At 43.9% G+C, this 72,089-nt stretch overlaps 3 protein-coding genes and 1 pseudogene across 5 annotated transcripts; 3 read left to right on the forward strand and 1 right to left on the reverse strand.

The window, feature by feature from the left end:
• The first annotated feature begins 28,999 nt into the window (after positions 1 to 28,999).
• LOC125509166 (uncharacterized) lies at positions 29,000 to 34,982 on the forward strand. Its single transcript, XM_048674071.2, has 7 exons — positions 29,000 to 29,419; positions 31,743 to 31,878; positions 32,852 to 32,933; positions 33,179 to 33,354; positions 33,465 to 33,602; positions 33,688 to 33,827; positions 34,421 to 34,982. Exons 1-7 carry the CDS (start codon positions 29,302 to 29,304, stop codon positions 34,651 to 34,653), a joined length of 1,023 nt encoding a protein of 340 aa, XP_048530028.1. The 5' UTR covers positions 29,000 to 29,301; the 3' UTR covers positions 34,654 to 34,982.
• Positions 34,983 to 35,473: 491 nt separating this feature from the next.
• On the forward strand, positions 35,474 to 40,759 carry LOC125509167 (ARM-repeat/Tetratricopeptide repeat (TPR)-like protein). 3 transcript variants are annotated; one of them, XM_048674074.2, is made up of 4 exons: positions 35,474 to 35,579; positions 37,368 to 38,395; positions 39,064 to 39,928; positions 40,382 to 40,759. In XM_048674074.2, exons 2-3 carry the CDS (start codon positions 37,427 to 37,429, stop codon positions 39,919 to 39,921), a joined length of 1,827 nt encoding a protein of 608 aa, XP_048530031.1. In that variant the 5' UTR covers positions 35,474 to 35,579; positions 37,368 to 37,426; the 3' UTR covers positions 39,922 to 39,928; positions 40,382 to 40,759. The 3 variants fall into 3 exon arrangements, with proteins under 3 accessions (XP_048530031.1, XP_048530030.1, XP_048530029.1); XM_048674073.2 differs by lacking the exon at positions 35,474 to 35,579 and adding an exon at positions 35,597 to 36,023; XM_048674072.2 differs by lacking the exon at positions 35,474 to 35,579 and adding an exon at positions 35,598 to 35,825.
• Positions 40,760 to 57,174: 16,415 nt separating this feature from the next.
• On the forward strand, positions 57,175 to 61,622 carry LOC125509170 (RING/U-box superfamily protein). The gene is made up of 2 exons (XM_048674076.2): positions 57,175 to 58,794; positions 60,833 to 61,622. Exons 1-2 carry the CDS (start codon positions 57,337 to 57,339, stop codon positions 61,352 to 61,354), a joined length of 1,980 nt encoding a protein of 659 aa, XP_048530033.2. The 5' UTR covers positions 57,175 to 57,336; the 3' UTR covers positions 61,355 to 61,622.
• Positions 61,623 to 64,861: 3,239 nt separating this feature from the next.
• Positions 64,862 to 66,073, reverse strand: LOC147971561 (putative F-box protein At1g53370; annotated as a pseudogene).
• Between the last annotated feature and the right edge of the window lie 6,016 nt (positions 66,074 to 72,089).

Raw genomic sequence — 72,089 nt, forward strand, 5'->3', positions numbered from 1 at the left:
ATCACCACCAAGAGAAAGAAGGAGTAGGGATGATCGTTATGAACGAAGACCCTCTCGGAGAAGCAAGGATTCGGAAAGGAAGGATATGTCATCAAGGAGCTACACAAAAGGAAGACATCAAGCTCATGTTGGTGAATGGGTATCCGGTTCCGACTCTGATCATCTCTCCGAAATAAGTTATCACTCCGACTCCGAATATACTCAAGATGATGGTGTTGCCGGACTAGCACTTGTGACAACCAACTCCTACGACATATTTGACTCACCAAATGAAGGAATTGGAAGATGCTTCATGGCTAAAGGTCCAAAGGTAACACACCCCGAGTATGTTGATTTCAATAGTGATGAAGATGATTTGCTAGGAGATGATGATTTACTTGTTGACAACTCTAGTTATGAGAAGTATGAGGAACTTGCTATTAATCATGCTAATCAAGATAAAACGAATGACGATGATAAGAAGGAGATTGAGCGTCTAAATAAAGAACTAAACACTCTTAAGTTAGCTCATGAAACTACCTTGGAAGATCATCGAGAACTTTTAAAGACTCATGAGAAGCTACGCTTTGAAAAGCTTAACCTTGAGCAAGAGCATGAGTTTTTAAAGGCAATCAATGATGATCTTTGCAAGAAAAGTTCTTCTTACATTGCCAAGCATTTACTCTTGTCTACTTACATGCCACAAGTTAAATCTAGCAACAAGAACAAGAAAGATTCTTTGTCTAGTAGTAACAACAATCATGCTAAATCCAATGCTGTTGCTTCTAGAAGTTCTCTTGATTCCACTAATGATTCTCTTAGCCAAGTTACACTTGAGAAAGAAAATAGCTTATTGAAGGGAATTATAGAGAAAGGTGTGTACAAGAGCTTTGCCAGAAGTAAACAATTTGAGGAAATTGTATGCAAGCAAGGAAAGCACCGGAAGAATCAAGGTGTTCGTTTTGAACGAAAGTTCAATGCCAATGGAGTTGAGTGGGAAGAAGATCAATACCCCAAGACGAAGTTTGTTCCTCAACAAGAGAAGTAGGATCCTAATTCTTTCAAAGGAACACAAGCTCAAGATGATCTTCCACCACAAGACCACAAGAAAAAAGGCAGGGACAAGCTTCAAGAGGAGATTGATGCATTTGAAGAAGCACCTAAGGCCTTGGTCAAGTGGGTTCCCAAGACTACACCAAGTTCTACTTCATCAAGTACAACTAAAACTCCAAGGATTCCCATCAAGATGGTGTGAATCCCGAAGAAGAAGAACTAGAGAGTTCTTGAGGGTGACTCCGCCAACATACTTCACTCTTATCATTTTGGCGAGGACAAGTGCAAACAACTTCCATATCTTGCACTAGTTCAAGGAGTCACAAACCCTCTTGTTGGTAAGACAAGGGACAAGGTAACCTAATGCTTTCATGGACATCATCTTGTGTATACATCACTCTATGTCTATGGATATCCTTGCTTGTTCCTTGTGGGACTAACCCGTGTGGGTATTGAAAGTGCAACTCACTCCAAAGGATTGCTCCAAATGATCTACATCAACATTGAGCATCCACATCTTCATTACCTACATGAAGTCATCATTGACAAAACCCAAGGTTAGTTCATCCCTCTTAGGGGGACATCACATCTAGGGGGAGCTTTACTCTAAAATTGAGCTAAAGCAACTCTAATGGTGTGAGCACTACAATGCTTTATGTAAAAGTGGTAACCCCACTTGTGCTTAAACGATGAGTATGACCTATGATAAAATGTTCTCATTTGACTCCTAAGCCAATATACTCATATATAGATGACCTAGTCATCGCCAATTGCTTGATAGATGCTAGAGTGTCTGTGCATGCTTTGTCACATATTTCATTTGCCATTTTATTGTGTGAGCATGTTGGATGCATATTTCTCTCATTCGAGGACATCCATTTGTTGCTTTGATTGTTTGGCTTTTTCTCTTTTGCCAAATGGATGGACAAGAATGCCTAAGAACTCCCTCTAGCTATCTACGCTTTCCTCATCTCAAACTCTATTCATGCTACATCACAAAGTTTGATCAAGTCAGATTCGAACCACTCTGCGTGAGGAGCACTCGGAGTCCCTGATTCGTCATAGACTTAAACTTCCAAAACCTCTTTGTGCATTTCGGTTTGACCGATTCATCCTTTTCGGTCCTACTGAGATCGCTTAGTTGATCTAGGTTTTCAATCTCGGTGCAACCGATTAGAACCTTTCGGTCACACCGAGTTGCAGTAACTGCCTGCAGTTTTGCATCTCGGTGCCACCGAGTTGTTCCACTCGGTCACGCCTACAGGGTCAGGTTATATATACTGATGGGTCAAATTTTGGAATTTTTTCCAAAACCCTTCACCCGCGCGTAACCTGCTCTGCCTATTCGGGTCTCCGGATCGTCCTCTCGGCGCCAGTGACCTCCCGCGCCGTCAACGGTAATCTGCCCCACAGTTGCCGCCGTAGCGAACACTCGCCGCTCTAGGGGTCTGCTGATAGTTTGCCTGAAGATGTCTGATCAAAGTGATAGTCAGAACAAGTCTGAAGAGCAGGTTCAGATGAGTGAGGGCACTAGTCCCTTAGGCAGCTATGATGAGGGCAGCAGGAGCACACCTAGTAACCTGCCAAAGGCAGCTACCAGGACAAGGAAGAAGAAAACCTCGGATTTTGAGGATGAGGATTATGTGGCTGTTGAGGATGAAGCCACTTCAAGAAAAAAGGTGCTGAAAAGGAGTATGGCACAGCTGCTGCAAGTAAGCCAGGACTGAAAACAAAGGCTGCAGCAAGAAGAGTTCCAATGACAAAAGTCAGAGCCTCCACTCAAGAAACAATGGAGTTCACTCTTGAACCCAAAGAAGGAGGTGAAGGCAAGAAGAGGAAAGAAAGGGTCAAGAAGACCATTGCCAGAGTTATTGGCAAGCCATCAATGATGAGAGATGATGAAGAAGAGGAAGAGGATGCTGCTCCAGCACCCAAAGCTCAGAAGCTTATGGGAGATGCTATAAAGTCAGGGGCTGCTCCATCAAAGCCCAAGTCTGCTCCCAAAGCTCCAGCTCAGAAGTCTGCTCCAAAGAGAAGCACTAGAAACATTCCAGCTGCAGAAAAGAACAAGGCCCCAGTGCCTGAGACTGTTGATGAAGAAGATGATGAAGCCCAAGTGCTAAGGAAGCTCAAGCCCAAGATCCCTGACCACAATGATGCACACCCTGTTGCAGAAAATATGAAGATCAGGAAGGATTCAGGACTGAGATTATGGAGACAGTCTGATCGATATGCTGTCGGGAGGAGAACTGCTGTGGATTACAGGTTCCACACAAAGGAACAACAAGACTTTTATGAGACTGTCCTACTTGACAAGAAGCCCATAGGGTGTGACATGAGATGGGTTGACTGGGAGTACATCAAAGAGAATGAAGATCACTATCCAGGAGTATATGACAGCTTCAAAGCATGTGGAATTGATACATTTGTTGCCCAGAAGCTCACCAAGTGGAATGATGAGCTCATCATGCAGTTTTACTCCATAGCCCACTTCTATCCAGATGGAAGGATAGTTTGGATGTCTGAAGGTACTAGGTACCAATCCACTGTTGAAGAATGGGCTCAGTTGATCAATGTCCCAGAAGAACATGAGGATGACTTGGATGTTTATGCCGAGAAGAAGAAAGACCACAACAATATGGCACACATGTACAAAGAGATCCCAGATGATGCTTTAGAGACTCATAAGTTTGGATCTGTCCACTTCTTGTTGTCTGGTCTGCCTACCATCAACTGGATCCTAAGGCACACATTGCTACCCAAGTCAGGTGATCACAAGATGATCAGAGGACATGCTATCAATTTGCTACATTTGTTTGATGTGCCTCAAAAGTTCAAAGTCATGAGTCTAATTCTAGAGACAATCAAAAGGACAGCAGCTGATCAAAAGAGAAGATGTGGGTATGCCCCACAAATTCAGGAGCTCATCAACTCCAAGATGGGCACATGCAAATATCTATTGGATAAGGAGCACCTGGCCATATACCATGAATTTGAAGACAACACAGTTGTGATGGATGAGAATGAACCATCATCAGTTCAAGCACAGGAGAAGAAAGCCAAAGCTAAAGCTGAGAAAGCTGCAAGGATGCCAACTGTTGAAGAGGCATCTCAAGTGTACTTGAAGACCAAGAAAGATCAGCTTGGATATCCGATCCAATCCACTTTGAGGATTGAGAAGGGCTTGTCCACCCTGACTCAAAACCAGGAGAGTTTGGAGAGGATCATTGAGCAGAAATTCTATGATCTTGATGTCAAAGTAACTGAGATTCAGTCAGCAGTTGAGCAACTTCAGGAGGAAGTGGAGGAGAAGAAGGGCAAGTCACTACAGATGCTTTTGCTAGAGTGCCCCGAAGCCAGAGGTCTGCTGCAGTGCCAGTCACAGATACTAGAGCTACAGCATCAGCACCAGCAGCTACAGCTCCAGTTCCACCACCAGCATCCACTCCATCAGCTCCAGCTACTTTAATTGATGCCTTCGTCCTTGCAGTCCTCTCTACACCACCTCCCGAAGATCAAGCCTGAGAGACGTTTAGCACTATGCATTTTTGAACTTTTTGGTAACTTGTTGCCAAAGGGGGAGAAAAATGTATAGATCATAGGCTTCGAGAGAGAGTGTTGCTTTTTATCTCTCTTGTTTTTGGTTGAACTTCTTTATTGTGTGCTTGTGTGAGATACTTTATGTTCTTGTGAGATACTTGTTTGATCATGTGCTTGATCATATGCTACCCTTAATGCTTGTTGGATGATATTATCTCTTATATCCTATATGATCATTCACTTGCTTGGTGATGAGTGCATGCTTTTAATTTCTATCATTTTGAGCGCTCTACCAAAATGTATGTGACATGGAAGAGTAACCCATGATCCTAATCGATTGTGCATTTGCATTCAAAAGCAAATTTTAAATAATGCACAAATTTAGGGGGAGCTCTTGCTTATCACATACTTCTCAAAGCAGCGATGTTTTTCAATCTTATTATCATTTGTCGAAGCTTTGATCCATATGTTGTCATCAATTACCAAAAAGGGGGAGATTGAAAGTGCAACTATCCCTGGGTGGTTTTGGTAATTCCTAACAACATATAGCTCATTGAGCTAATCCTATTTCAAGATAAATATTTCAGGAAAGCTCAATGATTGGCATGGCATGGATTAGAAACTCGACCCCTCACAATGCTAAGCACAAAAGGATTGGCTCAAGCTCAAAGCACAAGACTCTACATTTTTCATTTCAGTGATCCAAGATCACATTGAGTCCATATGAAAAGCCAATACTATCAAGAGGGGGTGAGGTGTTTCTTAATGAGTTTCTTGCTCAAAATGCTTAGTGATATGCTCCAAAGCCCTCAACTACTTTCTCATATCCACATATGTCCCAAACCAAAAGTCAAACTCGGCCGTACGGAAACTTTCTATCCGGAGCCACCGAGTTCTCTTGACATAGCCACTGCCAGAAACCCTAGTCTTTTCGGTCTCACCGATAGGGATCTCGGTCTCACCGAGATGGGATTGTAATCTCTATGTCTCCCTTCGTAATGTTTCGGTCAAACCGAGATGACCGATCGGTTCCAGCGAGATTGCAATGCAAACTCTCTGTTTCCCTTTCGTAACGTTTTGGTCCAACCGAGATGAGCGAATCGGTCCCACTAAGTTTGCCTGACCAACTCTCTAGTTAGTCTATTACCAAAATCAGTCTCACCGAGTTTGTGTAATCGGTCTCACCGAGATTACGTTATGCCCTAACCCTAAAGAAATCGGGCCCACCGAGTTGACGTGTCGGTCCCATCAAAAATCCTAACGTTCACATTTTGAACTAAATCGTCCGACCGAGTTTCATGATTCAGTCCTACCGAGTTTGGTAAATTGTGTGTAACGGTTAGATTTTGTGTGGAGGCTATATATACCCCTCCACCCACTCTTCATTCGTGGAGAGAGCCATCAGAACATGCCTACACTTCCAACATACTTTTTCTGAGAGAGAACCACCTACACTTGTGTTGAGGTCAAGATATTCTATTCCTACCACATAAATCTTGATCTCTAGCCTTCCCCAAGTTGCTTTCCACTCAAATCTTCTTTCCACCAAATCCAATCCTATGAGAGAGATTTGAGTGTTGGGGAGACTATCATTTGAAGCATAAGAGCAAGGAGTTCATCATCAACACACCATTTGTTACCTCTTGGAGAGTGGTGTCTCCTAGATTGGCTAGGTGTCACTTGGGAGCCTCCATCAAGATTGTGGAGTTGACCCAAGGAGTTTGTAAGGGCAAGGAGATCTCCTACTTCGTGAAGATCTACCCGAGTGAGGCAAGTCCTTCGTGGGCGACGGCCATGGTGGGATAGACAAGGTTGCTTTTTCGTGGACCCTTCATGGTGGAGCCCTCCATGGACTCGCGCAACCGTTAACCTTCATGGGTTGAAGTCTCCATCAACGTGGATGTATGATAGCACCACCTATCGGAACCACGGATAAAAAATCTCCGTGTCAACATTGTGTTTGCTCTCTCAAACTCCTCCCTTTACCTTCATATGCAATTGTTTTACTTTGCGCTACTATACTCTTAGAATTGCATGTGTAGGTTGATTGCTTGACTTGTGTGAAGTTGCTAAAATCTGCCAAGAACTAAAATTGGGAAAATGCTAGATTTTTATTTGGTCAAGCAGTCTAATCACCCCCCTCTAGACATACTTTCGATCCTACAAATGACAAGCAAGTTGCCACTCCCGTGAAGAAGCCCAAAGCTAGACCTAAGCCTAAAACTGAGTGCTTCTACTGCAAAGGGAATGGTCACTGGAAGCAGAACTACCCCAAATACTTGGCGGATAAGAAGGATGGCAAAGTGAATAAAGGTATATTTTATATACATGTTATTGATGTGTATTTTACTAGTGTTCATAGTAACCCCAGGGTATTTGATACCGGTTCAGTTGCTAAGATTAGTAACTCAAAACAGGAGTTATAGAATGAACAAAGACTATTTAAGGGTGAGGTGACGATGTGTGTTGGAAGTGATTCCAAGGTTGATAAGATCACCATCGCACACTCCCTCTACCTTCGGGATTAGTGTTGGACCTAAATAAATGTTATTGGTGTTTGCATTGAGCATGAATATAATTGGATCATGTTTATTGCAATATGGTTATTCATTTAAGTCAGAGAATAATTGTTATTTTGTTTACATGAATAAAACCTTCTATGGTCATACACCCGATGTAAATGGTTTATTGAATCTCAATCGCAGTGATACACATATTCATAATATTGATGCCAAAAGATGCAAATTTGATAATGATAGTGCAACATAGTTGTGGCATTGCCATTTAGGTCATATTGGTGTAAAGCGCATGAAGAAACTCCATGCAGACGGGATTTTGGAATCACTTGATTATGAATCATTTGATACTTGTGAACCATGCCTCATGGGCAAGATTACTAAAACTCCGTTCTCCGTAACAAAGGAGCGAGCCAATGACTTATTGGAAATAATACATACCGATGTCACGCGGCGGGTATCGTTATTTTCTGACCTTCACAGATGATTTGAGCAGATATGACTATATCTACTTGATGAAACACAGGTCTGAAACATTTGAAAAGTTCAAAGAATTTCAGAGTGAAGTGGAGAATCATCGTAACAAGAAAATAAAGTTTCTACCATCTGATCGCGGAGGCAGATATTTGAGTTACGAGTTTGGCCTTCATTTAAACCAATGTGGAATAGTTTCACAACTCACGCCACCTGGAACGCCACAGCGTAATGCTGTGTCCGATCATCTTAACCGTACTTTATTAGATATGGTGCAATCTATGATGTCTCTTATTGATTTACCACTATCGTTTTGGAGTTATGCATTAGAGATAGCTGCATTCACGTTAAATAGGGCACCATCTAAATCCGTTGAGATGACACCATATGAAATGTGGTTTCACAAGAAACACAAGCTGTCGTTTCTTAAAGTTTGGGGTTGCGATGCTTATGTGAAAAAGCTTCAGCCTGATAAGCTTGAACCCAAATCGGAGAAATGTGTCTTCATAGGATACCCAAAAGAAACTTTTGGGTACACCTTCTATCACAGATCCGAAGGCAAGATCTTTGTTGCTAAGAATGGATCCTTTCTTGAGAAGGAGTTTCTCTCGAAAGAAGTGAGTGGGAGGAAAGTAGAACTTGATGAGGTAATTGTACCTTCTCTCGAATTGGAAAGTAACTCATCAGAGAAATCCGTTCTCGTGATGCCTACACCAACTAGAGAGGAAGATAATGATGATGATCATGAAACTTCAGATCAAGTTACTAGTGGAACTCGTAGGTCGAACAGAGCATGTTCCACACCAGAGTGGTACGGTAATCATGTTCTGGAAGTCATGTTACTAGACCATGACAAACCTATGAACTATGAAGAAGCTATGATGAGCCCAGATTCTAATAAATGGCTTGAGGCCAAGAAATCTGAGATAGGATCCATGTATGAGAACAAAGTGTGGACTTTGGTGGACTTGCCCAATGATCGGCAAGACATTGAGAATAAATGGACCTTTGAGAGGAAGACGGACGCTTATGTTAGTGTTACTATCTACAAAGCTCGACTTGTCGCAAAAGGTTTTCGACAAGTTCAAGGTGTTGACTACTATGAGATTTTCTCACTCATAGTGGTGCTTAAGTCTGTCCGAATCATGTTAGCAATTGCCACATTTTATGAAATCTGGCAAACGGATGTCAAAACTGCATTCCTTAATGGATTTCTTAAAGAAGAGTTGTATATGATGCAACCAGAAGGTTTTGTCGATCCTAAAGGTGCTAACAAAGTGTGCAAACTCCAGCGATCCATCTATGGACTGGTGCAAGCATCTCAGAGTTGGAATTTACGCTTTGATGAGGTGATCAAAGCATATGGTTTTATACAGACTTATGGTGAAGCCTGTATTTACAAGAAAGTGAGTGGGAGCCCCGTAGGATTTCTGATATTATATGTGGATGCCATATTGTTGATCGGGAATGGTATAGAATTTCTGGATAGCATAAAAGGATACTTGAATAAGAAATTTTCAATGAAAGACCTCGGTGAAGCTGCTTATATATTGGGCATCAAGATCTATAGAGATAGATCAAGACACTTGATAGGACTTTCACAAAGCACATACCTTGATAAAGTTTTGAAGCAGTTCAAAATGGATCAGTCAAAGAAAGGGTTCTTGCCTGTGCAAGGTGTGAAGTTGAGTAAGACTCAAAACCTGACCACGGCAGAATATATAGAGAGAATGGAAGTCATTCCCTATGCCTCAGTCATAGGTTCTATAAAGTATGCCATGCTTTGTACCAGACCTGTTGTGTGCCTTGCCATGAGTATGTCCAGGAGTAGATCACTAGACAACGATCAAAATTATCCTTAGGTACCTAAAGAGGACTAAGGAAATGTTTCTCGGTTATGGAGGTGATAAAGAGTTCGTCGTAAAGAGTTATGTCGATGCAAGCTTTGACACCAATCTAGATGACTCTAAGTCTTGATCTGGATAAATATTGAAAGTGGGAGCAATTAGCTAGAGTAGCTCCATGCAGAGCATTGTAGATATAGAAATTTGCAAAATACATACGGATCTGAATGTGGCAGAATCGTTGACTAAACTTCTCTCACAAGCAAAACATGATCACACCTTAGTGCTCTTTGGGTGTTAATCACATAGCGTTGTGAACTAGATTATTGACTCTATTAAACCCTTTGGGTGTTGGTCACATTACAATGTCAACTATGAGTGTTAATCACATAAAGATGTGAACTATTGGTGTTAAATCACATGGCGATGTGAACTAGATTATTGACTCTAGTGCAAGTGAGAGACTGAAGGAAATATGCCCTAGAGGCAATAATAAAGTTGTTATTTTATATTTCCTTATATCATGATGAATGTTTATTATTCATGCTAGAATTGTATTAATTGGAAACTTGATACATGTGTGGATACATAAACAAAACACCGTGTCCCTAGTAAGCCTCTACTAGACTAGCTCGTTAATCAAAGATGGTTAAGTTTCCTAACCATAGACATGTGTTGTCATTTGATGAATGAGATCACATCATTAGGAGAATCATGTGGTGGAAAAGACCCATCCGTTAGCTTAGCATATTGATCGTTTAGTTTTATTGCTATTGCTTTCTTCATGTCATATACATATTCCTTCGACTATGAGATTATACAACTCCCGGATACCGGAGGAATACCTTGTATTGATCAGATCATCGATGCTACGGCGGGTTGCGCACGGTTGAGTTTCTTGGATGCTTATTCAGGTTATCATCAGATCAAGATGGCAGTCAAAGATCAGGAGAAGACGGCTTTTACCACTCCTTTTGGAGCTTTCTGCTATGTGTCTATGCCTTTTGGGCTTAAGAGTGCCCAGGCGACTTACCAACGGTGTGTGCAGAATTGTCTTCATGATCAGATTGGGTGTAATGTTCATGCTTATGTGGATGATATAGTGGTAAAATCCAGAAAAGAGGAAACCTTGGTCGCAGATCTGAAAGAGACCTTTGATAATCTCCGGGTCTACAAAATGATGCTCAACCCGACTAAGTGTGTTTTTGGAGTCCCAGTCGGCAAGCTCTTGGGTTTTCTGGTGTCCAACCGAGGTATTGAAGCTAACTCGGAGAAAATCAAGGCAATTACATCCCTGGCCAAACCAATGTGCATCAATGGCGTTCAACGGCTGGCAGGTCGTGTTGCTGCTTTGAGCCGGTTCATAAGCCGGTTAGGGGAGAAGGCGATGCCTTTGTATCAGATGATGAATAAAACAGATGATTTTGTTTGGAGCGATGCTGCAAACTCTGCTTTTGAAGATCTGAAGACACAGCTTGCTGAGCCGCCGGTCCTTGCTGCTCCAGTTGAGAAAGAGCCGCTGTTGTTATACGTAGCCACCAACTCACGAGTTGTTAGTGTGGCGATTGTGGTGGAGCGCAAGGAGGTTGGCAAGGAACACCTGTTTTACTATGTCAGTGAGGTGTTGATTGAATCCAAACAACGATATCCACATTGGCAGAAGCTTGTATATGGGGTGTTCATGGCGAGCCGGAAGCTTAAACATTATTTTCAGGGTCACCCAATCATTGTGGTTAGCTCCGCTCCTTTGGGAGACATCATTCAAAACAGAGAAGCCACTAGACGAGTCACCAAGTGGGCCATTGAGCTTGGGTCTTATGGGTTGAAGTATGTACCACGTACTGCGATCAAGTCTCAAGCAGTGGTTGATTTTATTAATGACTAGACAGAGATGTAGATGCCGGAAGAGAAACCAGACAACACATATTGGACTATTCACTTTGATGGATCCAGACAACTGGAAGGCTCGGGGGCTGGAGTTGTTTTAACCTTCCCTCGAGGTGACAAGTTTTGCTATGTGTTGCGGCTGATGTTTCCGTGCACTAACAACGCAGCGGAATATGAAGCTTTACTCCATGGTCTTCGGGTGGCCAGAGAGATGAGCCCGAGCCGGGTCCGGTGTCTTGGCGACTCAGATTTAGTGGCTCAACAAGTCTTAGGTAAGTGGGATTCCAAAGATCCTGTCATGGTAGCTTATCAACATGAAGTTGATGCTGTTGCAGGGCATTTTAAAGGTTATCAGGTGGAGCACATTGACCGTAGGAAGAATGAATCACCTAATGCTTTAAGCCGGTTGGGATCTCAGCGTAAGCCGGTGCCACCTAACACCTTTTTGGATGTTTTGCATAACCCGTCTGTTAAGTTACCCACAGAAGAAGATCTAGCCGTTCCTGACCCGGAGGCACAGTTGGTGGCGGCTCTTCATGTCATCCTAGATTGGGCAGTGCCGTTCTTGGCTTACATGACCCGGGGAGAGTTGCCAGCGGATGAGACCCTAGCTCGACAGATAACCCGGCGGTCTAAGTCAATGACGATTTCTGATGGAGAATTATACCATCGCAACATTTCTGGAGCGTTTCAGCGGTGTGTTTCCCCTGAAGAAGGCCAAGAAATACTTCGTGAGATCCATGAAGGCGATTGTGGTCATCACGTCGGGTCAAAATCTCTGGTGGCCAAGGCTTTTCGTCACGGTTTTTACTGGTTGACGGCTCATGCCGATGCACAGGATCTGGTCAGCAGATGTGAGGGATGTCAAAAGTTTGCACGAAGAGCACATGTGCCGGCTCAAGAGCTCCGGATGATTCCAATCACTTGGCCGTTTGCGGTCTGAGGGCTTGACATGGTGGGACCTTTTAAAAGGTCTAAGGATAAAAAGACACCTCTTTTAGTGGCAGTTAATAAATTCACAAAGTGGGTTGAGGCAGAGCCGGTGAGTAAGTGTGATGCGGCCACGGCGGTTTAGTTCATGAAAAAGGTGATCTTCTGTTTTGGTTTTCCACACAGCATTATCACTGACAATGGCACTAATCTATCCCAAGGGGCTATGGAGGAGTTTTATCGACATGAGCATATTCGGCTTAATGTTTCTTCTGTAGCTCATCCTCAATCCAATGGTCAAGCTGAGAGAGCAAATCAGGAAATTTTAAAAGGTCTCAAACCCTAGCTTATGGTTCCTTTATAGCGAACGCCGGGTTGTTGGGTAGAGGAATTACCCTCGGTGCTGTGGAGTATGAACACCACACCTAACAGGTCTACAGGTTACACACCTTTCTTCATGGTGTATGGAGCAGAAGCAGTGTTGCCTAGTGACATCCGTCATGACTCGCCCCGTGTGGCGGCTTATGTTGAAGCTAATAATGAACAGGCTAGATAGGATGCACTTGACTTGTTAGATGAGGAAAGAGACTTAGCAGCGGCTAGATCAGCAATTTATCAACAGGACCTACGCCGTTATCACAGCCGCCGGGTTAAATCCAGGACTTTTTAGGAAGGTGACCTGGTGCTCCGGCTCATCCAGGATATGTCCGATGCACACAAGTTATCCCCACCTTGGGAAGGACCCTTTGTGGTCAGCAAGAACTTAAACAACGGGTCATATTACCTCATTGACGTTTGAGAGCACAAAGACTCACGTAAGTCGGAAGAGGAGACCCGCCGGCCGTGGAACATTGCTCAAATTCGACCATACTACACCTAAGCCACCGGCTCTCATCATGTACATACTTTAACATTGTATATACCATGATAAGTAATAAAGCAGGACCATCGGTCTCTTTTTTTCAAAGATTGCGCATCTTTGTTATTTTCAAATGACTATTAAGGAGCTGATCATATTTGAATCAAGTCTAACCCTTTTTCAGTCCGGCTTATGATCGTATCCGAATCTAGCTACAACTATCATGGTCACTTGGGGGCTTCCTGTTCAAACATAGGTCGTATTCAAACCAAAGAGAACATAGCTGTCGTAACCCTCTTGATCGGCTCAAGGCCAAACTCACTAGGGGGCTTCTTGATCATATTCGAATCATAGCTTAACCCCTTTTGGGTCCGACTTGGATCGTATTCGAATCAGGGTCGTTAAAAACCTCTCAAGGTCATTTGGGGGCTTCCTGTTCAAACATAGGTCATATTCGAACCAAAGAGAACATAGCTGTCGGTACCCTCTTGATCGGCACAACGCCAAAGCCACTGGGGGCTATATGGTCGTACTCGAACCTTAGCTTAACCCCTTTGGTCTGGTTTACTGATCGTATTCGAATCAGAAACCCCCAACCTTCAAATACAAGGTTAAATCATATTTATTACCTATTATTTGCCTTTTAGTTCTTTGTTGTCTTAATTTCACAAATAATTAGCATGGTCTTTTCCGTCGGCTGGACTATTCGACAACGAAGCCACCAAGGTATGATGATCATTAAGTATTCAGAAGTATTGACTTCTCACAAAGATGGAGTTATCAACTTCATTACCCGGGTTATTTAAACCGGTGGTCTAAGGATCAAAGGTACAAGTATGACTATTGTTTATACGCAATTGCCTGCTGCGTTAACCAAAGGGTTAGCTTCATCCTTGTTCTCTTTTTATATCTCTTTCTGTTTTCTGTTATGGTAAACATATTGGCTATAAGCCGGGTGTTTTAACTCGTTCGGTACTAAGCCGCCAAGCCAGTTTTTTCTCTTGTATTTATAGGAGCAGAGCTGAAGTATTACATGGACAACCATAAATATGATGCATATATTGACATCAGGAAACGCAGAATCACATACAAGTGTTTTATGCGCGATGGCATAAGCAAAGCATGCAGTGTTTTCACAGCTAAACTATTACAAGGCTTTTATAAGCCCATGAAGATGGTTATTGCTCCTCCCTCGCCGGTTCACCACCCTCTATTGACTGGAAGCTGGGTTTTGACCAGTCAAAACCATTCACGGCGACAAATTCTGCTTCTTCATCAATCAGGCCGACCGGGTCAACTTCCGGGCAAATGTATTTTCACGAACAGGCGGGATTAAATATGTCACCTTGTACGAGGGAGTTGCCATCCTCTTATTTTCAACATCAAAACCTGGCTGATACTTGTCGATGTTGGTTTCATCTCCAAGAATAGTCGCCTGAGGTCGCACCTCCCTCACGCAAGCAACGAAGTCGTCCTGTTCAAACAGTGACCCGTCTTCCTTTACCGTGGGGTACCCTCTGGCTACATCAGCCGGGTCTAGATCTGGCACCCAAGCCTTGGAGCGACTCAGGACAGTCAAAGCTCTGGCTCTGGCACAGGAGCGCTTAACCTCTTGGAACCTGGCGGGCATAATTGACAATTTCTTTAAAACATCGCTGAGCCGGTTGGGTCCTTGATTGGCAGGAGAGATGGCAGCAAGTGCCCGTTGTGCGCCAATATACAGTTGCCACTAAGGTATACACTGCCTTCAGTTTAATCACATGATCTTGGCTTAGATTCTTACTTCGTGGGCCTGCACATATTTTGTAAACAAAGTCAGCTGGCGGGATATATTCTGGATCAGCAAACAGTACACAAGATTAAAGACAGACGGCTTACCAAAGATGGCAGCCACCATTTGAGACACCTGGCCCTTTAAACTGTTCAACTCTGTTGAAACTTCTTCAAGAGTTGCTTCGGCCTTCTCGGCGCGTTGTGTCAGAAGCGTTTTTTCCTTTGCCCATGTTTTCTTATTGGCAGTGAAGCTAGTCTTCAAATTTTCCGTCTCAGAGAGATTTATTTGCAATTTGGAGTTAGCAGACTGGATTTCTGCCTCCTGACCTGCTAGCCGGGTCTTCGCCTCAGTCAATTGTGAGTTCAGTTCAGATAAGGCATCCTACAAAAAATGTACCCGGATGAGTCAAGATTTCGCTTAAAGTTCAAAAATCAAGATTCAAGTCTCAAGTACTTTACAAAAAACCACTTGACACTTGGGGGCTAATGTATGCCAAAACAATTTATTATGACTCTAAAGACATACTTTAAGTCCCAAGTACTTTACAAAGTAACAACACTTGGCACTTGGGGGCTAATGTAAGCCAGCACAGTAAGCCGCCATGACTACAGATATTTGAGAAAAGCAAATTCAGCTAAGTGTTGAGACAAACAAATTTCCTAAACTGCTTGGTATTATTTCAGATCAAATGGCTATTCAAAAATGGGAAAAATTCTAGACCTAAAAAGTTTAGCGCAGATAAGTCTGTGAGTTCTAATGAGATCTTTGAACCAGAGAAAGGGATTTGTGGGCATCAAGAGTAGGCACAAAAACGCTACCGCACAAGCGTATATATCTTTTTTGGATCAAGAAAAGGCCTGCGGTGGAAGAACTACGAAGAACTGTGATGAACTATGAAGAACACGAAGAAGTCTGGAAATCCTAATGCGGATCTGAGAAGTGAAAAGGAGAACACTTACAACCACGGATCTCCTGCGGAGGTCGCCGCCGTTCTCTAGACCGATTCGGGTTGATGCAGCGGCCAAGGTCGACGGAGACGGAGGAGAAGCGCGACGGCGGTGAGGCTCGAGCGGCAGGAGGGTTGCAAGAGGAAGAAGACGGAGAGAGAGAGAGAGAAGAATGAGGAAGGCCGAGGCGTGCCTATTTATAAGGAAAAATATGAACAGACGGGCACAAAAATCGAGGGGGAGTCGAATAATGGTTATCCAACTACACAGACGCCTCGATTCTCGAAAGACATTAAAGATGAAGATCCGTTGATGACGTCATGGTGGGTTACAAAAACTTCTGCGAGGATAAGAAGATGGACTTTGTCTAAGTGTTGAAGATTGACAAAGAACGAAGTTCAATGTCAACCTGGGGCCTAATGTTGGGGATGTAGCTATCAGTTATGACCCGCCCAGGAGGGGCCGGGTCAGCCCCAATGGCGGGTTACACAAGAAGCCCAGTAAACATTAAGATGATAGTTTATCAAATCTTATAGAAGGCCCAAAGGCCTAGAGGTGGCTTAAGGCCCAATATTGCAAACCACCGTATTTAAGGAAAGACTTGTAAAGAAAGGCATGTAAAGGAAGTCACCGAGCCGGACACGATTATGAGCCGGCTGGGACTCTGTAGGCTACCAAGCGTCAACCCGTGTATATAAGGGGATGACCCGGTGGCGGCTTAGGGCAAGAAACAAGAGATCGATAACCAAGCCGGCGAGTTAAGCCTCTTGGTGATCGAAACCCCTGAAGGAAATATGCCCTAGAGGCAATGATAAAGTTATTATTTATTTCCTTATATCATGATAAATGTTTATTATTCATGCTAGAATTGTATTAACCGGAAACATAATACATGTGTGAATACATAGACAAACAGAGTGTCACTAGTATGCCTTTACTTGACTAGCTCGTTGATCAAAGATGGTTATGTTTCCTAACCATAGACATGAGTTGTCATTTGATTAACGGGATCACATCATTAGGAGAATGATGTGATTGACTTGACTCATTCCGTTAGCATAGCACTTGATCGTTTAGTTTGTTGCTATTGCTTTCTTCATAACTTATACATGTTCCTATGACTATGAGATTATGCAACTCCCGTTTACCGGAGGAACACTTTGTGTGCTACCAAACGTCACAACGTAACTGGGTGATTATAAAGGTGCTCTACAGGTGTCTCCGAAGGTACTTGTTGGGTTGGCGTATTTCGAGATTAGGATTTGTCACTCCAACTGTCGGAGAGGTATCTCCAGGCCCTCTCGGTAATGCACATCACTTAAGCCTTGCAAGCATTGCAACTAATGAGTTAGTTGCGGGATGATGTATTACGGAACGAGTAAAGAGACTTGCCGGTAACGAGATTCAACTAGGTATTGAGATACCGACGATCAAATCTCGGGCAAGTAACATACCGATGACAAAGGGAACAACGTATGTTGTTATGCGGTCTGACTGATAAAGATCTTCGTAGAATATGTGGGAGCCAATATGAGCATCCAAGTTCTGTTATTGGTTATTGACCAGAGACGTGTCTCGGTCATGTCTACATTGTTCTCGAACCCGTAGGGTCCGCACACTTAAAGTTTCGATGACAGTTATATTATGAGTTTATGAGTTTTGATGTACCGAAGGAGTTCGGAGTCCCGGATGAGATCGGGGACATGACGAGGCATCTCGAAATAGTTGAGACGTAAAGATCGATATATTGGACGACTATATTCGGACATCGGAAAGGTTCCGAGTGATTCAGGTATTTTTCGGAGTACCGGAGAGTTACGGGAATTCGCCGGGGAGTATATGGGCCTTATTGGGTCATATGGGAATAGAGGAGAGAGGCCAAAAGGAAGGAGGCGCCCCCCCCTCTGGTCCGAATTGGACAAGGGGTGCAACCCACTTTTCCTTGTTCCTCTCCCCCTCTTTCCTTCTCTCCTACTCCAACAAGGGAAGGAGGAGTCCTACTCCCGGTGGGAGTAGGACTCCCCCCTTGGCGCGCCCTCCTCCTAGGCCGGCCACCTCTCCCCTTGCTCCTTTATATACAGGGGCAGGGGGCACCTCTAGACACAAGTTGATCAAGTTGATCGTCTCTTAGCCGTGTGCGGTGCCCCCTCCACCATATTCCACCTCGATCATATCGTAGCGGTGCTTAGGCGAAGCCCTGCGTCGGTAGCAACATCATCACCATCATCATGCCGTCGTACTAACGGAACTCTCCCGTGAAGCTCTGTTCGATCGGAGTTCGCAGGACGTCATCGAGCTGAACGTGTGCTGAACTCGGAGGTACCGTGCGTTCGGTACTTGGATCGATCGGATCGTGAAGATGTACGACTACATCAACCGCGTTGTGCTAACGCTTCCGCTTTCGGTCTACGAGGGTACATAGACAACACTCTCCCTCTCGTTGCTATGCATCACCATGATCTTGCGTGTGCGTAGGATATTTTTTTGAAATTGCTACGTTCCCCAACAGTGGCATCCGAGCCTAGGTTTTATGCGTTGATGTTGTGCACGAGTAGAACACAAGTGAGTTGTGGGCGATATAAGTCATACTGCTTACTAGCATGTCATACTTTGGTTCGGCGGTATTGTTGGATGAAGCGGCCCGGACCGACATTACGCGTACGCTTACGCGAGACTGGTTCTACCGACGTGCTTTGCACACAGGTGGCTGGCGGGTGTCAGTTTCTCCAACTTTAGTTGAACCGAGTGTGGCTACGCCCGGTCCTTGCGAAGGTTAAAACAGCACAAACTTGACAAACTATCGTTGTGGTTTTGATGCGTAGGTAAGAACGGTTCTTGCTAAGCCCGTAGCAGCCACGTAAAACTTGCAACAACAAAGTAGAGGACGTCTAACTTGTTTTTGCAGGGCATGTTGTGATGTGATATGGTCAAGACATGATGCTAAATTTTATTGTATGAGATGATCATGTTTCGTAACCGAGTTATCGGCAACTGGCAGGAGCCATATGGTTGTCGCTTTATTGTATGCAATGCAATTGCGCTGTAATGCTTTACTTTATCACTAAGTGGTAGCTATAGTCGTGGAAGCATAAGATTGGCGAGACAACAACGATGCTACGATGGAGATCAAGGTGTCGCGCCGGTGACGATGGTGATCATGACGGTGCTTCGGAGATGGAGATCACAAGCACAAGATGATGATGGCCATACCATATCACTTATATTGAGTACATGTGATGTTTATCTTTTATGCATCTTATCTTGCTTTGTTTGATGGTAGCATTATAAGATGATCTCTCACTAAATTTCAAGATAAAAGTGTTCTCCCTGAGTATGCACCGTTGCCAAAGTTCGTCGTGCCCAGACACCACGTGATGATCGGGTGTGATAAGCTCTACGTCCATCTACAACGGGTGCAAGCCAGTTTTGCACACGCAGAATACTCAGGTTAAACTTGACGAGCCTAGCATATGCAGATATGGCCTCGGAACACTGAGACCGAAAGGTCGAGCATGAATCATATAGTAGATATGATCAACATAGTGATGTTCACCATTGAAAACTACTCCATTTCATGAGATGATCGGTTATGGTTTAGTTGATTTGGATCACGTAATCACTTAGAAGATTAGAGGGATGTCTTTCTAAGTGGGAGTTCTTAAGTAATATGATTAATTGAACTTTAGTTTATCATGAACTTAGTCCTGATAGTATTTACATATCTATGCTGTAGATCAATAGCTCGCGTTATTGCTTCCCTATGTTTTATATGTGTTTCTAGAGAAAACTAAGTTGAAAGATGATAGTAGCAATGATGCGGACTGGGTCTGTGATCTGAGGTTTATCCTCATTGCTGCACAGAAGAATTATGTCTTTGATGCACCGCTAGGTGACTGACCTATTGCAGGAGCAGATGCAGATGTTATGAACGTTTGGCTAGCTCAATATGATGACTACTTGATAGTTTAGTGCACCATGCTTAACATCTTAGAATCGGGATTTCAAAGACGTTTTGAACGTCATGGACCATATGAGATGTTCCAGGAGTTGAAGTTAATATTTCAAGTAAATACCCGAGTTGAGAGATATGAAGTCTCCAACAAGTTCTATAGCTAAAAGATGGAGGAGAATAGCTCAAGCAGTGAGCATGTGCTCAGATTGTCTGGGTACTACAATCGCTTGAATCAAGTGGGAGTTAATCTTTCAGATAAAATAGTGATTGACAGAATTCTCTAGTCACCATCACCAAGTTAGTAGAACTTCGTGATGAACTATAATATGCAAGGGATAACGGAAACGATTCCCAAGCTCTTTGTGATGCTGAAATCGACAAAGGTAGAAATCAAGAAAAGCATCAAGTGTTGATGGTAAACAAAATCACTAGTTTCAAGTAAAGGGACAAAGGGAAGAAAGGGGAACTTCAAGAAGAACAGCAAGCAAGTTGCTGCTCAAGTGAAAAAACCCAAGTCTGGACCTAAGCCTGAAACTGAGTGCTTCTACTGCAAAGGGACTGGTCACTGGAAGCGGAACTACCCCAAGTAATTGGCGGATAAGAAGGATGGCAAAGTGAACAAAGGTACATTTCATATACAGATTATTGATGTGTATATTACTAGTGTTCGTAGCAACCCCTCAGTATTTGATATTGGTTCAGTTGCTAAGAGTAGTAACTCGAAACGGGAGTTGCAGAATGACCAGAGACTAGTTAAGGGTGAAGTGACGATGTGTGTTGGAAGTAGTTCCAAGATTGATATGATCATCATCGCACACTCCCTATACTTTCGGGATTAGTGTTGAACCTAAATAAGTGTTATTTGGTGTTTGCGTTGAGCATGAATATGATTTGATCATGTTTATTGCAATATGGTTATTCATGTAAGTTAGAGAATAATTGTTGTTCTGTTTACATGAATAAAACCTTCTATGGTTGTACACCCAATGAAAATGGTTTGTTGGATCTCGATCGTGGTGATACACATTTTTATAATATTGAAGCCAAAAGATGCAAAGTTAATAATGATAGTGCAACTTATTTGTGGCACTCCCGGTTAGGTTATATTGGTGTAAAGCGCATGAAGAAAATCCATGCTGATGGGCTTTTGGAATCACTTGATTATGAATCAGTTGATGCTTGAGAACCATGCCTCATGGGCAAGATGACTAAGACTCCATTCTCCGGAACAATGGAGCGAGCAACAGATTTGTTGGAAATCATACATACTGATGTATGTGGTCCGATGAATATTGAGGCTCGCGGCAGGTATCATTATTTTCTGATCTTCACAGATGATTTGAGCAGATATGAGTATATCTACTTGATGAAACACAAATCTGAAACATTTGAAAAGTTCAAAGAATTTCAGAGTGAAGTGGAGAATCATCGTAACAAAAATAAAAATTTCTACGATATGATCGCAGAAGTAAAATATTTGAGTTATGAGTTTGGCCTTCAGTTAAAACAATGTGAAATAGTTTCACTACTCACGCCACCTGGAACACCACAGTGTAATTGTGTGTCCGAACGTCGTAACCGTGCTTTATTAGATATGGTGCGATCTATGATGTTCTTACCAATTACCACTATCGTTTTGGGGTTATGCATTAGAGACAGCTACATTCACGTTAAATAGGGACCATCTAAATCCGTTAAGACGACGCCGTATGAACTGTGGTTTGGCGAGAAACATAAGCTGTCGTTTCTTAAAGTTTGGGACTGCGATGCTTATGTCAAAAAGTTTCAACTTGATAAGCTCGAACCCAAATCGGAGAAGTAAATCTTCATAGGATACCCAAAAGAAAATGTTGGGTACACCTTCTATCAAAGATCCGAAGGCAAGATATTCGTTGTTGAGAATGGATCCTTTCTAGAGAAGGAGTTTCTCTCGAAAGAAGTGAGTGGGAGGAAAGTAGAACTTGATGTGGTAACTGTACATGCTCCCTTATTGGAAAGTAGTTCATCACAGAAACCTGTTCCTGTGACTACTACACCAATTAGTGAAGCTAATGATGATGATCATGTAAACTTCAGATCAAGTTACTACCGAACCTTGTAGGTAAACCAGAGTGAGATCCGCACCAGAGTGGTACGGTAATCCTGTTCTGGAGGTCATGTTACTTGACCATGACGAGCCTATGAAGTATATATGAGGAAGCGATGATGAGCCCAGATTACGCGAAATGGCTTGAGGCCATAAAATTTGAGATGGGATCCATGTATGAGAACAAAGTGTGGACTTTGATTGACTTGCCCATTGATCGGCAAGCCATTGAGATTAAATGGATCTTCAAGAGGAAGACAGACGCTGATAGTAGTGTTACTATCTACAAAGCTAGAATTGTTGTAAAAATGTTTTCAATAAGTTCAAGGTGTTGACTACGATGAGAGTTTCTCACTCGTATCTATGCTTAAGTCTGTCCGAATCATGTTAGCAATTGCCACATTTTATGAAATCTGGCAAATGGATAAACAAAACTTCATTCCTTAATGGATTTATTAAAAAAGAGTTGTATACGATGCAACTAGAAGGTTTTGTCGATCCTAAAGGTGTTAACTAAATATGCAAGCTCCAACGATCCATCTATGGAATGGTGCAAGCATCTCGGAGTTGGAATATACGCTTTGATAAGTTGATCAAAGCATATAGTTTTATACAGACTTGCGGTGAAGCCTGTATTTATAAGAAAGTGAGTGGGAGCACTACAGCATTTCTGATAAGTATATGTATGACATATTGTTGATCGGAGATGATGTAGAATTATTCTGCAAAGCATAAAGGAATGTTTGAAAAGAGTTTTTTCAAAGAAAGACCTCGGTGAAGCTGCTTACATATTGAGCATCAAGATCTATATAGATAGATCAAGACGCTTGATAAGTTTTTCAATGAGTACATACCTTGACAAGATTTTGAAGTAGTTCAAAATGGAACAGTCAAAGAAGGAGTTCTTGCCTGTGTTGCAAGGTGTGAAGTTGAGTAAGACTCAAAAACCCGACCACGGCAGAAGATAGAGAGAGAATGAAAGTCATTCCCTATGCCTCAGCCATAGGTTCTATAAAGTATGCCATGCTGTGTACCATACCTATTGTATACCCTGCCCTGAGTTTGGCAAGGGAGTACAATAGTGATCTAGGAGTAGATCACTGGACATTGGTCAAAATTATCCTTAGTGGAATAAGGATATGTTTCTCAATTATGGAGGTGACAAAAGGTTCGTCGTAAAGGGTTACGTCGATGCAAGTTTTGACACTGATCCAGATGACTCTAAGTCTAATCTGGATACATATTGAAAGTGGGAGCAATTAGCTAGAGTAGCTCCGTGCAGAGCATTGTTGACATAGAAATTTGCAAAATACGTACAGATCTGAATATGGCAGACCCGTTGACTAAACTTCTCTCACAAGCAAAACATGATCACACCTTAGTACTCTTTGGGTGTTAATCACATAGCGATGTGAACTAGATTATTGACTCTAGTAAACCCTTTGAGTGTTGGTCACATGTCGATGTGAACTATGGGTGTTAATCACATGGTGATGTGAACTATTGGTATTAAATCACATGGTGATGTGAACTAGATTATTGACTCTAGTGCAAGTGGGAGACTGAAGGAAATATGCCCTAGAGGCAATGACAAAGTTATTATTTATTTCCTTATATCATGATAAATGTTTATTATTCATGCTAGAATTGTATTAACCGGAAACATAATACATGTGTGAATACATAGACAAACAGAGTGTCACTAGTATGCCTCTACTTGACTAGCTCGTTGATCAAAGATGGTTATGTTTCCTAACCATAGACATGAGTTGTCATTTGATTAATGGGATCACATCATTAGGAGAATGATGTGATTGACTTGACCCATTCCGTTAGCATAGCACTTGATCGTTTAGTTTGTTGCTATTGCTTTCTTCATAACTTATACATGTTCCTATGACTATGAGATTATGCAACTCCCGTTTACCGGAGGAACACTTTGTGTGCGACCAAACATCACAACGTAACTGGGTGATTATAAAGGTGCTCTACAGGTGTCTCCGAAGGTACTTGTTGGGTTGGCGTATTTCAAGATTAGGATTTGTCACTCCAACTGTCGGAGAGGTATCTCTGGGCCCTCTTGGTAATGCACATCACTTAAGCCTTGCAAGCATTGCAACTAATGAGTTAGTTGCAGGATGATGTATTACGGAACGAGTAAAGAGACTTGCCGGTAACGAGATTCAACTAGGTATTGAGATACCGACGATCAAATCTCGGGCAAGTAACATACCGATGACAAAGGGAACAGCGTATGTTGTTATGCGGTCTGACCGATAAAGATCTTCGTAGAATATGTGGAAGCCAATATGAGCATCCAGGTTCCGTTATTGGTTATTGACCAGAGACGTGTCTCGGTCATGTCTACATTGTTCTCGAACCCGTAGGGTCCGCACGCTTAAGGTTTCGATGACAGTTATATTATGAGTTTATGAGTTTTGATGTACCGAAGGAGTTTGGAGTCCCGGATGAGATCGGGGACATGACGAGGAGTCTCGAAATGGTTGAGACGTAAAGATCGATATATTGGACGACTATATTCGGACATCGGAAAGGTTCCGAGTGATTCGGGTATTTTTCGGAGTACCGGAGAGTTACGGGAATTCGCCGGGGAGTATATGGGCCTTATTGGGCCATACGGGAATAGAGGAGAGAGGCCAAAAGGAAGGAGTCACGCGCCCCCCCTCTGGTCCGAATTGGACAAGGGGTGCAGCCCACTTTTCCTTGTTCCTCTCCCCCTCTTTCCTTCTCTCCTACTCCAACAAGGGAAGGAGGAGTCCTACTCCCGGTGGGAGTAGGACTCCCCCCTTGGCGCGCCCTCCTCCTAGGCCGGCCACCTCTCCCCTTGCTCCTTTATATACGGGGGCAGGGGGCACCTCTAGACACAAGTTGATCAAGTTGATCGTCTCTTAGCCGTGTGCGGTGCCCCCTCCACCATATTCCACCTCGGTCATATCGTAGTGGTGCTTAGGAGAAGCCCTGCATCGGTAGCAACATCATCACTCGTACTGACGGAACTTTCCTGTGAAGCTCTGCTGGATCGGAGTTCGCGGGACGTCGTCGAGGTGAACGTGTGCTGAACTCGGAGGTACCGTGCGTTCGGTACTTGGATCAGTCGGATCGTGAAGACGTACGACTACATCAACCGCGTTGTGCTAACGCTTCCGCTTTCGGTCTACGAGGGTACGTAGACAACACTCTCCCTCTAGTTGCTATGCATCACCATGATCTTGCGTGTGCGTAGGATATTTTTTTGAAATTGCTACGTTCCCCAACAACCCCAGCAATACCAACACAACTAGACGTAGGTTTTTACCTTCATCGTAAGGGGCCGAACTAGTATAAAACCTCTCGTGTCCTTTGTCCCGATTAACCCCTTTAAGCTTCCTAGTTGCGATGGCCCTACGACTAAGTCCTTTCGCTAGGACATCTGCCGTGACAATTCCACGACATGTGCTATCAAATGTCACAACGTAACTGGGTGATTATAAAGATGCTCTACAGGTATCTCCGAAGGTGTTTGTTGGGTTGGCATAGATCGAGATTATGATTTGTCACTCTGAGTATCAGAGAGGTATCTCTGAGCCCTCTCGGTAATGCACATTATAATAAGCCTTGCAAGCAATGTTACTAATGAGTTAGTTGCAGGATGATGTATTACGGAACGAGTAAAGAGACTTGCCGGTAACGAGATTGAACTATGTATGAAGATACCGACGATCGAATCTCGGGCAAGTAACATACCGATGACAAAGGGAATAATGTATGTTATCATTATGGTACGACCGATAAAGATCTTCATAGAATATGTGGGAACCAATATGAGCATCCAGGTTCCGTTGTTGGTTATTGACCAGCGAGGTGCCTCGGTCATGTCTATATAGTTCTCGAACCCGTAGGGTCCACACGCTTAACGTTTGATGACGATTTTGTATTATATGAGTTATGTGATTTGGTGACCGAATGTTGTTCGGAGTCCCGGATGAGATCATGGACATGAAGAGGAGTCTCTAAATGGTCGAGAGGTAAAGATTCATATATTTGACGATGGTATTCGGACACCGGAAGTGTTCCGGGGGTACCGTGTGCATATCGGGTCACCGGAAGGGGTTCCGGGCATCCCCCCGGCAACTACATGGGCCTTAATGGGCCAAGAGGGAGACAGACCAGCCCCTAAGGGGCTGGTGCGCCCCATGTAGGCCGAAATAAGGGGGAAGGAAAGAAGAGAAGGGAGAAAGGAAGGGGAGGGATTCGGCCTTCCCCTTCCTTCCCTCCTCCCTCCTCCTTCCTTCCCCCTCCGGATGGATATGGAAGGGGGGAGGCCGAATTGGGAGGCGCCCAAGTAGGATTCCTCCTACTTGGGGCGCCCCCTTGGCTGCCTCTCCTCCCTCTCCAACCTATATATATGAGGGGGGCATCGCTTGAACAGTCGTGTGCGGCGCCTCCCTCCACAGTTTACGCCTCCGATCATATTGTCATAGTGCTTAGGTGAAGCCCTGCGTGGATCACTTCACCATCACGTCACCACGCCGTCGTGCCGACGAAACTCTCCCTTGACACTTTGTTGGATCAAGAGTTCGAGGGACGTCATCGAGCTGAATGTGTGCAGAACTCGAAGGTATCGTACGTTCATTGCTTGATCGGTCGGAACGAGAAGAAGTTCGACTACATCAACCGTGTTGTCAAACGCTTCCGCTTTTGGTCTACGAGGATACGTGGACACACTCTCCCCCTCTCGTTGATATGCATCTCCTAGATAGATCTTGCGTGGGCGTAGGGAAATTTTTGAAATTGCATGCTACTTTCCCCAACAGTCCGTGGACTAGCCGAATGTGGAGTTGTACTACACTCGTTGTTCGCAGCAAGTGGTAGTCGTCTTGTACTTGCAATTGTCTTCTTCTATAAAGCTATGGTGCGCAATTTGCGTACTCTCGAAAAAAGAGATAGTATTCCATTTCGTTGCTAACTCGTAGTCCTCAGAAACCGTCCTGACCCCGTCTCACTCTTGCTTCGGGCGACTCGAGGGAAACACATCTGCCATCGGGTAGTCCTCGCCAACCACCGCTTCCGCCGGCCATTGTTGCGGTGGCGGCGGGCCCTCTTGCCGCCGAAGGTGCCGGGAGGGAAGGTCGTGGGGTCGTACGGTGGGGCGTGGCATGCAAGTCGTGGCTTCCGGGTTGCGGCAATGCGGGAGACCGTGGGCTGGACCAGCGACATGGGCGTCGCGGTGGAGTGGCTGGATTCTGATTATGCTCGATCTATGCTAGGTGCGAAGTGGTTGTATCTCGACTCTGCTCGATCTGCCAATGCCATCGGAGCTTACATCGGGCGTGGGCGCTGTCGCTGTATCCATAATGATTGGAGGCAGCTCGGCCATCGGGGAGCTGCTTCATGGGGCTCCAGTGTGATGACGGCGCCACCATGCCTTGGAGGTCAGGAGCGGATCCAATGTGGGACTGTTGATCCCTTGATGGTAGTGGCGTTCATCATCTTTGTTATGGAGCACTCAATCATCTACGCCACCTCAGCCTACGACACCAGACTCTTTGTAGATTGTTGTAGCCGCCTAAAGGTCTTCACGAGGTTCCTTCCTCTATATCTGGAGGTTGACTTTGGTGGAGAGTTGTAAACTATGGACAATTATTTGACGCACAGGGATGGTTGTGTAGCGGCGATGATCACACATTGCATGTACCTACTGGATCGTGGAAAAGCGTGGTGACAACACATAAGTGACGTTCACAGTGTTGCTGCGCAAGCACCCGGTCTCAAGCTCTAGGTCGAAAGCCTAGGTCTGACATGTGTTTGTTATACCTGACGATGGCGATGTTCTATGTTGTTACCTTGTTGAAGGCATTGCTCAGATATGCTTAGACTAGTTCTTCGGGGTGAAAACCTAGATTCTAATTGGATCTAGTGATGACGACGATTGAGCACCGCTTCCTTTCTGAAGGCATTGTTGTTGAAAAACCTCGTCGTCTGCGTGATGACATGATCCTTTCTATATTTAATTCGGCAATCTAGATTCAAATCATGGACAAGTGGAAACTCCTTTTGTTTGTATTGTTTTGTCATTTTAACAAAAAAGGGATTTGGGATGACTATTAAAAGTGAGATTTTTAATCTATTGTTGTCTGATCAATGAAAGCTATTTCATTATCACACACGGATATTAAGCTAGTACACTTGAAAAGCAACTACGAGTCGTTTGGTATATTGCATCTACCGCACGTTGGATGATAGTTTTTGGATTGTTTTGGATGCTTGGCCTGCATGAAGATCTTGGCCAAGACGGAACTTAAAGCGCCTCTAGGTCTGGCTATGGAGGAATGCTTGAATGGGCCATTTCTAGCAAGTCAGACCCAAGCGATGCAACCCAGGCCACATGGGTGGAGGCGGCTGCATGCGCGAGGCACACGTGAGACACCACATTGTTTTCCGAAGCCATATCGTAAACCACCTCACCCTTCTCTCACCACTTACTCTCGCCTCTCTCCACTCTCTCGTCGGCCACGACGAGCACAAGATCTGGACGACAGGCGGTGGCGGTGAGCATCAAAGGCAAGATCTGGACGATGACCACCGGGTTCATCATCCCTCAGGCACACATTCATCGATGGCGGCAAGGGCTCTATTCCTGATGGCATCGATTTACGCATTGATTACCATTCTCGCAGTCGATTAACACATTGATTATACCATTCACACATTCAATTTAGTCATCGACTAGAGTTTTAGGCTTTGCTTTGGGACCTAACAAAGCATATTTAGTTAGGATTTGAGGGGTGGAGCCTAGCCGCGGCCAGCTTGGAGGCGTTTGGAGCGGGGTAGCTGCATGGCTATCATAGTTTTAAGCTTTGGTTTGGAACCTAACAAAGCATATTTAGTTAAGATTTGAGAGATGGAGCCTAGCCGCGGCCAGCTTGGAGGCGCTTGGAGCGGGGTAGCCGCATGGCTATCATTGCTCCTTGCATTAAAGTCGATCGTATTTAGGAACCGAGGGAGTAAAAAGAAAGAAAGGGAGTAGTATGTTTTCTTCTTCTTGTTTTCCGAAGATCCCCAAACGCCGAGCATCCTGTGCACTGCACGGCCGCGAATGGGCAACAGCATCTCCCAGCAAGTTCGGCGCTAGTCGGTGTGGTCTATATAAAGCGGCCTCCCCCCTTCGCTCCTCCTTCCCCACCCTTTCGCCTAGTGCCCCTAGGCCGGCCTCCGGGCTCGAACCCACTGCTCTAACAAATAATAAATCCGCGTACAAATCTACCCCCACTGACCCAGATCATCCTCGTCCCCATCCGCCCCCGCCGCCGATCCGCGCCACAATTCACATCTGACTTCCCCCAATTTATCTTGCTTCGATTCGATTCTCTTGGTTCGTTCGTAGGGGCTAGGGTTGGGAGCCGATCGCGCGCCGCCGGAGCCGGTCGATAGGGTTAGGGTTAGAGTGGGGAGGGGCTGAGATGGAGAAGAAGAAGGCGGCGGTGCCGCTGGTCTGCCACGGCCACTCGCGGCCGGTCGTCGACCTGTTCTACAGCCCCGTCACGCCCGACGGCTACTTCCTCATCAGCGCCAGCAAGGGTAAGCCATCCGCCCTCTCGCCCGCTCTAGCCGTGGCTTGTGATGCGAGAACAGTTAGTTGTGCGATTCTATTGCGCAGTGGAATGGATGATGCGTTCGCTAGTGTGCTTGTGATGAGACGAATTCTGTTTTGGCGGATGAGTAATGGCCAGTGCCGTGGGTTCTATCGGGATTTAATGTTCCATTTAGTTATCTCATTGCGATTGATTGTCCAGTTAAAGGTGGTTTGTACCAATATGAATGGTAACTTTATCCAATGTATTGATATTCTATAGTTTGTAATTTGGGTGATAAGTAGGACGGCTACTGCTTTCCTTTATCATGTGAACTTGAAATGTTTGAGATAGGAAGGGTGGAAGCTAGTAGGGATTATGGTTACCTAATGTGTTGATATTTTGTAATTTTGGTAAGTAGGATGACTACTGTATCCCACAATCATGTGAACTTAGATATTTGAGATAGGAAGGGTGGAATGTTACGAGATATCTCAACAGTTTATTACCCCGATGGTGATGCTATATTTATTGCTTTCATTTAGTGTATCTTGCGTTTGTTTGTTGCCACGTAGCGCAGTTTTTACCATGTAGGTCAGATTTGGAGGACTAAGCGTCTCAATGTACTCATCATGTCACTGTTGTTCTAGTTGTGGCTAGGGCTGCAAACGAGTCGAGCTCGAGCGAGTTGGAGTTGGCTCAGCTCAACTCATATGAAAATTCGAGCGAGCTCAAACTGAGTGAAGCTCATGATCGAGCTGTAGAACATGACTCGTGCTCAGCTTGTAACGATCTCGAGTAGATCTCGAGCTAGTTTTGAGCTAAATGAGATGGTAAAAATTATAAATCTATCGATGAAAAACAAAAAATTAAGGTGAATATACTGGGAACCTTTGCCAAAAATATAGGATGTTCAACACACAGTCAACCACGTGCCATAATTAGGCTTAAATCTTCTCTGCATGTAATTAAGTTTCCATGTTCGTTGGTAAATAAAATGGAAAAAAATCATGGACAACATGTATGGTAATAAATTATCTTATTTCCATTTAATATATGGCATGCTCATATAACATAATGATATTTTGTCGAGCTATCGAGCTAAAATCGAACGAGCCAACATTGGCTCAAGATCGGCTCGTTTCTCGGCCGAGCTACATAAAGTGTCCAAACTCAGCTTGTTTCTTTTCGAGTCGATCTCGAGTCGAGTCAAAAAACGAATCGATCTCGAGCGGCTCACGAGCCTCGAGCTTTTCTTGCAGCCCTAGTTGTGGCCTCTTAGTTTGTGACTCGTCTCAAATTATTTGTATGTTTTTAAGTCTTATGGCCACACTGCTAGTCAAGATATCTATGAAGCAACGAATCCCCGCCCCACCAACCACACACAAGCTCACATGTGTACTCGTAGTCTCCAAGGCTAGATGCCAGCTCTAAAGAATTAGTTTGGATTGCCTACTTATTGATGGTTATTACGTTGGACAGAATTATTCTGTTCCTGAATTGTCCGGAAAGTAGTAAATTCAAGTCTGTTCAAACGAGGGTTTGTAATTGTGTGTTATACTCACCATTCATTTTTCGTACACGCCATTAAGCTGTCACAGTTGTGATGGAGTCAAACCATACAAGCATGAAAGCCATGTTTGTGTCCATAGCTACAAGCAATATAAGAACACTAATACTAAAAATGAACATGGACCTATGAGGACAGGTATAAAATACTAAGTTATGGATAACTATACATAGATTATTAAACATCTATTTTGTGCATTGTTCTGGTTGTGTATTTTGATGTCTCAAACTTGTACTGCTGCAAAATCTATATACACTGAACAGTGTTAGATTCAAAACAAATATTCCCATATTTGACAAAAGAGGGACTGGATCTGCATCTATTTGCATCTCTAGCAGATGTCATCCCATTTGTTTTTATGTAAATGCATGTATCTTCTAGATTTACATGAATTATTTTAATTTTGAATTAATAAGTGAATGTAAATGCATGTATCTTCTAGATTTACACGAGTTATTTTAATTTTGAATTAATAAGTGAATGATTAAAAGATGTTTTTGTCTTTGAGTTGAACAATAACCAATACATGTATTTTGTTATAAGTATTGGGATATTGTAACATGAATGATAGAAGATGTTTTGTTTCAATTTTTGCTTGATATTAATACTACAAATACTGGAAAAGAGAGAAACGTAAGCTTTAAAGCATATCACTTGAGATTCTACCCTGTAGTAAACTTAAATATGTGTTAGAGAAATGTACTGTCTTGTTTGATTGCTGGCTATCAAATATAGCTAATATTGTGTACTTCCTTTGCAGACTCAAATCCAATGCTTCGTAATGGTGAGACTGGAGATTGGATTGGGACTTTTGAAGGTCATAAAGGTGCTGTTTGGAGCTGTTGCCTTGACACAAATGCTCTGCGTGCTGCCTCTGGTTCAGCAGACTTTTCAGCGTATGATTTTCTTATACATTGTTTGGTTCCAGTTAGTTTACTCATAAGTGGAATATATCCTTATTACTGTATCAATTGATGCTTATTCTATGTATTGTGTCCTTTTATTTTCTGTGTAATGCTTCTGTGCTGGTGGTAGCATGTTCGCTCAGTCGTTTTGCCACCTCTCCGCTCCTTATCTTCTCCCGCAATGGCAGTGTTCTTCTTAGACAAAAGTTGCTGCTGGTGGCAGGGTTAGGATTGAGGTCCAATTTGATAGGGCTGGTTCACCAGGATCCTTGAGGCCTGGACTGTAATACTAAATTAGGGTGGGGGTGTTGATGGTGCTATCGGACGCGGGATTGAAGGGGGCATTGTGTGGTGGCGGCGGGTTGTATGTGAGCCAGTTAGGTTGTGTGGAGGCGGGGGTGGGAAAGAGGCTACGTCCGTGGACGAAACGTATGGATAGTGCACGTCTGGTACCGCAATAACTGCATGTTTTCTTGCATCTTGATTGGAATATTGCAAAGTTACTTAACCAAATTCCACTTATAGCCATTAAACTGCACATGGTATGCTAATTTGGTAGTCTTGTCCACTGTTGGCTGCATTTATGGTACAAAGGCCCAAAGAATCAAACAACATAGTAAAATATTGTAGTACTACTTAAGTCTACTTAGGAATTAATGGGCATTCATAAGTAGGTCAATGTGCATATACATAAATCACAGATTGTTCTCTCAAATTTCTTCCGTTGCAAGTATATATTCTAGATGCAAAACCAGGGCTTAGTACAAAATGGATTCAATGAAAGATCTGTTGCAAGTGTGTGCAGGACAATAAGACAAGCATGTTTGCAAGAAATAATGCAGCAAGCACCATAGTTCTCTAATGTTAATACTCATAGATTGCCCCATCTTCATATTCCTGAGTTTAGCTTGCTGTTTTCATTGACATATCCATTGACACCTTCTCCATTTTCTTTTCTTCTCAGTAAAGTATGGGATGCACTAACAGGTGATGAACTACATTCATTTGAACACAAGCATATAGTCCGTGCATGTGCCTTTTCTAAGGTATTGCTTGTTCAAACTGATGCCCTGCTGTATCCCTTTTTGTTCCTAATGTTGGTTGTTATAACACCTTTATGGTCTACTAAATTAGAGCCTGATCTAATCTAATTTTTCATTCCTGCCTAAAATATATTAGCTATCAAAAGTGAACATTGGTTTCTGAAATCTGGACCATTTTACATGTTTTACCCAATTGTTGTCTTCCATGAGCAGTTTTTAACCTAATTAAATTGCAAATGTCACTGCAGGATACCCACCTGTTGCTTACTGGAGGTATGGAAAAGATTTTGCGTGTATACGATTTGAACAAACCAGATGTTGCTCCGAAAGAACTTGACAAATCACCTGGTTCTGTCCGAACTGTTGCTTGGCTTCATAATGACCAAACTATACTGAGTTCCTGCACTGATACGGGTGGAGTAAGGTGTGTTTGTGTGTCTGTGGAGGAAATGCCTCTATTTTGGTATCCTAAACATATACTGGTTGGCTATGTAGCATTGTCCGTCTCGAATAACTACTATTGGGTTTTGACAGGTTATGGGATGTGAGGAGTGAAAAAATTGTCCAAACTCTTGAAACCAAGGGACCTGTTACCAGTGCAGAAGTAAGCCAGGATGGCAGGTTCATCACCACAGCTGATGGCTCAAGTGTAAAATTTTGGGATGCTAATCAGTAAGTCTTTTTCTGTTGACATTTTTCTGCATCATATGAATAGACCGATTCCTTACGTACAAACCTTTTGGTGGTTACCCTGCAGCTTTGGGCTTGTTAAAAGCTATGATATGTCGTTTATTGTGGAGTCAGCTTCACTTGAACCAAAGTCTGGGAGCAAATTCATTGCTGGAGGAGAAGATATGTGGGTTCATGTATTTGATTTCCTTACCGGTGAAGAAATAAGTAAGTCAATCTATTTGAACATTTAATCGTCCATTCTTTTCAATCAGCGTGGTTTGCAACTTTGCATTATCCAAACAGAAACACCAGAACCACATGTTACTTTGGTTTCATCTTATCTGTAGCTTCCGCACATGAAATCTGCTGTCAGTTACAATTAAGACCATGAAACTGAAATTCTGCGTTCAGAAGTTAATCTCCTTGAATGGCGAGCTGGTCATTCTTGTTTCACTTGTCATTAACTCTGAAAAGGAATTCATGCAGTACAATTTGTTGCACCTTGTAGTTATTGCTGCGATATCTGTATTATAGATAAAGCAGTTGAAAAGGAACATTGGAAATGGATCAAAGATGTTGTTCTATATTTCAATGATGTGATTCATCAATATGTTGGAGTACTATTTTCACTCATCATTATTTCATGTGTTTTTTGATATTCTGCATCGACTATTTGATGGTATTTATGTTGCAGTATTGTCATGTTACTGGTTTGATTGTGCTTCAATTGTATACTTTTCAGAAGTTATTATTGGTTCCTTTTTCTATCAATTACACTTTGCCATGCTGACATAGCCGAGTATTGTTGTATTGTGCAGCTTGTAACAAAGGGCATCATGGTCCAGTTCACTGCGTCCGGTTTGCACCTGGTGGTGAATCATACGCCTCAGGGTCGGAAGATGGTACTATTCGGATCTGGCAGCTGAGCCCACCTAACGCGGATGCTGAGGAGGCGATCGATACAAATGGTAAGCCCAAGGCTGGAGCAGAGGAGATTGCGTGTAAGATTGAAGGCTTCCACATTGCCAAGGAGGAGAAGGCCGGGGAGTAGGATTACATCGTTGGATGAGATGCTGTTGTTATCCTCAAAGCTGCTCTTTCCGTCTTGCCTTGCGTCTGTTCGTCAAAGCCGGTGTCCGACGCAAGTGTGGCTGGCTTGTATGAGTAGTTAACTGCGCCGTGGGAAAAATCTTGCCCTTCATCGAGCAAATGCTAGGGATTTTTTGGTACACCGAAAATAAGCCAAGAGTAGAACATTTTGTGGATGAGGTGTTGATCAGGATTAGATTGAGATGCCATTGTGTATTTTGTGTTGACACATTTTTGTCCCACCCTTTTGTGTTGACGATGATAGACGAAATGGTGTTGTTTTGGTTGATATTCGCTGGAGAACATGGCAGAAAAACAAAATGACATTTCCAGCGCCACTGCCTCGTGTTGCTGGCAACTAGTAGTAGTAAACTGCATTACAGTGGTAACATCGCCTGTTTGTGGCGTTACTTTGTTGCCGACCGTGTTTAGATACCCTAGAAGTGCGCATATCAATGCCTTTGTGCAGCAGGTGAATTAAACAACGGCTACATTCTTACTGAGCTCGCCGTCACACGAGATAAGTACTCCCTCCGTAAACTATCAACCAACTGCTCCCTCCTTCCAGGTTTAACTAGGCCCCTCGACACATGGGTAGTTGAAGTCAGTCAGTAAAGAAATTACTGCCCGAGGCTACTCGTTGATTTACTAGCAGGTCTTCCATATTCCAATGTGAGGGTGGTGCCCGGAGATACTGTGCGACGGCACCGCTCACCCCATCCCGTGAGGGGTAAAACCGGGAGATCCGTGGACAAGCACGCGCGCACTGGACCAGACTCCAGGCAGGCAGGCAGTCAGTCAGGCCCGTCGGCGCCGTGGACACAAAGGACGGACAGGCACTGGGGCGGGGGGTCCTCCCTGCTCGCAACTTGCAGCTTTGCAGCGCCGGTACACGCCGCGCTGATAATTTCATTTCATCATAGGCCCCGCCTCCCCCTTCCTTTCCTCCCCCCACACTCTCTCTCTCCAAAATCAAATCAAACCGGAGCCAAATCAACCAGCTCCTCCCCGGAACACCGGCCAGGAACCCCTCCCCGCCGGATCCGCCCCCGCCCGCGGTTCGATCCGGCGCGGCCGCCTCCCGGCCTGCATTCGAGGGGCCCCGGTCGCCGGCGCCGGGTCGTCCCCTCTTCGGTCCGTTCTCTTCCCTCCCCCCTGCCTGCCTGCCTTCAGTGCCGCTCTTCTCCGCGCCGTGTTGCAGTTCTGGGCGTTCCTGGGGCGCTCCTTGCTTGGTTCGCGCTGGGGGCGAGAGCGCGGGGCTGACGCGGTAGGGTTTGGGCTCCGGAAGTCGCGTCCCCTCGGTCTCGGTCCTTGGTGGTGATGAGCGGGGAGGTGACGCAATGCTGCTGTTTCACTGGGGTTTAGTGTGCCAATTTTGTTGTATTTTTTTTCTTGTCATGGTGGTTCCATATTGTTTCCCTGCTGTGAGATTCCAACGGTAGCTAGGTCGTCACATCTAGTGCATTCTGTACCCTTTTGGAAGATTCCGGAGTAGCTCTAGGGGTTATAACAGGAATGTGGGATTATTAGGTTAGATAGATAAGCCCCAGAAGATGCTTTCCATTATTTATCACATATATATGAACTCAGTTCTGCGGGTTAAATTTACTCACTACTTGGACGTCCTTATCAGTTTACTGTACATTTCTCTAATTGGATGTAATTTTGCTAGAGATTATAGGAAGTAGGCTATATATCTCTAATTGGACTCCGGAAGTCGTGTCCTCTCTTCCCGGGGGTCTCGCCCGTTGGCGGTGATGAGCGGGGAGGCGGCGGAATGGTGCTGTTTGATGTTTATTGTGCCAATTTTGTTGTTTTTTGTTGTTGTTATGGTGTTTCCTTTTTGGAAGATTCCGGAGTAGGTCTTGGGGAGGGGGGGGGGGGGGGTATAACAGGAATGTTGGGTTATTAGGGGCCAGTTCTTTTCGGCGATTCTCCCAGAATCGCCACTACATATTTTTTTTACAATCCTATCTAGTTAAGGTCTAATTAGCTAGGATTGTAAAAAACATGTGGAGTGATGATTCTGGGAGAAGCTGGGGAGGGGGGCGATTCTGGTAGAATCGCCCAAAAGAACTGGCCCTAGGTTAGATAAATGAGCCCGAGAAGATGGTTTGCATTATCACATAAATATGAACTCAGTGCTGTAGGTTAAATTTACTCACTGCTTGGACGTCCTTGTCACTTTAGTGTACATTTATACTCGTTAGATGGAATTTTGCTAGTGATTATAAGAAGTAGGCTATATATCTATCACCCATGCTCGAACCAAATGCACAGTTCCCTTGCACCTCTTTGCTAGATTTTGCAAATAAATAGAACATGTCCTGTATAACATCAACAAGTTTGGGTGAATCTCACTTTCCGTTGGCGGAGTTGCCAGTATGTGTTGTGTTGGTAATTTTTGCCCTTTTTTGGTAGTGAATATTTTTTGCCAGTTAACTTCACGTAGTTATAACTTGTTCAATACCCAAACTTAAGGAGTGGTGGGAGGGGAGATAAAAGATAAGCTATCAAGCATGCTATATTAATTTGCTAATTCAAATTATTTTTATATGCTGACCGTGGATTAAATGATCTGGTGGACTATGCTAATTCAAATAATTTTTATATGCTTTATTCCTGGGAGTTTTTTTTTTCCTTTCGTTTTGCTGATACTATGGTTGAATGATGCAGTTTGAAGTATAATTTGGGAGGATCTGACTAAGGAAGCACATAAGATCGACCTGTTCTTAATGGATAAAATACCTGCTGATTGCCCTTATCCTGGATGTTTCTTCTGTGTTATGAAGGAAGCAAACCCTAGCAAAAGAAGAGCAAGTGTGCTGAAATTCTTTAGAGAACTTCCTTCCCAAGATGATGATGGCCAAGTTCTCCCTATTAGTGGCCTTTGGAACACTGCCATGGCACACCCAAATGACCCTGAATTCATCAACTTGGGAATATTTGAGTGCATGGCAGCTCTAATATGGAAGGGCCTGAAAAACAGGCGTTGGCTTTCACATGATCAGAATATTTACATCCCATATTATGCAGCACATGTTATTGGATCCTATACGATGAATATGGAGGAGTTTGCAGAACGCGCTGTTCGTGCCGGAGTAATACCTCCATTAGTTGAACTCTTAAGAGGTAGGCTCACCTGGGTGGAGCAAAGAGTTGCTGTCAGAGCTTTGGGGCATTTGGCTACATACCCTAGTACATTCCCTGCTGTTGCTGATCATGGAGAAGTGCTTGAACTTGCAATTCAACTTGCCTCAAGCTCTCTAGAAATTGTGTACTCTCATTTTTACCAATTCGTAGATCGAAGACTTGGCTACCACTGTGATCTTCTTACACGTGGTATGGGTGGTGCTGAAATGGAATCTCGTAAAGCTGAGGAATGGGCTAGCCAACTGCAGTGCTGGTCTTTGCAGCTCATAAACTGCTTTGCATTTAAGCCTGAGTTTCTTCATGATATCTGCAAGCCTGAGTTTCTAGCTAAGTTACCTGGTATGTGGGGTGGACTTGTGAATGAGAACTCACCTGCTGGTGTTGGTTTACTAAGAACAATCTGCCAGAGCAAGCTTGGCCGAGGTCATGTTGCTAATATTTCTGGTGTCATCGAAGCTTTATGCAACATTGCTCGCTCTTCAGATGACTGGCAATACATGGCCATTGATTGTTTACTCTGGTTAGTGCAGGATCCTAGCACATATCATAAGGTAAGACATTCCAAATTTTGCACAATGCTTGAAGGGATGCTTAAACATGATCAAGAATTCTAATTTAGCGTCTTGTCGCTTGGTGCCCATTCCCATGTCCTAATTGAAATAGCCTGGATTATATTTGTTGAATTGCTTGAGCTTTAAAGATATTGACAAGCATCTGTTATCCTTTGGACTTGATAACAAGAAAATTTGTACAGTTTAAATGTAAATTACGTAATTTCTGATAAACATTAGGAAATGAAGGGTTGAACGAGTACTTTGAGCTAACAATTTTTGAGAACTGATATTAAACTTCACTTTCTATATTGGAATTGTAACATTAAATTTCTCTGGAGATAATTGCAAATTACATAACTCTTCGTAAACCTTTGGAAATGAAGAGCTGAGTATTTTGAGCTATCCATTTCTGGTTATTTCTATTATTTTAAATACTATTGTTAAGCTTAGGATGCTGCATCTATTGTCTGTTTAGCATTTCAGATATTGTTTGGTGCAAGCTGCGTTGTCTGCTTTCTTTTTGTTAATGCTAGTTCAGAATGGTTACTCTTGCTGATTATTAGCAAAAAAAAGCTATCATTACTGTGGTCCTGTCGGGATGCAACCTATAATTGTTTGTTAAGCTTTGGTTTTTACAACTTTAGTTGCTTTTCCCATGTGTACAGGTTATAGATAAAATTGCCCCGACACTGATAGATTTAGCGGATATTTCCACACTCGGTGATTACAAAAGGCTGGGTGACACTATTGTCACAGTCCTCCAAGAGTGTATGCAACAAAATGGGAATTCACGGAATTCAATTAGTAGTCACACCAAAGAAGAAATTGATGAACTCTTGAGCTTCAAGCAGAAGCTGAAATCGGAAAAGAATATGCCAAAGGAGGATCTTCATATAAAACAAGCTGCAGCATTGGTTGTAAAATTGGAAGGAAATTCCCTGTTCTCCTCAGGAAATATTGAAGGAGCTGCAGCGAAGTACTCTGAAGCACTCGCATTGTGTCCAATGAAGTCCAAGAAAGAAAGAGTGGTGCTTCATAGCAACCGAGCTCAGTGTTATCTTCTCCTGCAGCAACCTTTGGCTGCCATCAGTGATGCTACCCGTGCATTGTGCCTTCATAGTCCGTTGAATCGACACGCCAAAAGTTTGTGGAGAAGAGCCCAAGCATATGATATGCTTGGTTTAGCAAAAGAGAGCCTGCTGGATGCAATTCTGTTTATAAATGAATGCTCTCAGTCCAGTGATCCTGACCTATCCTTGAGGCAAAACAAGGTTCCTGATTACGCTGAGCGATTGGTGAAGAAGCAGATGCGTGCTGCTTGGTTATTCAGGGAATCATCCCTAAAACATGGTGGAATCCATTGTGAGGGAGATGCTAGTGATGCATTTGGTCAAGAGGCTGATGACTCTGAGTGGGAGACAGTGAGTGAAAGCGATGGTGAGGATGATGAAAGGAGAGAAGCAGATGATGAAACTGAATGGAAGAGTGGTGGTCACAGGGAAGATGCATACGAAAAAAGCTGAGAAACAGGTTTGCAGACAAAAAATGCTTTTCCTTTTATTTATTTAATTTATTTAAGCTGTGGTTTCCTTCTAATAAGTGTAGTGTAATGCATGTAAGAACATTTGAATTTTTGAAGAATAGCTACGATGTGAAAATTAAACAACTTTTCTCACCATCGCCTAATTATCCTACAAACAGGAGTGGTGTAGTGGGCAAATAGTGATAGGAGAACAGTTTTTAAACAAAATTATGACTAAAGGTTGTATGTACCGTAGCCACCCCCAAGATATTCTTTAAGAAAATAAATTAGAAATTCTCCTGCCTCAGTGCTCAATCTATATTATGGTACACATGTAATCATTAGCAATCGGTGATTTGTTTACCTTTTCCTGACTTTAGAAAGGTGATGTTTCACTATGGCTGGTACAAACAACTGGCAACTATGGCGCCTTCCTAATCCAGGCATCTGTTGTCTTTCAGGTTTTGGTGCTATTGATTGTTATTTGGTAAGCTTGCTCTCATTGTGCTTGTCGTCGGAAGCAGCAACAACAACAGAAGCAGCCGCTTGCCTGCTGCCCTACCAAAGCTAAATTAAGTTGTGGAAACTATGTGAGTCTGCTACTGAAAGCTCATAAAAATGCAGCTTTCAAAAGTATGTCTGGTGTCACCGTATTGTCCGCATGGAGGGCAAGGCCAAAATTTAGCCGTTGCCCTCGCCATGTTCTTTGATCTGTGTGAGTTGCTGTGACAGACTATTGAGAATGTTGTCTTGCTCTTGATTGGTGTTGTAAATTGAACAGAACAGTACCTTAGTTCTATCTTAAACATCATCAATTTGTGAATGAGCTTTACCTTGAAGACACAATGCAAGTGATATACTTATGTGCGTCTTGAAATTTCCATTCGTGTGGCACAGATGATCAAGTGCTCGATCACAACAGGAAACCTTTTTCCAGTTTACTCTTTGAGATATCTTTGCTCTATTTGCAGTGCAGTGGAATAGTTTGATGAATGGGCACGAACAGATGATATAGGGTAAAAACCATGATAAAGAACAGAAAAAATCAGCCTGTTCAAACTGTGATGTTGCTGGCCACCTAGTGCACTGTTGAAGATCTCACTGCACCAATGTTTTGGTGACTGTCGAAAGACATGTTTTTCTACTTTCTTCTTGAATTTGATCTGTTTATGCGTAATCTTTGCATCCATGCGGTTGTCTGGTCTTAGATGTTTCAACCTCCAAATTCATGCATAAACTTTCCGCCCTAGACTTTTGAACCTGAAAAGTCACATAAAAACATTCTAACATCCTAGCCTAGCCGTCTTAGTCCACTATTTTGAAAATAAGGTGTAAGTGAAAATTCTACAAATATAGGAGCTCACGCTTTCCCTCTCAACCATTATGTTGCTTGGATTGTGTCTTCATGGTAGTGCCGACCCGGTGGAAAGAGGAAGGCAGGAGCCAACTATGGCGGAATTTGTGACACCGTGCATGACAGATCCGACAGTGGTTGGCGACCATTCGACGTAGCATCCATGCAGATGATTAATGGAGTTTGTGACACCGACGGTTATGCCGGACTCGGTAGTGGTTCGGGACCATCTACGACACTAATATAGCGCGCATGCAGACGACGACGAGTATGAGAGTGTCTTGGATCGTGCAACTGCAGTTGTGTGTGTGTGTGTGTGTGTGTGTGAGAGAGAGAGAGAGAGAGAGAGAGAGAGAGAGATAAATGGACAACCACGACCTAAAGTTGCACATAGGTTTTCCCCGACCATTGAATCCTAGAAATAGTAAGTCAGTTCAATTTGTAAATCATCTTTCCTCTTACAAAAACTGACACTGCACTGTCTTAGGGCAGATAGAACCACATGGCATACATTATTAAGAACTCTCTCAATTTATAAAAGATATCTCTTTTGCTAGGAGTGTAGTTTCTAAGATGCAATTTTGACGATTGATTCTATATGTCTCCAGTTACAAAAAAAAACACAACCAATTTTTTAATGACAAATCTATAACATTAGTTTCATCTAATTCAATCATGATATATTGTTGCGTATTGCAAGTTAAAATTAGAGAATTTCGACTACATGGTTCATAATGTTGCCTATTAGGAATGGAGTTAGTTAACAATATAACTCTCACCAACCGATACCCTATAAATCAGGGGTTCGCTAAGCACCAACCTTATCTTCTGGAACAATACAAAGTTTATGGTGGGTGTTGGAATGTCCACTATAATGTTGGTAGGCATGTCTTTTGATGATGTGTTATAGGTCAAGGACTAAACAAGTATTTTAGAGGCACAGACGATAACATGTAAGGAGGAAACAAAAAAAGTTTTCTAAGCATCTAAAAGCATGGCGGTAGGTTTTTGACACTATTTGCAAATATTGAAAGTCAATATTGGCGATAGAAACCTCCCAAAAGCTTCAAAATTGAGTAGTCTAGCACCTCTTCAAGTCTATAGACAAAGTTGTTCACGTAGATTTCCCTCGCCTTACGCCTCCACTATTGTGCATTTTGTTCCATTCCTACCCAACCTAGATGTTTTGAAAAGGTGCTTTCATTTTATCCCTATAACCAAAATTAACGTAGACTTACATATCAATGACAAGTAATATTTTTTATTTCTGAAAAATTAGGTATTTTGGTTAGTATTAATTAACCACGCAACTGCACACATATACCTCCAAAAGAATAACGAGGACAATAACGACGCTTCGCCTCCAGGGAATAACGAGGACAATGACGACGCTTCGCCTCCAGGGAATAACGAGGACAATAACGACGCTTCGCCTTCAGGGTTCATTACTCCTCCTGCCTCATATTCTTGGGCGGCAAGAAAAATCAATGATGTGTAACGACATGGTATAATGGAGTTGTTTGCATGAATTGATTTTCATATAGGGAATAAGAGCCTTGAGATGAGGCGATGAAACATGGTAAGAAGGAATACATTAGTGGCTACTTTCATTAGCGATTTACTTACCATTCGTCTTATATTCTTGAATGACATCGAAGACATTTAATACCGGTGATAGGCGGTGGCACAAAGACGCCGACTAATTGAAATTAATAGGTTGTGAGTGAGATAAGGCTGAAACACGTAAGGTCAATGATACTGCAGATTACATCTTAAGATCGTCAACAATAATGTCAAAGTAAGAAAATGAAGACTATAACACATGAGATGATTGATAAAACCATGTACATAGGAATTCTCGCCTCTTCACTGTAACTCTATTATTTTGGAATAAAAATCCCTTTCACCCCGCAAAAAAAGATATGATTGATAAGACAAATTGATTTTGAGGGCTTTGTAAGACAAATTGATAAGGAATAAAGTCAGTGGCAACAGCGGTGAACATTGTACAAGGCCTCTCAAATAGGATTGTGCAAAAGCCCTAAAAACCCATAGACAACCCAAGGCAGGGCCCCACGAAGCCCAGAAGCAAAGCCATTCCCCTCCGTTGTTTCCTCTTCCGTTACCACTCCACCCCAGACCCGGTCACCATTTAGGCACACCCATAGACGTGGTATCTGGCTATCCGCACCGCCCATCCACCCTAACTCCGATCCCATCACCGATTGCCTTGGCCTCACCCTAAAACCTTCGGACGTCGTCACCCCTTCAACGGCCGGCCAGCCCCGCGAACACGGGTCCCGCGCCACGCGCAAGGGCTGGCCCATCCGCACGCCAGCAACCCTGCTCGCCCTAAACCCCACCCCCGATCCCGATTTGTCCGCGCAGGCCTAATGCACTTGCTTACTAGACTCACAAACCTTGGTGCAAAGCCAAGTTGCCTCATCACTTTCTACAAAAAAAACCCACTCCACCTATTTGTAGGCTTACTCATGTCTAGTTTTAACGCATCATAATTAGCACTTCCGGACCTCTTCCTCTTCAAGAAATGTGTCATCTCATAAGCCAGGATGGTGTTGTCAGAAATGAGCCTCCCCGGCACAAAAGCACTTTGATTCGGTGATATAATCTCCCCTAAGATGCACTTGAGTCTGTTTGCGAGGACCTTGAACATGAGTTTGTACACCACTTTGCATAGGCTAATAGGGCATAAGTATTTTAGAGTCTCGGGGTTCTAAACCTTTGGAATTAGTACTGTAGGGAATGTAGTAATTTCAAAAAAATTCCTACGCACACGCAAGATCATGGTGATGCATAGCAACGAGAGGGGAGAGTACTGTCTACGTACCCTCGTAGACCGGCAACGAAAGCGTTGACACAACATAGAGGAAGTAGTCGTACGTCTTCCCGATTCGAACGATCCAAGTACCGAACGTACGGCACCTCCGAGTTCTGCACACGTTCAACTCGGTGACGTCCCTCGAGCTCTGATCCAGCCGAGTGTTGAGGGAGAGTTTCGTCAGCACGAAGGCGTGATGACGGTGATGATGTTCTACCGACGCAGGGCTTCGCCTAAGCACCGCTACGATATGACCGAGGTGGAATATGGTGGAAGGGGGCACCGCACACGGCTAAGGAACGATCACGAAGATCAACTTCTATGTCATGGGGTGCCCCCTTGCCCCCATATATAAAGGAGGGAGGGGGGAGATGCGGCCGGCCCCTAGGGGTGCGCCTGGAGGAGTCCTACTCCCACCAGGAGTAGGACTCCCCCCTCTTGCCTTGTTGGAGAAGGAAAGGGGAAGGGGGAAAGAGGAAAGGGGGGCGCCGCCCCCCCTTCCTTGTCCTATTCAGACTAGGGGGGAGGGGGCGCGCGGCCTGCCCTGGCCGGCCCTCCTCTTCTCCCTTAGGGGCCATGTAGGCCCATTAACCCCCGGGGGGGTTCCGGTAACCCCCCGATACTTTGGTAAAATCCCGATTTCACCCGGAACGATTCCGATATCCAAATATAGGCTTCCAACATATCAATCTTTATGTCTCGACCATTTCGAGACTCCTCGTCATGTCCGTGATCACATCCGGGACTCCGAACAACCTTCGGTACATCAAAACACAAAAACCCTAATTACGATTGTCACCGAACTTTAAGCGTGCGGACCCTACAGGTTCGAGAACTATGTAGACATGACCGAGACACGTCTCCGGTCAATAACCAATAGCGGAACCTGGATGCTCATATTGGCTCCTACATATTCTACGAAGATCTTTATCGGTCAGACCGCATAACAACATACGTTGTTCCCGTTGTCATCGGTATGTTACTTGCCCGAGATTCGATCGTCGGTATCTCAATACCTAGTTCAATCTCGTTACGGGCAAGTCTCTTTACTCGTTCCGTAATACATCATCCCACAACTAACTCATTAGCTGCAATGCTTGCAAGGCTTAAGTGATGTGTATTACCGAGAGTGCCCAGAGATACCTCTTCGACAATCAAAGTGACAAATCCTAATCTCTAAATACGCCAACCCAACATGTACCTTCGGAGACACCTGTAGAGCACCTTTATAATCACCCAGTTACGTTGTGACGTTTGGTAGCACACAAAGTGTTCCTCCGGTAAACGGGAGTTGCATAATCTCATAGTCATAGGAACATGTATAAGTCATGAAGAAAGCAATAGCAACATACTAAACGATCGTGTGCTAAGCTAACGGAATGGGTCATGTCAATCACATCATTCTCCTAATGATGTGATCACGTTAATCAAATGACAACTCATGTCTATGGTTAGGAAATATAACCATCTTTGATCAACGAGCTAGTCAAGTAGAGGCATACTAGTGACATTCTGTTTGTCTATGTATTCACACATGTATTATGTTTCCGGTTAATACAATTCTAGCATGAATAATAAACATTTATCATGATATAAGGAAATAAATAATAACTTTATTATTGCCTCTAGGGCATATTTCCTTCAAGTACTACAAGAGTATTGTTCCATCCCTTCGGTATATTGCCGCCACGCAACACATGTAGCACCTCCCGTACCACATCATCGCCAACCAAGTGCCAGTAGTGCTTATAGAAGATGGCCGGCAGACCGCCCATCCCCGGCGCCTTAAGATCACCAATGTCATCTAAAGCAGATTTGACCTCCTCAGGGGTGAACTCCGCACCCAGGAAGTCATCCATTTGCGGTGTGACCTTGGGAGAAATGTGATTTAGGATATTACTTGCATCAACACCTACCACGAGGGTAAAGAGAGAGGTAACGTAGTTAGTAATAAGATTTTGTATGCCCTCTTCATCCTCCACTACCACTCCATCCTCCCTTTTTAGTTTCTGAATGGTATTTCACTTCTTTCTCTACGAGGCATAAGCTTGGAAGTAGCGTGTACGATCACCCTTGGTCAGCCAATTAACATGAGCTCACTGCCTCCAAACAAGGTCTTCATGTTCTTCTAGCCTCTCAATCCTAAAACTAATTGCTTGTTCCTTTCGAACTTGACTATCTGAGATTGGTTCCCTCCCGACTTTCTCCAGCTTCGCCTTTAATTTTTTATTCTCTTCCGCAGATCTCCAAGCACCTCTCTGCTCCAAGTATTCAGAGCCTTAACAACATCACCCAACCTTTGCCGAACAGTAGGACCAGTCGCTCCATCCCAGGCCTCCTAGACTATTCCATCACAACCCTCCTCTAGCATCCAATTTGCGTCAAAGCGTAGCAGGCGTTCACCCCCAGCTGGGTGCTGCACATGAGGGCTCCCATCCCGCAACAGCATCACAGGGCGGTGATCAGAGTGGCGAGGGTCCCCATTCATTATTTTGTATGCTAGAAAATGAGCACATCACTCCAGAGTTGCAACAACATGATCTAAACACTCACGAATATAGCCCTGAACACGATAGTTTTTATCCCTCCATGTAAAAACATCTCCCTCAAAACCGAGGTCATGCAAATTACAATAGTCAAGAGCAACACGAAAATTCTGCATTTATCCATGGGCTCGAGGGACACCTCCTTGCTTCTCATGGTTGAACATGATCTCGTTGAAATCACCCAAGCATACCCGCGGGAGTTGAATTTGGTGGTGCAGAGTACGCAACAACCACCATGTTTCCACTTCTTCTCCATCTGTGACTCCCCGTAGATGCCATTCAGACGTCATTTGTACCCATCCTCCCCCTCAACGATCGCATCAATATGCATCCTTCCCATCCATCTAACAGTGACATTTATTCCACGCCTCGAAAAAGAGCGCCAAACCACTACTCATTCCGACATTATTCTTCACTTCCATGTGGTATAAACCTAATTTATCCCTAAACTTACTCATCCTCCCCCTATCAGGCTTTGTCTCTGACAAAAGAATGATGTCGGGGTCCTCCTCCTTCTGTAATTTCATAAGGCCTCGAACTGCCGGGTCATTCCCCAAGCCCCAGCTGTTCCATGCAATTAAGATGCAATTTTGGACATTGGTTTTCTACGTCTCCGGTAAAAAAAGAGATAAACAACTACATACCGATTTTTAATGACAAATATATAACATTATTTCCATCTAATTCAATCACGATATATTGTTGCGTGTTGCAAGTTAAAACTAGAGAATTTTGACTGCATGATTCACTATGTTACATATTAGGAATTCGGTACCTATTAGGCATGGAGTTAGATCACAATGGAACTACTCACCAACCGATACCCTAGAAATCAGGGGTTCGCTAAGCACCGACCTTATCTTCTAGAACAATACAAAGTTTGTGACGGGTGGTGGAAAGTCCACTATGATGTTGCTAGGCATGTCATAGCGGAAATGCAATGTAAGAAAAGGACTAAACAAGTAAGATTTTAGAGGCAAAGACCATAATATTTAAGGTGGAAATTGTTGGGTTTCGTAGTAATTTCAAAAAATTTCCTACGCACACGCAAGATCATGGTGATGCATAGCAACGAGAGGGGAGAGTGCTGTCTACATACCCACGCAGACCACTGCGGAAGCGTTGACACAACATAGAGGAAGTAGTCGTACATCTTCGCGATCCAACCGATCAAGCACCGAAACTACGGCACCTCCGAGTTCGAGCACACGTTCAGCTCGATGACGATCCCCGGACTCCGATCCAGCAAAGTGTCGGGGAAGAGTTCCGTCAGCACGACGGCGTGGTGACGATCTTGATGCACTACAGCAGCAGGGCTTCGCCTAAACTCCGCTACAGTATTATCGAGGAATATGGTGGCTGGGGCACCGCACACGGCTAAGGAATAGATCACGTGGATCAACTTGTGTGTTCTTTGGGGTGCCCTGCCTCTGTATATAAAGGACTAGAGGGGGGAAGGCTGGCCGGCCAAGGGAGGGCGCGCCAGGAGAGTCCTACTCCCTCTAGGAGTAGGATCCCCCCCCAATCCTAGTTGGAATAGGATTCCTTGAGGGGGGAAAGAGAGAGAGAGGGGGCCGGCCACCTCTCCTAGTCCTAATAGGACTAGGGGAAGGGGGGAGGCGCACAGCCACCTTGGGCTGCCCCTTTCTCCTTTCCACTAAAGCCCACTAAGGCCCATATAGCTCCCGGGGGGTTCCGGTAACCTCCCGGTACTCCGGTAAAATCCTGATTTCACCCAGAACACTTCCGATATCCAAACATAGGCTTTCAATATATCAATCTTTACGTCTCGACCATTTCGAGACTCCTCGTCATGTCCGTGATCACATCCAGGACTCCGAACAACCTTCGGTACATCAAAATGCATAAACTCATAATATAACTGTCATCGTAACCTTAAGCGTGCGGACCCTACGGGTTCGAGAACAATGTAGACATGACCAAGACACGTCTCTGGTCAATAACCAAAAGTGGGACCTGGATGCCCATATTGGCTCCTACATATTCTACGAAGATCTTTATCGGTCAGACCGCATAACAACATACGTTGTTCCCTTTGTCATCGGTATGTTACTTGCCCGAGATTCGATCGTCGGTATCCAATACCTAGTTCAATCTCGTTACCGGCAAGTCTCTTTACTCGTTCTGTAATACATCATCTCGCAACTAACTCATTAGTTGCAATGCTTGCAAGGCTTATGTGATGTGCATTACCGAGAGGGCCCAGAGATACCTCTCCGACAATCGGAGTGACAAATCCTAATCTCGAAATACGCCAACCCAACATCTACCTTTGGAGACACCTTTAATGCTCCTTTATAATCACCCAGTTACGTTGTGACGTTTGGTAGCACCCAAAGTGTTCCTCCGGCAAACGGGAGTTGCATAATCTCATAGTTATAGGAACATGTATAAGTCATGAAGAAAGCAATAGCAACATACTAAATGATCGGGTGCTAAGCTAATGGAATGGGTCATGTCAATCAGATCATTCAACTAATGATGTGACCTCGTTAATCAAATAACAACTCATTGTTCATGGTTAGGAAACATAACCATCTTTGATTAACGAGCTAGTCAAGTAGAGGCATACTAGAGACACTTTGTTTGTCTATGTATTCACACATGTATTATGTTTTCGGTTAATACAATTCTAGCATGAATAATAAACATTTATCATGATTATAAGGAAATAAATAATAACTTTATTATTGCCTCTAGGGCATATTTCCTTCAGTCTCCCACTTGCACTAGAGTCAATAATCTAGTTCACATCGCTATGTAATTAACACCAATAGTTCACATCTTTATGTGATTGGTTCACATCTTCATGTGACTAACACCCAAAGGGTTTACTAGATTCAATAATCTAGTTCACATCGCTATGTGATTAACACCCAAAGAGTGATCATGTTTTGCTTGTGAGAGAAATTTAGTCTACGGGCCTGCCAAATTCAGATCCGTATGTATTTTGCAAAATTCTATGTCTATAATGCTCTGCACGGAGCTACTCTAGCTTATTGCTCCCACTTTCAATATGTATCTAGATCGAGACTTAGAGTCATCCAGATCTGTGTCAAAACTTGCATCGACGTAACCTTTTACGACGAACCTTTTTGTCACCTCCATAATTGAGAAATATTTCCTTATTCCACTAAGGATAATTTTGACCGCTGTCCAGTGATCTACTCTTAGATCACTATTGTACTCCCTTGCTTAACACAATGTAGGGTATACAATAGATCTGGTACACAGCATGGCATACTTTATAGAACCTATGGCCAAGGCATAGGGAATGACTTTCATTCTCTTTCTATCTTCTGCCGTGGTCGGGCTTTGAGTCTTACTCAACTTCACACCTTGTAATACAGGTAAGAACTCTTTCTTTGACTGCTCTATTTTGAACTACTTCAAAATCTTGTCAAGGTATGTACTCATTGAAAAAACTTATCAATCGTCTTGATCTATCTTTATAGATCTTGAAGCTCAATATGTAAGCAGCTTCACTGAAGTCTTTCTTTGAAAAAACTCCTTTCAAATACTCCTTTATGCTTTACAGAATAATTCTACATTATTTCCGATCAACAATATGTCATTCACATATACTTATCAGAAATGCTGTAGTGCTCCCACTCACTTTCTTGTAAATACAGGCTTCACCGTAAGTCTGTATAAAACTATATGCTTTGATCAACTCATCAAAGCGTATATTCCAACTCCGAGATGCTTGTACCAGTCCATAGATGGATTGCTGGAGCTTGCATATTTTGTTAACACCTTTAGGATCGACAAAACCTTCTAGTTGCATCGTATACAACTCTTCTTTAATAAATCCATTAAGGAATGCAGTTTTGTTTATTCATTTGCCAGATTTCATAAAATGTGGCAATTGCTAACATGATTCGAACAGACTTAAGCATAGATACGAGCGAGAAACTCTCATCGTAGTCAACACCTTGAACTTGTCGAAAACCATTTGCGACAATTCTAGCTTTGTAGATAGTAACACTACTATCAGCGTCCGTCTTCCTCTTGAAGATCCATTTATTCTCAATGTCTTGCCGATCATTGGGCAAGTCCACCAAAGTCCACACTTTGTTCTCATACATGGATCCTATCTCAGATTTCTTGGCCTCAAGCCATTTATTAGAATCTGGGCTCATCATAGCTTCTTCATAGTTCATAGGTTTGTCATGGTCTAGTAACATGACTTCCAGAACATGATTACCGTACCACTCTGGTCCGGATCTCACTCTGGTTTACCTACGAGATTCGGTAGTAACTTGATCTGAAGTTTCATGATCATCATCATTAGCTTCCTCACTAATTGGTGTAGGTGTCACAGAAACCGGTTTCTGTGATGTACTACTTTCCAATAAGGGAGGAGGTACAGTTACCTCATCAAGTTCTACTTTCCTCCCACTCACTTCTTTCGAGTGAAACTCCTTCTCTGGAAAGGATCTATTCTTGGCAACGAATTTGCCTTCGGATCTGTGATAGAAGGTGTACCCAACAGTTTCCTTTGGGTATTCTATGAAGACATATTTCTCCGATTTGGTTTTGAGCTTATCAGGATGAAACCTTTTCATATAAGCATCACAATCCCAAACTTTAAGAAACGACAACTTTGGTTTCTTGCCAAACCATAGTTCAGATTGTGTCGTCTCAACGGACTTAGATGGTGCCCTTTTAAACGTGAATGCAGCTGTCTTTAATGCATAACCCCAAAATGATAGTGGTAAATCGGTAAGAAACATCATAGGTCGCACCATATCTTAATAAAGTACGATTATGACGTTCGGACACACCATTACATTGTGGTGTTCCAGGTGGCGTGAGTAGTGAAACTATTTCACATTGTTTTTAACTGAAGACCAAACTCGTAACTCAAATATTTGTCTCCGCGATCAGATCGTAGAAACTTTATTTTCTTGTCACGATGATTTTTCACTTCACTCTGAAATTCTTTGAACTTTTTCAAATGTTTCAGACTTATGTTTCATCAAGTAGATATACTCATATCTGCTCAAATCATCTGTGAAGATCAGAAAATAATGATACCTGTTGCGAGCCTCAATATTCATCGGACCACATACATTAGTATGTATGATTTCCAACAAATCTGTTGCTCGCTCCATTGTTCCGAAGAACAGAGTCTTAGTCATCTTGCCCATGAGGCATGGTTCGCAAGCATCAACTGATTCATAATCAAGTGATTCCAAAAGCCCATCAGCATGGAGTTTCTTCATGCGCTTTACACCAATATGACCTAAACGGCAGTGCCACAAATAAGTTGCACTATCATTATTAACTTTGCATCTTTTGGTTTCAATATTATAAATATGTGTATCACTACGATCGAGATCCAACGAACTTATTTCTGTTGGGTGTGTAACCATATAAGGTTTTATTCATGTAAACAGAACAACAATTTATTCTCTTACTTAAATGAATAACCGTATTACAATAAACATGATCAAATCATATTCATGCTCAACGCAAACATCAAATAACATTTATTCAGGTTTAACACTAATCCCGAAAGTATAGGGAGTGTGCGATGATGATCATATCAATCTTGGAACCACTTCCAACACACATCGTCACTTCACCCTTAACTAGTCTCTGTTTATTCTGCAACTCCCGTTTCGAGTTACTAATCTTAGCAACTGAACTAGTATCAAATACTGAGGGTTTGCTATAAACACTAGTAAAGTACACATCAATAACATGTATATCAAATATACTTATGTTCATTTTGCCATCCTTCTTATCCGCCAATCACTTGGGGTAGTTCCGCTTCCAGTGACCAGTCCCTTTGCAGTAGAAGCACTTAGTCTCAGGCTTAGGACCAGATTTGGGCTTCTTCACTTGAGCACCAACTTGCTTGCTGTTCTTCTTGAAGTTCCCCTTCTTCCCTCTGCCCTTTTCTTGAAACTAGTGATCTTGTCAACCATCAACACTTGATGTTTTTCTTGATTTCTACCTTCGTTGATTTCAGCATCACGAAGAGCTTGGGAGTTGTTTCTGTTATCCCTTGCATATTATAGTTCATCACGAAGTTCTACTAACTTGGTGATGGTGACTAGAGAATTCTGTCAATCACTATCTTATCTGGAAGATTAACTCCCACTTGATTCAAGCGATTGTAGTACCCAGACAATCTGAGCACATGCTCACTAGTTGAGCGATTCTCCTCCATCTTTTAGCTATAGAACTTGTTGGAGACTTCATATCTCTCAACTCGGGTATTTGCTTGAAATATTAACTTCAACTCCTGGAACATCTCATATGGTCCATGACGTTCAAAACGTCTTTGAAGTCCCGATTCTAAGCCGTTAAGCATGGTGCACTTAAACTATCAAGTAGTCATCATATTGAGCTAGCCAAACGTTCATAACGTCTGCATCTGCTCCTGCAATAGGTCTGTCACCTAGCGGTGCATCAAGGACATAATTCTTCTGTGCAGCAATGAGGATAAACCTCAGATCACGGATCCAATCCGCATTATTGCTACTAACATATTTCAACACAATTTTCTCTAGGAACATATCAAAATAAACATATGAAAGCAACAACGCGAGCTATTGATCTACAACATAGATATGCTAATACTACCAGGACTAAGTTCATGATAAATTAAAGTTCAATTAATCATATTACTTAAGAACTCCCACTTAGAAAGATATCCCTCTAATCTTCTAAGTGATCACGTGATCCAAATCAACTAAACCATAACCGATCATCACGTGAGATGGAGTAGTTTTCAATGGTGAACATCGTTATGTTGATCATATCTACTATATGATTCACACTCGACCTTTCGGTCTCCGTGTTCCGAGGCCATATCTGTATATGCTTGGCTCGTCAAGTATAACCTGAGTATTCCGCTTGTGCAACTGTTTTGCACCCGTTGTATTTGAACGTAGAACCTATCACACCCGATCATCACGTGGTGTCTCAGCACGAAGAACTTTCGCAACGGTGCATACTCAGGGAGAACACTTCTTGATAATTTAGTGAGAGATCATCTTATAATGCTACCGTCAATCAAAGCAAGATAAGATGCATAAAAGGATAAACATCACATGCAATCAATATAAGTGATATGATATGGCCATCATCATCTTGTGCTTGTGATCTCCATCTCCGAAGCACCGTCGTGATCATCATCGTCACCGGCGTGACACCTTGATCTCCATCGTAGCATCGTTGTCGTCTCGCCAAGTTTATGCTTCCACGACTATCACTACCGCTTAGTAATAAAGTAAAGCATTACATCGCGATTTCATTGCATACAATAAAACGACAACCATAAGGCTCCTGCCAGTTGCCGATAACTCGGTTACAAAACATGATCATCTCATACAATAAAATTCAGTATCATGTCTTGACCATATCACATCACAACATGCCCTGCAAAAACAAGTTAGACGTCCTCTACTTTGTTGTTGCAAGTTTTACGTGGCTGCTACGGGCTTAAGCAAGAACCAATCTCACCTACGCATCAAAACCACAACGATAGTTTGTCAAATAGACTCCGTTTTAACCTTCTCAAGGACCGGGCGTAGCCATACTTGGTTCAACTAAAGTTGGAGAGACAGTCGCCCGCAAGCCACCTGTGTGCAAAGCACGTCGGGGGAACCGGTCTCGCGTAAGCGTACGCGTAAGGTTGGTCCGGGTCGTCTCGTCCAACAATGCCGCCGAACCAAAGTATGACATGCTGGTAGGCAGTATGACTTATATCGCCCACAACTCACTTGTGTTCTACTCGTGCATATAACATCAACATAAATAACCTAGGCTCGGATGCCACTGTTGGGTTTCGTAGTAATTTCAAAAAATTTCCTACGCACACGCAAGATCATGGTGATGCATAGCAACGAGAGGGGAGAGTGCTGTCTACGTACCCACGCAGACCGACTGCAGAAGCGTTGACACAATGTAGAGGAAGTAGTCGTACGTCTTCGCGATCCAACCGATCAAGCACCGAAACTACGGCACCTCCGAGTTCGAGCACACGTTCAGCTCGATGACGATCCCCGGACTCCGATCCAGCAAAGTGTCGGGGAAGAGTTCCGTCAGCACGACGGCGTGGTGACGATCTTGATGCACTACAGCAGCAGGGCTTCGCCTAAACTCCGCTACAGTATTATCGAGGAATATGGTGGCTGGGGCACCGCACACGGCTAAGGAATAGATCACGTGGATCAACTTGTGTGTTCTTTGGGGTGCCCTGCCTCTGTATATAAAGGACTAGAGGGGGGAAGGCTGGCCGGCCAAGGGAGGGCGCCCCAGGAGAGTCCTACTCCCTCTGGGAGTAGGATTCCCCCCCCCAATCCTAGTTGGAATAGGATTCCTTGAGGGGGGAAAGAGAGAGAGAGGGGGCCGGCCACCTCTCCTAGTCCTAATAGGACTAGGGGAAGGGGGGAGGCGCACAGCCACCTTGGGCTGCCCCTTTCTCCTTTCCACTAAAGCCCACTAAGGCCCATATAGCTCCCGGGGGGTTCCGGTAACCTCCCGGTACTCCGGTAAAATCCCGATTTCACCCGGAACACTTCCGATATCCAAACATAGGCTTCCAATATATCAATCTTTACGTCTCGACCATTTCGAGACTCCTCGTCATGTCCGTGATCACATCCGGGACTCCGAACAACCTTCGGTACATCAAAATGCATAAACTCATAATATAACTGTCATCGTAACCTTAAGCGTGCGGACCCTACGGGTTCGAGAACAATGTAGACATGACCGAGACACGTCTCCGGTCAATAACCAATAGCGGGACCTGGATGCCCATATTGGCTCCTACATATTCTACGAAGATCTTTATCGGTCAGACCGCATAACAACATACGTTGTTCCCTTTGTCATCGGTATGTTACTTGCCCGAGATTCGATCGTCGGTATCCAATACCTAGTTCAATCTCGTTACCGGCAAGTCTCTTTACTCGTTCTGTAATACATCATCTCGCAACTAACTCATTAGTTGCAATGCTTGCAAGGCTTATGTGATGTGCATTACCGAGAGGGCCTAGAGATACCTCTCCGACAATCGGAGTGACAAATCCTAATCTCAAAATACGCCAACCCAACATCTACCTTTGGAGACACCTGTAATGCTCCTTTATAATCACCCAGTTACGTTGTGACGTTTGGTAGCACCCAAAGTGTTCCTCCGGCAAACAGGAGTTGCATAATCTCATAGTTATAGGAACATGTATAAGTCATGAAGAAAGCAATAGCAACATACTAAACGATCGGGTGCTAAACTAATGGAATGGGTCATGTCAGTCAGATCATTCAACTAATGATGTGACCTCGTTAATCAAATAACAACTCATTGTTCATGGTTAGGAAACATAACCATCTTTGATTAACGAGCTAGTCAAGTAGAGGCATACTAGAGACACTTTGTTTGTCTATGTATTCACACATGTATTATGTTTCCGGTTAATACAATTCTAGCATGAATAATAAACATTTATCATGATTATAAGGAAATAAATAATAACTTTATTATTGCCTCTAGGGCATATTTCCTTCAGAAATAAAAGGTTTCTAGGAATCTAAATACATGGCGGTAGGTTTTTGATGCCACTCGCAAAGTCGCAAATATTGGAAGTCGATATATAGGACGGTAGCAACCTCCCAAAATCTTCAACAACTGAGTAGGCTAGCACCTCTTCAAGTCTTGAGACAAAGTTGTTCGCGTAGATTTCTCTCGTCTTATGGTTTCTCCGCCTCCATTATTGTGCATTCTATTCCATGGCTATCCAACCAATATGTTCTGAAAATGTGCTTTCATTTTGTCCCTATAACCAAAATTGACATAGACTTACAATCAGTGACAAGTAATATTTTTATTTTCAAAAATGGTGTTTTGGTTAGTATTAATTAATCATGAAGCCACACACGTATACCTCCAAAAGAATAATGAGGAGAATAACGACGCTTCACCTCCCGGGTACGTTACCGCCTTTGCCTTATATTCTTGGGCGGCAAGTAAGATCAATGACGTGTGGCGGTATGGTATAACTGAATTTTTACACGAAATAATTTCTGAATACGAAAAAAGAGCTTTGAGAGAAGGTGATGAAAAAGGACAAGTTAGAAGAAATACATTAGTGGCCACATCCATTAGCCATTTACTTACCATTCATCTTATTTTCTTGAACGAAAATCAAACACATTTAAGATCTTTGATAGGCTATGGTGCAAAGATGACAACTAATTGAATTCGATATGTAGCGAATACGATAAGGTTAAGATCGTCATCAACAGTAATGTCAATAAAAAAATGGAGACTATAACACATGAGATGATTGATAAGACAAATTTAGATCTGAGGAGCCGAGACAAGAAAGTCAGTGGCATTTTTATTTTGAGCACAATGGTGAACATTGTACCAGGCCTCTCACACATGATTGTGCCAAAGCCCTAAAAACCCATAGATAACCCAACCAGAGCAGGGCCCCACGAAGCCCAGAAGCAAAGCCATTCCCCTTCGTTGTTTCCTCTTCCGTTACCACTCCACCCCAGACCCGGTCACCATTTAGGCACACCCATCGACGTGGTATCCGGCTATCCGCGCCGCCCATCCACCCTAACTCCGATCCCATCGCCGATCGCCTCCGCCCCACCCTAAAACCTCCGGCCGCCGTCGCCCCTCCGATGGCCGGCCAGCCCCGCGAACGCGGCTCCCGCGCCGCGCGCAAGGGCCGCCCCGTCCGCACGCCAGCGACCCTGCTCGCCCTTAACCCCACCCCCGATCCCGATCTGTCCGCGCAGGCCTCCGACGACGTCTCTCCGTGGGGCCGCTCAACGGCGGACGAGCTGGAGGACCGCCTCCTCAAGAGGCTGGAGGAGGCCTACGCGGCGGCGCTGGCCGGCCTCGCTGAGCTCGGCTACGCCGAGGACGCCGCGCTCCGGGCCGTCCTCCGCGCGGGCCACTGCTACGGCAAGCTTGACGACCCTGTCGATAACATCGTCGCCAACGCCCGCTCCTTCCTCAACGATCCAGACGCCCCCGGCGGAGCCGGCGGGTTCGCCGACCTCCGCCGCCTCGAGGAGTACTCCCTAGCGGGCCTCGTCTGCCTCCTTCAGAGCAGCCGCCCCACCATCTCCCGTGTCGAGGCCATGTGGTGCCTCCTCGCCAACGATCTCCGCCTCGAGCAGGCCATCAACATGGGAGCTTCCTTCACCGATAAGTCGCCCCACTCCGGCTTCTCCACCGCCGAGAGTGAGGCGCCTTCCCCGGCCGCACCCGTCCCAGGGCAGCGTGGCTACTGCCACTTCCATGCGACCACGGCCACAGAGAACCACATGTTTGACCCTGAAACATTCATGCGTCTTGCGATGCGCGCCCACACTGACAGCACGCGCCCGCACACTGAGAGCACTGCCGGCGTGGTCTCCTGCGTCAAGAATACATGGTCACGGTCCGGCGGCAGCGCTGCTCCGGCCCCTGCTGCCCCAGATGGGCAGGGGCAGCCCAAGCAGTCCTTTGCTATGAAGGTGTCCACCGATGATCTCATTGAGTCTGTGGTGATGGAGCTTGAGTCGCTGGACATTGACAAGAAGGACCCTCCTGCGGAGAAGCCTGATCCCAAGAATGAGATGGTGCGTGACCTCATTAAACAGACACGGGAGATGGAGGAGCAGCTCAAGGAGCGCAAGGAGTGGGCCCAGAAGAAGGCGGTACAGGCTGCTCGTAAACTTGGCAATGATCTCACTGAGTTGCGCATGCTGCGGATGGAGCATGACGATAACCAGCGGCGGAAGAATGATAAGCAGTCACTGGAGGATGAGACAATGAAGCGCCTCACTCGTCTGGAGTATGAGCTGAAGAAGAAGAGTGGGCAGCTTGACCGGAGTAATGCTAGTGTGCAGAAACTGGAAATGGAGAATGCGGAAATACGTGCTGAGATGGAAGCCGCGAAGCTGAGTGCATCGGAGACTGAACGGCAATGCCAGATACTGCTAAAGAAAGAGAAGAAAGACAGCAAAAAGCTTGAGCTGTGGGAGCGGCAAAAGGCCAAGCTGCAGGAGGAGATTGCTGAATGCAAGGCAAAGATCGCACAGGCAGATAAGGAGCTGGCTGGGGTCAACAAGTCAATAAGAAATATGGAGGTGAGATTGATTTTGCACAGTATATCATGATTGTTGCTTTAGTGTCTATAAGCTTTACGTGCTTCTACTTTTTATTAGCTAGCAGTTACAAACAGGTCACAAGCACATCCTTCCTACTAGGAGAGGTGCTGGGTTTAGATCATTTGTAGCTGCATTGGAGCTAACCACTACGCTTCATGCTCAGCTGGTCATCTTATAAAGTAGTAATGATCCTGATGGGCTATGGTACCCTCTTATAGGAGTACAACTAGTGGTAAAAGCCTAATTTGATAAGAAGTACTCCCTCTGTCCCAAAATATAAGAGCGCTTTTGACACTACACTAGTGTAAAAAATGCTCTTATATTTTGGGACGGAGGGAGTAAAATATTTAGGCATAATCACAAGATGGTCAGGCTTAATAGTGAACAAGCACAGAGTCAGTGATTATGTACTCGTCTGTTGGTGCTAGATGGTAGTTACTGGGGGACCCTGCCACTTGTTAATCGGCATCGGTGTAGCCATCATTCATCACTGTTCTTGTTAAAATTTTTGTGTCATGCAGCTACCAGCATCAGCGTTCATCTATAACTGTAAGCTATCGCTTAGTAACTGCAACTTTCTTGCTTTGCTGCGAGGGCCAGTATTGTTACATGCTTTACTAATGATTCGTCTTGCTTTTATCTTGTTAGTCAAAATCATAATGTCAAAACTCGTCATCCTGAAAAATAGTGTGAACAACATATAGAACAAGCCTATGCCCTGCCATTTTTTTTCTGCTTGTGGCGTGCTATGCATTTTGATCTTCTGCGCTGGCCTGGTTATACTATGTTCCAGATTGCCAGGTAACCATGAGAAATTGGGAATCATGTTAGATCGCCTCCCTCAGTTTCTGTTCTGAATATAATTACTTGTTTAAATTCGCAAATCAGTATATAATTATTTAATGTATATAACCTTTGGATAGTTGAAAAAGAATATAAAATAGAATTGTATGGTAGCTTTTTGGTAAATTCATTACCTGGACAAAAGAATACCTTTGTGGTGTGTTCTGTTAGAACATTGCACATGCTTTCTCAAATTCTCGCTGCTTTGGAACTTTAGCATTTGTTTTTTAACCACTGTTTTTGAGTCACGCGACTAGTCGACGAGTCGCACTGCCAGGGTTGATTCAAACCCCTCAACTAGTCGCGACTAGTCGTGATTAGTCAATTGGTCAGGCTTGACTCGTCACGAATCGCTACCCCAGAACGACTCATCGACTCGAAAACCATGTTTTTAACTCAGAGGTTATGGGCCTTATTTGTCAACTGTAAATTGTTGCTTCTTTCTACGTTATAGCCTTGGCTGCTTTGCTGGCCTTGCTGTTTGAATCTACTATATCTAAATAGTAGCCCCCACTACCTGATTTTCCTGCGTTCTCGTCCACACCATCATAAATTCTTTCAGCCGTTTGATTGATCACAGAAATAAAAATGTGCCACCATCTTTTATTTATTGTGATACTGCAGCGAGAATGTAGTTAATGCTAATTGCCTGTTAATGCCTTTCAGAACAAAATATTGATCGCACCAGTTATCCATTGTAATCTTAGGTTAGAAGTACAGTTGTTAAGTTTTCTTTCAAAGCGGCAGGTACTAAACAGGGTTATTTGATATCTGTAATTCTAATTTCTTTGTTTCCTTTCATGCTTCTTAACTTCATGTTAATTTGATCAGTTATCACAAACCTTCTTCCTCTATTTCCACTAGAGTTTATTATTGGTTTGTGCACATTACAGTATTGTTATTGCACCATTAACTAGTTTACGTGTCTCAGAAATCCCTATTGGGGATTTAAAACTGTTATTCTTGTTTCCTGGTTTATAATATAACTAGATCAGCGACAACTAATATGGATCGGAGGGAGTAATAAATTCATTATCTACACAAATGCTACATTGTACCATAACTTCATTTTTGAAACTGTTGATATCACACTTCTATGCTTTCAATGTGTCTCGCACATTTTGGGTATTTATTTGTCTGACAGATTGATTTGTAACATGTGTTTGGTATGTAGGTTAAAATAAGAGAAGACACAAAGGCCACAGAAGACAACTTGGCACTTGCAGAACAGGAACGTGGGAAGCGGGAATCTGCGAAAGCTGATGCTGATCGCCGACTTGAAGAAATTCGCCGGAAGACAGAAGTAGAGTCCCAGTGCTACAAAGATGACCTCCGGAGGCTCCAGGATCAGTTATCCCGTCTGCAGAAGTCCATGGGTGCAAATGCGCCGACAGTTCCATCAGCCTATCCTCCGGCTATGACTGACCGCAATACAGCGCGGGCACCCAAGCAGTCCAACCAGAAGGCACCGCCCACATCCAACAGGCAGCAGGAGCCTATCCAGAATACAGGCCGCCGCAGAGGCTGCATTATCTGCAAGAGGGAGGAGGCTTGCGTGATGCTGCTGCAGTGTGCTCACCAGGTGCTGTGTGTCGGCTGCAACAAGCAGCATGAGGAGAAAGGCGCAGTTCGCTGCCCCAGCTGCAACGCCAAGATCGAGGAGAGGATCAGGGTTTTCGGTGCCTCCTCCAACTGAGGCACCTGGTGATGCTGCTGCTGCAGACTTGGTTTCGCTTGGGGCAAAGAAAAACTGAACTCGTGGTCATCTTTGCCTTTTCTTTTTTTACCTTTGTGAAGAAAGAGTCAGCTCCGTCTCATAAGTTTTACCTGGTTCAGCTGTTCATGGATATATGCTGAATGCTGCAGTTCTGTCGGGGTATATGGGTACATGTCAAACCTTTTTTGGTCGAGAAGTTGAACAGGAACTGAGGAACCCTTGGGGATATGAGTCAATTGAACTTAAACTGGTGTGTCTGTTCTCTAGTTTATTGCTTGATTTTTGTAGATGTGCTTGATGTTCTTGCTGGCGGGGAAATTTTGGGCGAGATATCTCGCGCAGGCTGTACCCTGAGGAAATAGGTTTTGGTAGTGAGGAGCTTGGCCTCTCCTTGCCGTCGATGGTGACTGTAAAGCAGGTATTCTTGTTTTACGCACCTGCGCGCTTGCGTTTTGCCTGGCCATGGCCATGGGGGTGTCCTCCAGATGAAGGCTACATAAAGATCAATACAGATGGTAGCATTGCAGTGGACGCAAGAAGAGGAGGGGCGGGGGAGTGGCGAGAACTGGCTCCACTCTGCTGGTTGATTGGTGTAAACACTACCTAGGGATTACTACTGACCCTCTTATTTCTGAAGCTTTGGCTCTTCGCGATGGTATTATTTTTGCCAAGCTCCGGGGCTATGGAAAGATAATTATGCAGACTGATTGCCTTGATTCGAGAAGTTCAATGGCGCCTATCTTAGATGAAACTGGGGATCGTTTATTTCTTTTTGTGTTCAACAGCTGATACTGTTGCCCACCTTTATGCCAAACAAGCAAGCACACTGGAGGTCACAGATTTGCGGGATGAACTTTACGCCTGCTTGTAACTTGCCCCCTAGCAGATGATGATGGGGCGGTTTCTGTTGAATAAAAATATCTGAATTCCCCCCAAAAGCAAGTGAGCCAACAAATGTTCGCAACGTGTCCGGTCGCGTTCACGGACAACGCCCGGTCACCTCTTAAATTTCACACATCACAACCACACTCACTTCCCTTATATTTTACACATCACAAGCACACCCATAATTTGAGGATTTCCATTTTCATACAAAGACATGCAACATCTATGATCACATAGAACACACTCCCTCCGTCCCACAATATAAGGCATTTATGCAAGCTATGTTAGCTTGCAAAAATGTCTTATATTATGGGATGGAGTGAGTAGTAGAAACTAGCAAACTATCACCTCAGATATTCAATTCGATGCCCAGGCTCATCTGCACTCGGTAAACAATAAAATTTAAAAAACTATTTTTTTCTTCAAAAAATCTGAAATTCTTTTAGGTGGAAGATGTTTCAATGCGTGTTGTTCATGCAGAATTTCAGCTTGTTCGAACATCTGAGAGGCTCACGGCAAAATGACAAAATTGGTCAAAACAGTACGGGACAGTAAACTTTCTTACAGCCCCAAAATCTATCTATTTTTTTTGAGAGCTACTGAAATATCCAAACTCGATGAAATTTGACACATACTTCACGCACATAAGCATCTAGCATCACAAAAATATAATCAAATATTTTGATTTTTTTACCATTTTAAACAAAGTTACTGTTCACCTTGGGTGCACCGAGAGCCAAAACACCACGTTCACTACCACCTACACTACTCGTTATCAGATATGTCGATGACATTCGTGCTGGAGCCGCTGGCCTCGTCGTCCTCCTCGGATGCGAAGGCCTCCTCAAGCTCCATGTGTGACTCGTGGAGGAAGCGATGGTTTGCCTCGACCTTCGTCTTGGACCGGATGGAGTCGAGGATGGCCTGCTGTTCCGTCGCCTCCTTCAATTGGGCGAGCTCGAACTCCGCAAGCGCGTCCTCTATCCCCAATTCAGCCTACTTCGGCGTCCATGCCTCTTCCTCCTCGTCCGATGGCGGCTCCTCCTCCTCTTGCTTTAGCGCCACCGTCTCCGCCCCACCTCCTTCTGCTTCGACAACACCTTCTCGTGCTGGTGGCTCCACCTTCTCATGCTCTGACACCTCCTCGTTCGGACTATCCGGAGGGCGGCCGACCGCAATGTGTGCGATGCAACGCGTGGCGCGGGCCTCCTCGGCGGCGTGCATCTCCGTCTGGATTTCCGCCCGACGATCCGGCGTCAGGAGCTTGTGGTAGGTGATCTTGCTGCGGACCAGGACCACGTCGGTGTTGGCAGACCCTAGATTCAAAGTGGAATAGAGAGAGAGTAGGGGGCAACAACAACGCAAACATGAGGGATGAGAATGGGACGGGTCTAGGGTTGCGTCGCCGTCTGACTTAAATAGCTAGACTTATCCCTCAGGCGGGGCGCCAGAGCAGCGACATGAATGTGTCCTCAACTAGCTGGAGGAGGCGTCCATCAGACCGACGGGTTTCAGCGTGGGCCCATCCGTCAACCCTGACGTGGCGGACGCGTCCAGGAGTTTCAATATATTCTACCTACATATGGATCAGGTATGGGAGACACCCGCCAACCCGAACATTTAGGATGCGTTTGCCAGGTTGGGTGGCAATTTTCTTTCAGACAATGACCGGGTAGGCTGACCGGACATTTGGGGGATATAGGCTCCGGTTGTAGATGCTCTTATGTATACGCATTTGAAACCACGAGAGTTCTTTACAATCAGTTTGGTGCGTTTCAAACAAGTGCTAGAAAGCATTGTTGTCTCAGTCGCACGGTGGGTGGTTTCTTCTGTTATGTTTTACCATGGCAGGTGGACTAGTTGCGAAGGTCTCATGATGTTGTGTGAGGTTTCATTCCTGCCTTTTTTTTCACCTGAAACGTGGGCATTTTGTGGCATTTCAGCAACGGTGAAACATTTGTACATACAGAAGCCAGGGGACCTAGCTTAGCTTCGAAGTCTTCGGAAGGCCTCGTAGGTGTTAGCTGCCTGGACACTAGGCTTACGTACTACCTTGTAGACAGTGTTGAGAAAGTCTTTGTGGTGTCAGAGTGTAAAAAACAACATCAATGTGCTAGGAACACACCAGACTATAAATTCGGTTCGTTTTAACTGAAATGGATTTGGCGTTTGTTTGTGTATTACGACTTGTGAACACGGAATAAATTATATCGTATGGTGTGATCAAAATTACCGTATAAAAATCGTACTACTGAAAGTATTGTATGTGTAGCATGGGTCTTAATGCGTCGCCGACATACATTTCGTCAAGACTTTCATGTGCGCCTCCTTGCTGCACCGATGGATGTTGTCGTGCCGTGTTGATGCCGTTTTAGTGGACACCTACCCGATGTTGCCCCGTCACATCGATGGATATTTTGATGCACATGACAATCAGTTTGTCTAATTCGCATCTACATGTTTTTTAAGGATGTCACATCTAAGCTCCCACAAATATATATATAATGCATCAACAAGAAATAAAAAAAACTAGAACAAAAAAAAGACCACAAACAGAATGAACATCAGCTTAGATGTGACATAATTATGTCACATCTAGATGTGTCCTAGACAGACCCCATGACAATTATCGGTGTCGTTGCAACGCACGTGTTAGTACAATATAATCACACGAAACTTTAGTTAACGATGATGGACAATCAGAACTACACCCGCTCGATACCTCCTCGAATCGCTCGGCCTGTGCTTGCACAACACAAAAGTAAATTCGGAATTCCTATCATGGTTCCGTCCACACGTTAGGACGTATTTAATCACCATGAAGAAAATGCGGCAGCGCGAGTTGCTGCCACCAGTTCCACCGAGGCCTTGGGATCCGCGTCCGCACAAACTCTAGCTTGAAGATGATGCATATGGTGGTGTCTCGTCTTGATGATAATGCTGGGTCTACCTCGATGTTCTTCAATGTCCATGTGTCGTGGGTGACGGCAATGCCCAGCCTCCCGCGCACCTCCGTCAGGTGGAGGTCGACCAGCTTGGCCGGCTTGGGGAGTGGCTTGATGAACGTGACGGACTCGTCCTCATGGTTGAGCGACATGACCTTCTCGGTGCCCTCCGTGACCATGTACGTCGAGCCGTCGACGCTCGTGAGCCCGACGGCGAGGCTGCATCTCGTGCTCCTAGGCACGGCCACCGCCACATCGCGCCACGACTTCTCCCCTAGCGTGAACGTCTGCACCTTGTCGAACTCCCAGAGCCGGTCGAAGCTGCACGGGACATGGACGACGGCGTACGTACCTGCCGGTCACCGGGTGGTACGCAAAGCTGTACGCCTCATGCCAGCTCTGGGCTTGACTCGTGAACAGGCCGTCGCACGGCAACGTCGGGATGGCCAGCACCGCTCCGGTGACCGGGTTGGCCAGAGCGATGGCGCCGCCGGGCTTGGTGTTGTCGCACAGGCAGAGCAGGCCGTTGCGCGTGCCGACCACCTCCATGCGCCCGCAGGGGTGGTCCTCGTCGCTTGTCCACAGCTCCCTGCGGCCCTGCTCCGCCACGCCGGCGACGTACGCGGCGCCCCTTGCGACCACGAGGGCCTTGGGGCGGCTCCGCATCTCGGCGGTCCGCCGGTCGACCAGGTCGCGCCAGAGGTGGGAGACGAGGCGGAACCGTCGCCGGGCGCTCGGTGGGAGCCGCAGCAGAATCTCCACCACGAGGTCGGCGGGGCCCTCGTCCATTGCAGGTTGCAGCTGCGACGGTGGCCTCGTCGTCGACGATGGGTGTCGCCAATGAGTCTTGCGTCTCCGCATGATATTATCGCCGTATTTCAAGTAGTGAAAAGGGAAATGATTCCGGCGATTAAGACCGCATAATGAAGGCTCCCCATAATGAACGGTTACGTAGCGGTTACGCTTGACGGAGTACTAATCCCGGCTTGTGTTTAGTGTTTCCCAATTGCAAACATCGAGCACCTTGCTCGATTTAGAGAGAGCGTGGTGCTGGTGCAGCTGAGACGTACAGTAGTCATCTAAAGAGAATTTTTCACGGGAATGGCGTTTCGGCTCTCGGCCTCGCCGTTTTTTCGGATAACTCAAAATTCAAAAATTCGGTTTCAAGAAAATCATTTTTTATACAAGTAAACAAGGATGCGAGGCATATGTGTGTAAAATTTCAGGATGAAATATATTGAAATGCGACCAATACAAAAAAAAATTCATGATATGTAAGAATGAATAGTATCAGTGTTAAAAAATCCTAGATTTGTCTTTCTTTTGCACAGACCTCATTTCAACGTATTTCATTCTGAAAATTTACACAGTTGTAACCATACTTTCATCTATCTCTGTATTTTTTAGATTTTTTTGAAATGTAAAAATATGATTTTTTTTATGAATTTTGGATTTTACATTTGAAGGCCTCCATGAAACTCGGCCTCCCCAAGCCTTGGCAGCGAAGCCAACGACGTCCCATGGTTTCGTATACCGAAAGTTTCACCATGGTTGGTACGCTGCCAACCTATTTACACGATGTTGAAAAAACTGAATTGCTTTTGGAGGCCGAGTTTCATGGAGGCCTTCAAATGTAAAATTCAAAATTCATAAAAAAACATATTTTTACATTTCAAAAAATTCTAAAAAATGCAGAGATAGATGAAAGCATGGTTTACAGCTGTGTAAATTTTCAGGATGAAATACGTTGAAATGAGGTGTGTGCAAAAAAAAAAAAACAAATCTAGGACTTTTTAACACTGATACTATTCATCCTCACATACCATGAATTTTTCTTTTTTTATTAGTCGCATTTCAATGCATTTCATCCTGAAATTTTTCATAATGTAGTCAGGTCTCCAATGCCCTCCGTAGACACCTATTGATCAATACATCTCCAATTGTTCCTAGAATAACAACACAAACAAAATGGCACCCAAACTCATTGGGACCATAGAGTTAGAAACACCAATACATAGTACAAACTCCACATAAATATGTGCACATTGAAATGAAATAGAATTTCATGCACATCTCATCCAATTTGAGACTTGGTGGAGTTTTCCCTATATATTGGGTCAAGAAAAGAAAGAAATCATGCCAAAGAGACCACATGAAGTTAATATGCATGCTCAAGACTTTCAAGGACCGAAACCAAAAGACAAAGAAAAACCAAGTGAAAAAAAAATACCAAATGAATAAAACATCACTTGGAGGATATTCATAAAAGATATATCAAGGAATGAGATATCCATTGATACATTCAAAATAAAAGATATTAAACTCCCAAAAGAGAGGATGGTTCCAAACAAACCAAGCTCTCTACAAAGTTTCATGATGGCACAAAGTACCAAAACGAAAACGGCTTGCCTTCCACCAACACACACTTGATAAGGATCGCAAGATGAGTGTTTTATAGAAAATAGGATATCTTCCCCAAGACTGGTGCATTATAGAGAATTTGCATTTGAATACAGAATGCACAAGGTGGGATCACCACTTTCACTATATCTAGAAAACACTAGACAAGATCAAGAAATAAACAAGATGGAGAACACCAAGAACTCCGAGATCTAGATCCAAGGGGTTCCCCTCACATAGAAGAGAAAGTGATTGGTGGAAATGTGGATCTAGATCTCCTCTCTCTTTTCCCTAAAAAACTAGCAAGAATCCATTAAGGGATTGAGAGTTAGCAAGCTCGAAGAAGGTCAACAATGAAGGAAGAACACGAGCTTTGATACCAATTGAAAGATCGAGGATTTTTATCATTTGAATACAAAAAGCACAAGATGGGATCACCACTTTCACTATATCTAAAAAACACTAGACAAGCTCAAGGAAATAATAAGATCCACAAGTGGTATGGAATACAATGGGAGTTGACATAATCCTAAGCAAGAGATAAGGCAAATAAAAGCAAAGGCCAATGCAAAGATGATCAAAAATTTCTACCACACATAAGAGAGTACCCATTGTCAAAAGACAAGAAGTATTTGGAAATAATTCCCGGTGGTAGATAGCAAGGATATCCAACATCATATTTACACCAAATACAACCAAATTGCAACTTGTAGAGCTAACATGCCACCTAGGAAAAAGATAAGTTACAATATCAATTCTAGGTGACAATATCTCAAAAGTACACAATTTTAGGCTTGTAATATGCACATAGCACATTACTCCCCCATAATGTGATACTAATAAAAGATAGACAAGAGGCAATTAAAAGGATCCAACAAGAGATAATTAATGGACTATTTAGAATTTGAATTTCTCATGAAAAGACATACCACATAGCGACTAGATAATCTTGTAATATTAATACCAAGTGGTATTCCCCATGTACCCACCTTTATAGGATTGTGAAGTGCACAAAGCACATCACTCCCCCATAATGGGATATTCCATTAATCTCTCACAAGAGCCAACTAAGATATGACCAAGATGCACAAAGGCTCAACGAACGACACACATGTACATGATGTGTAAACCAACGTACACAAAAGCAATTTGAGACACATCATATACAAACACATGCAAGGAACAAAACCAAAACATGCAAGGGGACAAGTAACTTTTAGTGTAAGCAATTTAAGTACAAGTTACCGTAAGGAGTAACATTGGATATAAGATAGAAACTTGATAATCCGAATGACTTGGCTTGAGACAATATGAATGGTGAAAACCCCCTTAATTCTTCATAATGTAGCCAAGTCTCCAATGCCCTCCGTAGACACCTATTGATCAAGTTTGAGCTAGTTGGTCCCCAACCAAGTTGGGTCCAAGAAGGTTAGTCACAATAGGCTTGGCTACCCAAATGGTTCTTTGCTTGACACCACTTTGAGTACCAACAAACTTGGCAAACACATTGCCACCCTTATCCTTCCCAAGAGAATAGATATCATCAATAATAATTGGTTTGGATAAGTTACCACTAGTGCATGAGGAGGCAAGGTGACCTTTCTCACGACATAGGTAGCAACGTCTACTCTTCACTATCTTCTCACTTGATTTCTCAACTTGAGAAGCACTAGCTTGAGGTTTGTTGGGAAGAGGTCTTTCTTCAACTTGAGGTTGAGCATGAGAATGAACTTGTGGCCGCTTCCCTTGTTGCTTGTCACTAATGGCCTTCTTCTTCAAAGGGCAAGATCTAACATGATGTCCTTCAATTTTGCACTTGAAGCAAATGATCTTGGCCGAATTCTTGACTTGTTTTTGGCCCTTCTTCTTGTTGCTCTTGGACTTCTTCGTATTGGAGTTGAATCCAAGTCCACCTTTGTCATTGGGGGATTTTTGCACGCTCAAGATGTTGTTGAGAGTAAATTTCCCTTCATGACTCTTTTCCAAGTCTTTCTTCAAAGAAGTAACTTGGCCCTTGAGCTCTTTGATTTCTTCTACACGGTTAGTCTCAACACAAGTACTAGAGGAAGGATAAGCTTCATCGTTAGAGCAACAAGGCAAGGAAAGCAATTCATCACAAGATGTACCAACATTATGAGTAGATGAATTACAAGGACTAGCACATGGCAATATAGCATTTTGACTAGAAGTAGTGCTAGTATCCACATGAGGCTCACTAGATGTTACCTTAGCAAGCTATCTTTAGCACATTATGGGATACTAGAAGATCATCATGCGAGCTTGAGAGCTTTTCATGGCTTTCTTCAAATTTCCCATAATTGCTAGATAGCAACTCAAGTTGAGATCATAGCTCAAAATTCTCCTTCAAAATGGATGCTTCACATGTAATAGAGTTAGTAGCACAAGCATCATCAATAATAGCAAGAGGAGAAGGCAACTTTACAAGATCTTTTGAATATGAGGCTTTAAGTTGTGCATGAGACTCGGTGAGTTTGATGAGCCCACCCTTGATGAACCTTGAGCCATTTTCGAGGTGCTCAAAATCCTCAAGGAGTCTAGCATGAGCAACTTCAAGCTTAGCATTTTTAGTTTCAAAAACACTGGCCACCTTAAGAGCTCCATCATGAGATTCCTTCACTCTAGATAATTCTAGAGCAAAAGTCTCCTCAAGAGATTCCTTGGTGGTTTGTTCAAATTCAAGAGCTTGAGAGAGGTATGCAATCTCATTAGCGTAATCACGCTCATGACCTTCCATTTTATCAATGGTGACCTCATGCTCCTCAAGACGAGATTCCAACTCATCAATATATTTCTTGCCCTCAATAGCAATAGACATGATTTCCATGAAGTTGGAACGAGCAATGTTATTCTTAAGAAGAGCTTTAAAAATCATTTCCCCCTTAATTTTAAGGAGGCAAAATCATCATTCTCTTCATCATAATCAACATCATCATCACTCTTGCCATCATCAATATCATCACAAGATATATTGGGATTCAAAGTGGGAGATACCTTTGAAGCCTTGGCCATAAGGCAAAATGCAATAGATGATGATGTAGGATCTCTTGAAGCACCATTCAAGACCACATAATATTCCATGGAGTGTTGGGTTTCCTCTACATTGTTAGCACAACAATTCGAGGAAATATATGCATTTTTATCATGGCACCAAGACATAGTAAGCATATCATCATGAGATTTAGTCAAGCAATTTCTACATGATATGCAAGGACTATCAACACAAGCATGTGAAACATTTGGAGTGCTTGAAGTGCTAAAGTCCAAAGATGGAGCATTGCAATAAGGGAGTGATGAAGGATTATCAACAATAAGCCCACTATCATCATTGCAAAGAACACCACTACTCACCATGTCATTACCTTGTGGCAAAACATATGTAGGTGAAGTAGAAGAAGTTGAGAACACAACACAGCCGGAGGTGGAGGGATAACAATCATCCCCACAAAACTTGGACACGCCATATTTATCTTGAATCTTTGTCCACAACTCATGAGCATCCCAGAACGACATGAGTTGAAATATAACTACATTGCTCAAAGCATGGAAAAGCACATTAGAAGCTTGAGCATTGAGATAAGAGTTTTTCTCATCCTCTAAAGATAATCTTTGGGGATCCTTTGGAGGAGAAAAACCCATATCTACAATTCGCTCTAAATTTGGGTCCATGACCCTAAAGAGATTAAGCATGCGAATTACTCAAACATAAAAATTTGTGCCATCGAAACTAAGAGTGTCAGAGAATCCTAATCCCCTAGTCGACATCTTTACTCTCTAGGCGGTAAAGCCTAATAAAGAGAGACGAGGCTCTGATACCAATTGAAAGATCATGGATGTCGCCTAGAGGGGGGGTGAATAGGCGCTTTAAAATAATTATGGTTTAGGCTTGAACAAATGCGGAATAAAACTAGCGTTTAATTTGTCAAGCACAAAACCTAAAACAACTAGGCTCACCTATGTGCACCAACAACTTATGCTAAGTAATATAAACAACTATGTGATAGCAATATATATATATATAACATGAAACACGATGGCTTTCACAAAGTAAAGTGCATAAGTAAAGGGCTCGGGTAAGAGATAACCGAGGCACGCGGAGACGACGATGCATCCCGAAGTTCACACCCTTGCGGATGCTAATCTCCGTTTGGAGCGGTGTGGAGGCACAATGCTCCCCAAGAAGCCACTAGGGCCACCGTAATCTCCTCACGCCCTCACACAATGCAAGATGCCGTGATTCCACTAAGGGACCCTTGAGGGCGGTCACCGAACCCGTACAAATGGCAACCCTTGGGGGCGGTCACCGAACCCGTACACTTTGGCAACCCTTGGGGGCGGTCACTGGTACCCGTCAAATTGCTCGGGGCGATCTCCACGGCCTAATTGAAGACCCCGACGCTTGCCCGGAGCTTTCCACCACAATGATTGAGCTCCGAACACCACCAACCGTCTAGGGCGCCCAAGCA

This window comes from Triticum urartu, chromosome 5A (assembly GCF_056163025.1).
Source record: "Triticum urartu cultivar PI428250 chromosome 5A, HENAU_Tu73, whole genome shotgun sequence".
Classification (NCBI taxonomy): domain Eukaryota; kingdom Viridiplantae; phylum Streptophyta; class Magnoliopsida; order Poales; family Poaceae; genus Triticum; species Triticum urartu.

Bases quoted from the DNA above. Each gene is read 5' to 3' on its own strand.
- LOC125509167 (XM_048674074.2), top strand. From the start codon at position 37,427: ATGGATAAAATACCTGCTGATTGCCCTTATCCTGGATGTTTCTTCTGT. The intron at 38,396-39,063 runs GTAAGACATTCC...CCATGTGTACAG, and splicing joins ATCCTAGCACATATCATAAG to GTTATAGATAAAATTGCCCC.
- LOC125509170 (XM_048674076.2), top strand. From the start codon at position 57,337: ATGGCCGGCCAGCCCCGCGAACGCGGCTCCCGCGCCGCGCGCAAGGGC. The intron at 58,795-60,832 runs GTGAGATTGATT...TTTGGTATGTAG, and splicing joins AGTCAATAAGAAATATGGAG to GTTAAAATAAGAGAAGACAC.
- LOC125509166 (XM_048674071.2), top strand. From the start codon at position 29,302: ATGGAGAAGAAGAAGGCGGCGGTGCCGCTGGTCTGCCACGGCCACTCG. The intron at 29,420-31,742 runs GTAAGCCATCCG...CTTCCTTTGCAG, and splicing joins CCTCATCAGCGCCAGCAAGG to ACTCAAATCCAATGCTTCGT. The intron at 33,603-33,687 runs GTAAGTCTTTTT...GTTACCCTGCAG, and splicing joins AAATTTTGGGATGCTAATCA to CTTTGGGCTTGTTAAAAGCT.